The 72,089-nt window shown below is 38.0% G+C and overlaps 1 protein-coding gene across 1 annotated transcript; it reads left to right on the forward strand.

The window, feature by feature from the left end:
* Positions 1 to 3,585: 3,585 nt before the first annotated feature.
* Positions 3,586 to 46,905, forward strand: AKR1D1 (aldo-keto reductase family 1 member D1). The gene is made up of 9 exons (XM_039233985.1): positions 3,586 to 3,766; positions 14,013 to 14,180; positions 17,582 to 17,698; positions 23,135 to 23,212; positions 27,943 to 28,065; positions 32,626 to 32,735; positions 34,260 to 34,425; positions 43,940 to 44,022; positions 46,031 to 46,905. The coding sequence occupies exons 1-9, from the start codon at positions 3,674 to 3,676 to the stop codon at positions 46,071 to 46,073; spliced, it is 981 nt and encodes a 326-aa protein (XP_039089916.1). The 5' UTR covers positions 3,586 to 3,673; the 3' UTR covers positions 46,074 to 46,905.
* The last annotated feature ends 25,184 nt before the right edge of the window (positions 46,906 to 72,089 follow it).

Here is a 72,089-nt window from a genome sequence, read left to right on the forward strand (position 1 = left end):
ACACCAAAGAACTCACTGGATGCAATCAGTAGCAGAAAGGAGGAAAGAAGACAGAGGAAAAAGTTAGTGAAGCTGAATATAAGTCAATAGAAATAATCCAATCACAAAACAAAAAAAAATTTTCAAAAAATGAAAAGACACAGGGCGCCTGGGTGGCTCAGTCAGTTAAGCATCCAACTTCGCCTTAGGTAATGGTCTCATGGTTCACAAGTTCAAGCCCCATGTCGGGCTCTGTGCTGACAGCTCAGAGTCTGGATCGTGCTTCAGATTCTGTGTCTCCCTCTCTCTGCACCTCTCCCCAACTTGTACTCAGTCTCTTTCTCTCTCTCTCAAAAGTAAATAAACATTAAAAAAATTTTTTTTAATGAAAAGAGGTGGGGCATCTGGGTGTTTCAGTTGGTTGACCATCTGACTTCAACTCAGACCATGGTTTGTGAGCTCAAGCCCCGCTTTGGGCTCACTGCTGTCATCAAAGATTCAGATCTTTCGTCCCCCTCACTCTCTACCCCTCCCCTGCTCACCTTCTCTGTCTCTGTCTCTGTCTCTCAAAATGAATAAACATTTTTTAAAAATGAAAGGAGGAAAATAGCAGAGTAGGAGACTCCAGGTCTCTGTCCTTGTATAAAAACAACTAATAAGCTGGCAAAAAACTATCAGCCTCATTTTTTGCAGAACTCTGGAGTCCAGTCAAGAACTTAAAACAACCAGGGGAAAGCTTAGTAAAGAACAAAGCTGCTGCTTCTGCAGTAAGAGAGAGAACTGTGGTGATTTCAATGGCCTGCCCACCATCCCCCATACTTCTAATCCGAGGCAGCCATGGTCCTGGTGCCACAGGGAGCAATGGCGATGTTATTCTCAAAGAATCATCGCTGTGGTCCCAGACTGTCCAGTGGCTCCCTGGAGGAACACACAAAGGTTTGCTTTTATTTTGCCTAACTCAAAGCATTCCTCGGACAAAGATGGCTGCTTGGGAGGGTTTTGCTGTGTGCATTTAAACACAGAAGTTTTGGCTGTGGCAGCTTAGGGTTAGTTGGGACAACCAACAGACTGAAAAGCCTGGCAAAGAAGAAGTTGGGAAAGGAGATATGTGAGGGGGGGAGGGGGAGTGGGGGAGGGGCTTTAATCAAGAAGGCCACACATACCGTCAAGGCTGGGCACATGGTCAAAAAGACCTGAGACGACCCTCAGCGTTTACCTTGGACTGACCTTCAGGATCTGAGAAAGCTGTAAACAAAGGCTATGACAGCATTGTAAGCAGCATGGGTAAACACTGAAGTGGTGCCCCGAAGGAGCCAACCTACAAAGTCAGAGTTTTTTGGATATTTGCTCCAAGCAATGAAGAAAACTGTCAAAACACTCAGTGGCCATGACTGCTAAGTTAGTCGAACACACCTTTCACATAACAAACAGTACGGACTCAACAAAAATAGTTTAGAGAAGTTAGTAAATAAGCAAACATTAACAGCTCACAAGCAAGCAGCACCAACAAACCTGGAGAAGAGGGAAGTATCTGATTTCCAGAACTGTCACACTGTGATATTCACTATCCCCAGTTTGACAAAAGAAAAAAAAAAATTACAGAGCATGCAAAGAACAAGAAAATATGGCTTGCTAAAGGGGGAGGGGGGAAGGAATTGTGAGTGTCCATAAGGACACTGGGGCATTGGACTTTCTAGACAAAGACATTAACTCAACTCCCTTAAATATGCTCAAAGAGCTAAAGAAAATCATGGAAAAAGAACCAGAGGAACCAGGAGAACAACATGTCACCACATACAGAATATCAGGAAAGAAACAGAAATTGTGAAAGTGAATGAAACAGAAATTCTAGAGATTAAAAAGCACAATGACTGAAATGAAAAATAACTGAAGGGTTTCAACTATAGATCTAAGCAGGCAGAAGAGTCAGGTTACCTGAAGATCCATGGAGATCCAGTTTAAGAATAATAAAGAGAGGAACGAAAAAAATTAATAAACCAAGGCCAAGACACCCATGAGATACCATCAAGTATACCAACATATATGTAACAAGAGGCCCCAAAGGAGAGGAGAGGAAGAAACTAAAAGAATGTTTGAAAAAATAATGCCCCCCAAACTTCCCAAATTTGATGAAAATCATGAATTTAAATATCCAAGATGTTCCCTGGGCTCAAGACCAAAAAAGCCAGTAATAATAAAATAGAGCAACATATGCTAACCGACATCTTAGCACACGAAGGTGTACACTAAGCATTTGTTGGATCAATTTACAAATGATATTGAAGACCAGTATTTCCCATATCCCACACTGCCTCAACCTACTTGACATTCGCTGGCTGATCAAGAGTATGTAAGCAAGAATGGAAGTCCGAGAGAGAGGGCAAATGAATTATAGGCAAACTTCAGCACACGTTTACCATCCTGAACACGGTTAGTTATCTTCAAAACCACCAAAGCTCACATTTTATACACAGCACAATCCTTTGAAGGAAGACTATAATAAACACTTGTTAGTTGTTTCTCTAACTGCTACTTCTTTCCTTTTTCTTGACAATCTCCAGATTCTGCCCAGGTGAGACTAACTTCAACTCCACATTCAGAAATGTCTTCTGAGGTGCCTGGGTGGCTCAGTCGGTTAAACATCCCACTCTTGATTTCAGCTCAGGTCATGATGTCACAGTTCATGGGATCAAGCCCTGCATCAGACTCTGCACTGATAGCATGGAGCTTGCTTGGTATTCTCCCTCTCTCTCTACTCTTCCCTGCTCACTCTCTCTCAAAATAAAGAAAGAAAGAAAGAAAGAAAGAAAGAAAGAAAGAAAGAAAGAAAGAAAGAAAGAAAGAAAGAAAGAAAGAAAGAAAGAAAGAAAGAATGAAAGGAAGGAAGTAATGGCTTCTAATTATCTGAAGATGGCCATCATGATTAGTTTAGTGATAGATCCATGAAGCAAGAGTAGTGAAGACCAAAAAGACCGTTTCTAGGTTACTATGTGAGTGATGATGTAAGTGAAAATCTCTTTTTTCTTGAGTCTATATCTGGAACAATGTCATTCCAAGGACGAGTCACTATCTTTTAACAACAGGGGAGAGTCTGCTGAGAGAATGAAGAGACAGAGAGATAGACTGCTTAAAAGGCCAGCTGTCCCTCTGGCCCAGTGTTTCCCAAACTTAACTAGGTGATACAATCTTAAACCCCTTCCAAGTCCTGCTGCATTAGAATTTCCAGGCAAGTCATGGGAAACTGCTGCTGTCTCACCTGAAGCTAGCCCTAATGTTGAAGCTTTCAGAAATAAAAGCCAATAAATGCCTTTTATCATTTAGGAGAATTTGAGATAAGTCTGTCACTTGCCCACAAAACCACCCTAACTGGTAGAAGCCAGCTAGATTTGTTTCCTTTTGGTTTTTCCCTCTTTTCTTTGTAGAGAAGTAAGCATTAGCTCTCAATGGGTTATGTTATTTACATGCCTCTGATAAAGTTCAAAGGACAATCTCCAGATTTTCAAAACAACCTGGGGAAGAAAAAAAAAAAAAACAGGTTGAGAAACAGACCTGCTAATCTCTCTTCCCTCCCACCGCTCCTCCCTCTGCCTCTCGTTTCTTTCATTAAATAGGTCCTAAAATATCCTTTCCAAAAGACTTTCCCAGCAGTGTCCAGAATTATTCTGAAAAGCGTGAAACCCAGACTCTCTCCGGGATGAACCTCAGCGCTGCAAGTCACCGTATACCTCTAAGTGATGGAAATAGCATGCCTATCATCGGTCTCGGCACCTATTCAGAACCTAAACTGGTAAATTTCTCTCTTTTTATTTTTATTGTTTTGAAACTTCCCTAGAGCATAATCTTTAATTCATTTTGAATGGAGCTCATTGATTTGCTTCTTACTTCTTTCATTCTTATAAGAATAAAAGTCACCTCCAAGGTGTAATACCTGCTTTCCTGACTACTGAGCTGGAGGTTAAAACTGTATCAGTTTATCATTTAAAATGACCTTGAATTAGAGAATGGGACTTTTATGCTTCCTTGACTGAAATTTAGCTGAATTCTATTAGATTGAACTGAGGCACATAATATTTCTGTGTTTATTACTTACAGGGTTTTAAAAACTTGTATTTGAGAATTTCTAATTCAGTCTAATAAGCATTTAGTGAAAATCTACCACATATGAAGCACCAGGCTGTAGAAACTTCAAATATGAAGAGAATAATGTCTGTGCTGCCTAGGAATTAAAAATCAAATAGAGGAGGCTGACTCTTTAATAGTTCATTGTAGAACAATGAAGATAAGAATAAATTCTACCCCAGGAAATGGGGTGCCTGGGTGGCTCAGTCAGTTGAGAGTTTGACTTCGGCTCAGGTCATGATCTCCCAGTTCATGGGTCAGAGGCCCGCATTGGGCTGTGTGCTGACAGCTCAGAGCCTGGAGCCTGCTTCAGATTCTGTGTGTGTCTCTCTCTCTCTCTCTCTGCCCCTCCCCTGCTTGTGCTCTATCTCTCTCTGTCTCTCCAAAATAAATAAGCGTTAAAAAAAAAAAAAATCCTACCCCAGAACTATAAACAGTATCTCTCTGAAAACACAAAAAAAGGGAGTAGTTAAATGTGACCTTCAAGATTGAGGAGGTTTCCATTAAAACACAGTTTATGTTTACAAGAAGAATATTTCTGCTTTCTTCATTACAATTCAAATTTAATGCCGATTACCAGAATGAACCAGTGGTATGTGTAGGAATGCCCCTGGATATGTGTGATCATGTATGAATGAAAGCTAACTTTGAGTTAGGAGGCAGAGAGTCAGAGCTGAGGCAGCACATTTTAGGCAGAAGGGGAAGTGTAGAGGCACAAAGATATATGATGTGTCCAGCAGAGGCCAAGCCCACAGTGGCTGGAACATGGAATTAATGGTGGACACAATGGCAGCTGGCTCTGGAAATGCAGACTAGCCTAGATTATAAAGGACCTAGGATACCATGCCAAGGAGTTGAAACTTTACTATATAAAAGGAGGAATTATGTGAAGTTTAGAAACCGAAGAAAAGCATCATGAGATCAGTGCTTTCGAAAAGTAAGTCTAGGGCAGCATGGAGAACGGAAGGCAGAGAAAGAAAAATACACTAGACCTACCAAGAGCAGTTAATACTTGTATCCACCATGACTGCCCAGTTCCACTGTTTTTCATAATGTGAAGGAAAATCACTATTGAAACAATTATAAGAGTCTTAGTCATTGGCCCCTTCCTCTTCTTACTTTGCCCATTGTCTGTATAGGAACTCGTTCATAGTCTTGGCTCCAATCACATATATGGAGAGACTCCTAAAACTATATTTCCTATTTTGTTGTTATTGTTGTCGTCATCGTTGTTGTTATATATCCCCATACAGCCGTGGACTGGCTACATCAGAACCACTTGGGGATTTTTTTTTTTAAAGAAATACTGATCCTTAGTCCTCACTTCCGGTCTCTGAGTCTGGTTCTTTAGGGATAGAGGCTGAATATCTGCATTTAACAAGCTCCTTGGATAATTCAGTTGTACCATTAAGTATGTACTCCATCTTCCATAGACACCTCTAACTCAATGTAACAAAACTACACTATCCACTTCTCCCTCCCCTCAAAATGCTTCCCATCCTAGAAAATAACACTACCACTCTGAGCCACCCAAGCCAGAAATCTGAGCATGTTCCTCCATTGTGCCCTCTATCCTTGTCTTTCCCTCTGTCCACATTACTTCCAAATGATTGCCACTGAATTTCTCTCAGAAATATTTGTTCAATTCACACCCTCCTCTTTATCTCCTTTGTCATCGTCTTAGTTTGGGCTCTTAATTTATTGTTAGGCTGTTCTTCCAATTTTGTCCCCTCCAATTAATTATTCAAACTGGGGCTGTCAGGATCTTCCTCAGACCCAAATCTGATCATGTCACTCCTCTGCTTAATTATTTCAATGGCTCCCTATCAATTATAGGGTAGAATTTACATTCCTTACCATGCACGCTGAGCTTTTATGGTTCAGTCAAGACCCATCTGTCCAGCAGAATCTACCACCACTCTTCCACCTCTCCTTCTGTGTGTAACACATAACTACCTAAATTCCTTGATCAACTGTCCCACCTCTGTGCCTGTGAACATGCTGCCCTCTATCTGCAATACATTTTCTTCTGGTTTGTTCAGCTAGCTGGCCAAACCTCTACTAAACCTTCAAGACTCAGGTCAAGGATGCTGCTCCTCAGAATCCCATCTCTCAGCCACTACAACTTACCTCTTTGTGTGTCCTCATAGCTCTTTTTACTTGACTCTATTGTAGCCCTTATCACACACTATTGTAATCTCTGTTACTCTGTAACCTTCCCCACAAGATTGTGAAACCATTATGAAAGAGAGAATGTCTTGTTCAGCTCTCTATTTCCAGAATATTATCTAATATGTAATGGGTATTCAGCTGATGCTTTCAGATTAATGAGTGCTTGTGTAAAAGGGGATGTCTATGTTTATGAGCATCAAAGGGTATGGAAATATAAATGGATACAATAATAACAGTTAAAGTTTTCTGATGTGCCAGGAACTATTTTAAGTGCTTTACAACACATGCATTTTCTAATTTAATATTCAAAACTTTACAAAAGATACACCACTTGGCCTCACTTACAGATGACAAAACTGAGGTATAGAGAGAGAAAAAATTGCCCCAAACTTGTAATGCTAGGGAACAGAGCTTGGATTTTAACCAACACACTTTAGGTCCAGATCCTATGTTCTAATCCCTATAATATGTTGCCTGTTAAGAATATATCTTATATCAATGAAACTGCACAGTCCTATGACTTTCTCTTTTTTTAAAGTTTATTTTCTTTATTTTGACAGAGTGAGAGAGAGCACAAGTAGGAGAGGGGCAGAGAGGCAGGGAGGGAATCCCAAGCAGGCTCAGCATTGTCAGCACAGAGCACAACACAGCCTCGATCTCACAAACCATGAAATCATAATCTGAACCAAAATCAAGAGTGAGATGCTTAACTGACTGAGCCACCCAGATGCCCCTGTAACTATGACTTTCTATGTCTATTTCTATTTATGAAAGTATATAGGAATATATATCATGAAAGTATATAGGATGTGTGTGAGTGTGTATGTGTATGTGTACAGGATGGATTTCTGTCTGTCTATCTATCTATCCTGAAACTCTGTGGAGCTAAAAGTGCTGTGCCTACCAATAAGTACAATTAAGTGTGTGCTTTGTGTCTAGTAATATTAACTGCTATAGGTTATGGACATTTAAAAGCAGTCATGTGTTATTTTCCCAAAAAGAGTCATATTTCACTTCAGAGAACAAGACATACACTGATTCAACAATAAGGATACTGAGAAATGAAATCATGTATGCACCAACTACATTTGTGATCAGAAATATTACCAGTTGTAAAGTAATAGATTAAGTTAATGATAGGTCTCACAAAATCAGAAACTCTAATGTAAGGAAAAATATACCACATTTATCTGGAAGGTTTGATGGGGCTGCAGGAGGAGAGGAGGAGTGGGAAAAAAATGGAGTATCTCAGATAAAGCAGAGTCATGGCTTCCTATTCCAAGCTATACAACTGGTAATTCCCTGATCATCTTCCCAGGGCTGGTGAGGCAGAGGCTGGAACGACCCGTGCCCAAGTTGGCCACCCTGAAATAAAAGTACTCAATTACATGTACCTTCAGATTCAGTCTTAGTCCTAAAGGCAAAATTGGATGCCAAGATTTAGTCTTCTCTACTTGGCATGCCTGAGATTCTTTTCAAACCCTTCATTCACAACAAGAAGTAGAAGGCAAATGCCAGGCTGAGATAACTCTTCAACTGAAATTAATTTGGGTCAGTTGTGATCAGGTCAGTCAGCGTCTTTTCTTCCCTGGAATCCTGTCCCATCTTAACACAGAAGTTAGAGGGCAGGAGGGTGCAGGAAAGATCTAGGCATGTCTTCAGGGGGAGATGGGTGGGAACAGACATGGAAGGCTAATGTAAGGAACTATAAAACTGTCTCCCCTGACCTCTGCCTGTTTAGATTCCACTGGAACATGTGGAGAAAGGAACTGGGAAAGCATCTTGGAGGGATAATACTATGAAGCTGTGTGAGGGGCTCCAGCCTAGCGTCTCCTGACTTAGAGATTCATTTTCTCTTAATGTGCCCAAATTTCTTGTAAAGGTGTTCCATGCCTGTGGATTCAGGGAATTTGAGATAAAGCCAACATTTAGTAGCATCACACCCATCTGATGACCACTAATGAAAATTAAAACATGCAGGGGCACCTGGGTGACTCAGTTGGTTAAGCATCCGACTTCGGCTCAGGCCATGATTTCATAGTTCATGGGTTAGAGCCCCGTGTCAGGCTCTGTGCTGATAGCTCAGAGCCTGGAGCCTGCTTCAGATTCCGTGTCTCCTTCTCTCTCTCCCCCTCCCCTGCTTATGCTCTGTCTCTCTCTATATATATATCTCAAAAATAAAATAAACCTTAAAATGTTTTAAAAAATCTTTAAAAAGAAAACTAAAATGTGCAGATTATCCATGTGACTTTTCCTTTTGCAAGCTTCCCAGTATGCTTTCATACATGGATGAAATAGTCAATAACAGCCTCCCAACAGATTTCCCTACAGCTCCATCTGAAGGTCTCACAGCTGAGAGTTTGGGTCTTACACTCTTTTTTCAGTTTTGATAGAAATTAATTCTGCTTTTATGAACATCAGCCCATGGAGTTAATAGCCAGTATTTATCAAAATATTCAAGTAAAACTCAAGAATGTTACCAGATGTGCAAGTGACACAAATCCAGGGTGAATGGTAAATATTTTGGAAAATACCCAATAATTTAATTCGATAAGTATTTATTGTGTGACTTCCATATGCAAGGCATTTTCCTAGGTAACACGGGGACTGAAACAATGGGCTAGAAGCAAGAGATCTGTAAATGGAGTGACTGAGGACAGAAAAAAAAAAGCCCATGTATAACTAAAATGTAAGGAAAAGATGAAGTGCTTTAAGAGAGAGGACACTTGTTCAAAGGTAAAGTAGCAATGAGCAAATTCTAGTTAGGGAGTATATCAAGAATCATCAACTTATGGGGAAGGAGTGGTCTATGAAGTAGATTGGGGGTCTAACTGACCCAATATTCCTTCCTGTGTGGCCCTAGTTAAGATTTCTATAGCTGCAAGCAGTTTTCACAGTCTGGAGAGTGAGCCAAAGGCTTTGTATCTGGGGCAAAGGAGAGGTAAAGTCCAAGCCCTTGATGAGGACGAAGGAAGAGCCTGAAACATCAAGTCCATTCTGTCCTGAGCTGGAAGGGCATGATGTCAATGTAGATCATTTCCAAGGTATTTATATAATTTGCACTCTCTCTAGCAATGTATGAGGGTACCCCTGCTTCACATTCTCACCAATATTTGGTGTCTTTTTAATTTATGCAGTTCTAGTAAGTGTGGAATAATCTCTCATTGTGGTTTAATTTCCATTTCCTTTACTATAGATGAAATTAGCTAGTTTTCCATATTTTTATGAAACATTTTGATATCTTTTGCAAAGTGGCTATGCCTTCTATGCATTTTTCTTTATTGGATTTCTCCTCTTATTGATGCCGGATTTGTAAAATATCTGAAAACGAGTCCTTTGTGAGTTACATCTATATGAAAATATCCCTTCCCATTTATCCTTTTACTTTTAATGGTGTCTTGATGAGCAGAGTTTCTCGATTTTAATGTGGTCACATTTATCACTCTTCATGTATCATTAGTACTCTCTGCAGCTTAAGAAATTCTTCTGTATTCTAATGTCTTAGGTTGGGCACCATGGAGAACAGCCTCTGAGAAGGGGATTTGCATGCAGAGGGCTCAGGGAGGAGTGCTCTCAGGAATCAGACTGTAAGGAAGTGAGAAAACCAGGTCTGTGCAATGAGGCTAGTCGCACTGTGATCCAGTCACAACTGGGATTCACCCCACAGGGAGCTCTGGAATGGTGCTACAAAGTTGTGCTAAGTTGAGGTGAGACAGCATGCTGTATGCCCTGTATGAGTCATAGTGGGATTCAGATGTGAGTAACTGGCAGCCGACATTGCTGGCGGCAGAGCAAATGGATTCTTCGGTCCTGTGGTACACCACAACAGCCACTACAGTCTTCCCCCGATGCCAAAACCTACTGGCTTTGTAGGCTAAGTTCACCCCTGAGAAAAGCTCTTCCAGACTTGTGTTTGGTCTCTCTCCTGGAAAAGTTTTTAAAGAGGTAGATTGGCAGGATGAAATAGCTCCTGCCACTACAGAGGACTTCAAGTTGCAACTTATCTCCTCTCCTTCCTGGACTACCTGTTCTAAATTTTTTGCATCCATTACTAACATCTCTTCTGGTCTAGGTGACTGACGAGATGTTCTAACCCAGATTCTCAACTCTGAGTTGTCTGAGTCCCTGGTCAACTTAGATCATGGCCACTGGTCTTATTGATTAACTATCAAATTTGGCAAGGGATATGTCATTGGGTGGCCTAAGCGGCCGACATTTTCCTCCCTGGCTTGTCGTGTAACAGTGAAGGAGCCCTGCTTCCTCCTGTGATAAGGTCACTTACCCCTGCCAGTATGGCATTTTTCTCAAATGCTGAACTCTTGAAATAAGGAGGCTCTTGGGTTGCCCTGGGAACTAGGATCCACTGAGCCTAAGATTCAGAGATGAGAAGCACACATTTTCTAAGTGAGTCAAAGAGGGTAATGCTGAGCTGAATCACTCCTACTGTGTTTTCAGACTCATGTATTCTATTTATTGGGGACATAACATCGTATTATGGATGTTGACCTAGGGTATATGTCACCTCTTGGAGGATGGCACTGCATCCATATAGGACTCTCCTTTCCTAAATGCGGAATGGTTCTGTTGGCCATTTTAAGAAATAGAATTCTTTATTTCACTGTTATCATCCTTAATTTTGGAGTCAAAATTTGCATTTTAGATTCTCCTATCATATCATTTATTTGAGTCTCCAAATATGGTATTCTATTTGATCTGTGTTCTCCCTAAAGTGAATTTTCCTAAGGAATCTGCCAGAATGTACATACAGTTCTCTTATGCTACACTTAAGAATTATAAAGAAGCATTTTTCTCACATCCAGACTTCCAACTAGTTCCTCCATATTGATTAGAATTGAGTCCAAAAGAGTAATGCAACTCATTGCTGCTTCTACCATCTGAAGGACAATATTTTTAGGGAGCAAAGATTCTACCAGATTGTGGGTTTGGCTTTCAGCTTTGTCCAGCGAAGCTGCGGAGGGCAGAAAGGATTACACAAGACTCCACAGGTCAAGAGAGGTGAGAGGGAGGCTAAGGGAAGTCTCTCCAAGCTGTTCTCAAGCTCCCGTATTTATTAAGCATACATAAGAACATATAGAAAGCTATAGAAAGCGTGCAGAAAAACAAGGGATTCCCAAGGCTACAAAAGAGTAGATGCAGAAAGCAGGGTGGAGAACAAGATAAGATATTCCATAGATAACACGGTCTAAGGAATTTAAGAGCACAGAAAGGACTCTAGATATACATTAGCTAAATACTGGCCCGCCCCGCTGTTTTCAACAAGGTCAGAAAGCAGTGTTCTACTTTGCAGTGCATTCCCTATAATCTCCTAACACAGGATATAGCTATTTGATTTCCCACACCAGATATTCAGTTTTTAGAAAAGGCACTTTAATGGGAGCTGAATCACTGAAGGCTCTCACTACTATAACTTGCTTCTGTGCCATGTGTTTATGAAATAAAGCATCATTTGTATATTACATCAGGCTAATGGTCAGTACCACACTCCTTAGTCCTCGTCTTTCTCATTTTCTTTATCCTAAATGCTCTCCCTGTTCAACCCCTGTTGATCTTTGAAAATTTAAGTTTATACTTTAATATGCATTGGTTGGGTTTTTTTTTTCCTTTTTAGTAAATCTCCTTGGGTTCTAGGCTTACATTTTTCAGTTCCAGCCACAAAATCTCAGTGCTATTTCTGAGATTATATTTACCATCTCATATTAAACTTTATTCTTTTATACTAGGTATATACCTGATAATGGAAGCAGTATTTTTTATTTTTTCCCTTCAACTTCTGGATTCTACCCCAAGCTTTCTCTTCCGGTGTACTTTTTGTTGTCACGCTTGCTGTCATCCATAACATCTCATTTTATGGGGTGTTTTCTGGGTGGGTTTTCTTGCCTAAATTTATATTCAATCCTGTTAATCATGTTGCCAATTAATTAACCAAAGAGGTATTTCTCATATTCCTGGAATGTGTGTCTCTTTTCCCAGCTATTTGAAATTTGTGACTATGAATCTTATTTTCTAATACCATCTGTGTAGCCAATTTGTTCATTTTTCATATCCTCTTATCCTCCCAATAGCGAACTGAGGTAGGGAAAGAAAATACAATTTAGGCTACCAGTGCTTTTTATTTCCAGCACAGGACTATAAAGTCACTAGCAATACAAGGTATTTCTTGTCTCACTCATTCTCAATAAATCAAATTCTGTGGGCCAGAACTCACAAGTGTTGAGATTTGTCAAGTATTTGGTTAGAACACTGAAGATATAGAAGCAAGGACAAGTAGTTCTCAACATTTGTGAAGATCAGAATGATCACCATCTGAACATGAGGTCAATACAAAGCTGCAAACAGGATTAAACCTCTTTTCCACACATAACCTAAAAGATGATTTGAAAATTGTATTCAATGAGACTAGATGATTGTCTTGATGAAAATATCCATCAAGGCTTTCATTTCTCCTTAAGAAAAAATTGAACTAAAGTGAGACACGCTCATGGAAAGTCACCATAACTTAGGGCAGCTGGGTGGCTCAGCCAGTTAAGCTCCAACTTTGGCTCAGGTCATGACCTCACAGTTGGTGAGTTCGAACCCCACGTCGGGCTCTGTGCTGACAGCTCAGAGTCTGGAGCCTGCTTCAGATTCTGTGTCTCCCTCTCATTCTGCCCCTCCCCCACTTGCTCATGCACCTGTGTACAGGCTCTCTCTCTCTTTCTCTGAAAAATAAATAAAACATTAAAAAAATAAAATAAAATGTCACCAAAACTAAAGAACAGTGACTTATGTGCAATCTGGAAAATGGATAACTTATATTTCCAGTGTCAGGAGTTTGTCAGGTCTTTTGATTCTATCAATGTTCAGGGGAGAGGATATTCTTATTCTTATACTTCATACAGGTTAATACAATAAACAGAGGTTTGGCTACCAAATTTGATAAAAATATATCTTGAAAAAATCTAACACCCTCCCAAACTGTCTTTTTTCCCAGCTTTATTGAGGAATAATTGACATACAACAAACTGTACATATTTTAAAGTATACAATTTGATGACTTTGACTCATGTATACACTCATGAAGCCATAACTACAGTCAAGATGGTGAATATATCCATCACCACAAAAGTTTTCTTGCATTCTTTTGTAATCCTTCCGTGCCACCCATGCCTGCCCCCCCATCCCCCACCCCAGACAATTACTGATCTGTATCTGAACTATACATTAGTTTTCATTTGTTGACATTTTATATAAATGGAATCATAATGTATTTATTTTTTGTCTGACTTCTTTCACTTAGTATAATTGTCTTGATATTTATGCATGTTGCTGTATCAGTACTTCATTCCTTTTTATTATTGAGTGACATTCCATTCTGTTGATATATTCTCAGTTTGTTTACCCAAAACGTTGATTTGTAATTAAACCTTCTTCAATGAACTTGTGGCCTCCTATAACATAGCTATTGTGAAATCTCTTGTCACTGGTAAAACTGATCAATTACTTTTCTGAGACCACAAAGCTAGGACAGACTTGGGATGAAGGGAGTACCCCAATGAGGATGAGAAGGAAGCTCCCTATGAGGTCAGTTTCCTCAGCCTCCGACACCATCTTCCAATCACAACAGCATGTAATTGGGAATTTGTCATTTTTGTTGTAAAATGTCTATGTGTACAGTGTCCTGATCAAGAATGATTAAAGACCCATTTCTCTTTTCCCCCACTCCAACCCACTTGTCATTTCAGACTCCTAAGGGAACCTGTAAGAATTCTGTGAAGATTGCCATTGACACAGGCTACCGTCACATTGATGGGGCCTACATCTATCAGAATGAACATGAAGTAGGGGAGGCCATCAGGGAGAAGATAGCAGAAGGAAAGGTGCGGAGGGAGGATATTTTCTACTGTGGAAAGGTGAGATCTTCTCTTCACCCTCCAACTCCTTATATTAATAGTTCATCTGGTGTCACTTTTCTCTGTTAAAAAAAAAAAAAACATTGGGCTCGACAAGAGGAGTGAGTTCTCCACTCCCAATTGCTCAGTCTTTCCCAGAAGGTTAGGGACTAATTAGCCCCTTGAAGGTTAGGGCAAATTTCCTTCTTCATACATGGGCATGATTTAAGACAATATGGGAAGAACCAAATCTACAAAGCAGAAAAATTGGGAAGTGGAGGGAAGGGAGGAGGTGGTTCATATTAAATAATCATTTGCCAAACCTTTCTTTAAAAGGGCAGTCTTCTTTTGCTTTTGTGTATGCCTATTTGTCCAAAGATCACGAATTTGTTTATTGAGCAATAATTCACATACCATTAGGTTCATCAAGTTAAATTACTGGCTTTAATGTATTTACAAAGTCTCATAACCATCACTACTACCTAATTTCAGAATACTTACATCACTCCAAAAGAGTTCCATACCCACCAGTAGTTGCCCCCATTTTCTCCTCTCTTTCAGTCCCTGACAACCACTGATCTTTCTGTCTTTATAGGTTTCCTATTCTGGACATTTCACATAAATCGAATCATATGCTCTGTGGCCTTTTGTGTCTAGCTTCTTTCACTTAGTATAACATTTTCTAGGTTTGTTCATAGCATGTATGAGAATTTCATTTCTCTTTTATGGCCAAATAATACTCTATTGTGTGGATATATGACATTTTGTTTATATCACCACTACCTTCTGCACATTTGAAATTTCCAGTGTTAGAAATCACTATTCACCAAAGAGCAATCCAAAAGATAAAACATCATGATTAAAATGAAAACCAGTGGAAATATACGATGTATATTTTCAGGGAGCTTTGCAGGAATTAAGCTGTACAACTTTGGAGACAGTGTAATACACTTCTCCTGAGTGTTCTAAAGGGGAACAAGATGCTGCTTCTGACTTCATCCACTCCTCAGACACCCCCTCCTCCCAGCTCCCCACCCAGGCTCCTTGCCAAGCTCTCTGGGAGTTTGTGGTTCCCCAAATCCCCTGCTACTTATAGATTATGAGTCCAAGGGGCGACATACAGCCACTGTCCCAAAATATCAGCCTGAAGCTGTTTACTTTATTATAGCTTTACAATTTTGATCCCTTAAGATTTTATTATTACACAGTCTCTCTTTGGAGTAAACATCAAAACTTAACCTGGTGCTCCCAAAATGTTTTTGGGGAAGGATTTGTTGAACTCCTATCCTGAGAACTTGGGCCAAGCAACCTGTCCAAAGGCAGAAGTATTTTTGAAGATTTATGTCTTTTCCTAAATTTGTTTTTAGACTTTTGCCTTTTTCCCCACAATATTTTCTTATTTGTTTCATTTTGCTTCAGTGTAAAAATGAGGTTTCAAGTTACCACCAAGAAAAATAAACCAAAAAACTTTTCTTATTATCTCCTTGGTAAACAGTTAAAGCTGTTGCCATATCTGTTGTGTTAGAAAAATTGAACAAAATTAAGTCATCTACTTCACAGAGTTGCTGTGAATTAACATTTACAGAGCACTTAAACAGTACCTGGCCGAGAGCTAGGACTCTATGTGTTTACTGAATAAAAATAAATTAAAATGTATCAAACAGAATATCCAGTTAGATAGGTTGGCAGTGATAACACACCGAAGGGTCCCAGAGTATTAACAAAAACACATTTTTCCACTACTCCTTCCACATTGTCTTCTCTTCTTTATGCATTTAAGGCAAGAAAAAAATTATTGTCCACAGAGAGAAAAATCAAATATTACCAACTTTCTTTGCCCTTACTTGTGACAAGAAGGGTATAGAAATTATAAGGAAAAATTTCCCAAAAACACTTTGAACAAATTTGATGCTCCAAGAAGATGTATTAATTTATCCCAAGACTCTGAGGACCCCTCAGCACCCTATGTTTTATAGATCGCAAGGTTACACGTGCTCCAGTTTGATAACCTAAGCCTTAATCTTTCATTACCTAATACTTTAGAGATTGAGTAATTTCATTTTCTTTCTTTCTTTTTGTTAAGTTTATTTTATTTCTTTTTTCCAGCTTTATTGAGATATAATTGACATATGACATTTTGTAAACTCAAGGTGTATATAGATACACTTATGTGTTGCAAAATGATTACCAACATAGTTTTAGCTAATACCTCCATCATAGCACATAATTACCATTTCCTTTTTGTGGTGAGGACATTTAAGATCTATACTCTTAACAACGTTCAAGTATACAATATAGTAGTATTAACTACAATCACTAAGCTTTACATTAGATCCCCAGAATTTGTTCATCTTATATCTGGAAGTTGGTACTGTTTGACAACATCTCCCCCTTTTCATCTGCAGATGGCTGTCTAATTATTGACTTTTATTAGGGGATGAGGCTAGGTTTCCTCCACCTGAACTTAGCTGGAAAGCCGGTAATTTCTTAGTAGGAGTTGGCAGAATTACCCTGGGGCCTAAATATGACCAAATGAAAATGAAGGAGCAGAAAAAGGAAACCAAAACAGTTACGATAATTTAAAGTTTTGGGGCACCTGAATGCCTCAGTCTGACAAGCATGTGACCCTTGGTTTTGGGTTCCTGATCTCACAGTTCATGAGATTAAGCCCCAGGTTGGGCCATGCTGCATTGACAGTGTGGAGCCTTGCTTGAGATTCTCTGTCTCCTCTCTCTCTGCCCCTCCCCCCACTCCCATGCATGCTGTCTCAGAAAGAAAGAAAGAAAGAAAGAAAGAAAGAAAGAAAGAAAGAAAGAAAGAGAAGAAAGAAAGAAAGAAAGAAAGAAAGAAAGAAAGAAAGAAGGAAGGAAGGAAGGAAGGAAGGAAGGAAGGAAGGAAGGAAGGAAGGAAGGAAGGAAGGAAAGAAGGAAAGAAACAAAGAAAGGTTTCACCATCTTCCACACCACCTATCACAATGTGAAAGATCCAGTGAAGTCACTCGCGCAACCATATTTCTTGCTCAGCTAAAGCACACCTTTTATCAGAGTGTCATGAAAATAAAGCACTTAGCCCAAACAGCTAGTCAGATACATGTTCCCTACCTACCCATTGGGGAAAAGTGACAGTGCTAAGGGTCAATTCTGAAGTTAGCAGGGAGCAGGGCAAGACTTTGTCACCAAACTATGTCCTCTGTGGTTCAGGTGGATCTTCAAGTCTCTGGTACTATATTTGGACAAACTCCCGTTGTCAAGAGTTACATGAACTCATCCTATACCCAGATGACACCACAGCATAAATGTATTTTTATAAAATGAAATAAGTAAATCATGTATATGAGTGCTGTGGATCAAGGGCTGCATTACTGTAAAAAAAAAAAAAAAAAGTGTGGATGTTAGTTAACTATCCCATTTTTATTCTTTCAGCTGTGGGCTACCAGGCATGACCCTGAGATGGTCCGTCCAACCCTGGAGAAAACACTTAATGTCCTCCAGCTAGATTATGTGGATCTTTACATCATTGAAATACCCATGGCTTTCAAGGTGAGTTTAGATGCCTAAATGTCAGTTCTCTGCCCTTTGGCAACCATGAGTCAGCAGCAGTGCTCATGAAGTTATGAAGCTACTTCATTACTCAATACCTTAGAATGTTAAGGTGTTTTGTTACTATTGATCAGAGAGTACTGACCAACCAAACAAATGCCTACAAAGATTTTGTGTAACAGATTCAGGCCTGGATCCCAAGTTTCTTGATTCAGAATCTAATGCACTTTCTATTATATCTTGTCTTTACAACTATAGTTTAAACTGTCTCCATCAAACCAACATGTAGTTCCCTAACTATACTCAACTTGCAGTCACCTGGCATTCAGACACACCCTCCTTACTGTTCACACAGTCATGAAAATGTCCCTGCATAACATGCAAAATAATATATATAACTGAAAACTTACTCATCCTCCACCCTCTCCAAAAAGAAATAACCCAAAGAACAGTCAGGATTTTGGAGCCAGAGCCAAGGTCAGGGTGTCTATGTGATATCTATTCCTGTATTTCACATTCACTCCTTCTTGGAAACTTCTCAATCTATGGACTTGTTAATTTAATCAACAACAACACACTGTTTATGCACTGCTAAAAAGCAATCACTGCTTTAAAATTTCATTGAGGGCAGAAGAGATTGAAAAACAAAATTGACCATTTGTCCACAAAGTAAATCAGATCCTGTTGCTCGTCAGGAAGAACAAAGACTCTGCTATTACAGTGGCCAGAATTCCATTATGCAGCCAAGCTGGCACCCCTATTCTGTTCTCTGGAAACACTTTCCTTGTTGGTTCTCCTCTGTGATCATATCCAAGATGGGCTTTGGGGAAGATTACCCTTTTGCATCCTGCTTCATACAGATATAGGTTTGGAGGCTTCACAATGGCCTTGGTAATCATAGGCTTTTATTGGTCAGGTTGAGATTTCATGGACAATACAATATCCCATAAAATGTTGATAGGCTTTCAGTAAATCCACATTCAGTCAAACATGAATTAGCAATTAAAACTAGAAATCTTTTAGGGTCACATTTCTTATATCTAATGTGGTCTATGGTTTCTGTCTCTTAGTAAAGAACTTCCTTATTTGACTCACCGGCCTCATCTTCAGCTTTCTGACCTCCATCTGGCTTGAAAAAATATAAAACAGGAAGGCACAGCTAATGTATTCCTTCCAACTACCTCACTGGATGGTGCTACTTTGTCCACTAAAGCATCTGTGGCCTGAGATCTTGTCTTCAGAGGGAATCAGAATTCTCCCAGAGTCCAATATTACGTCTCTGTAGGATTCTTACCTTCTTGCCTTGTCTGGCACTAACTTTTCTACCTCCAAAAGGCTCATATCTGAACTTCTGTCATCTTGGGTGACATCCACAAGCAGAAGGTACTCATTTCAGAAAAATATCATCTTACCTCTCATCTTACAAGCCCAGTAGAAACAAACACATCTTTCTTCAAGAACTACCTTAAGGTTGCAAAGATGGCCAACAAATTCTAATACTCAGTGTTTTTCTATGAAGTCCTCTAAAGCTCCAGCCTTAGTAGGCCCGTTTGTCTGAATCTCAAGCACAAAACAACAATTTAACAGATTCCATGCTATTGCAGAGCAAGGATTGCCAATTCTCAGCTGAAGGTGGGAGACTTCTCACTGTCCACAATCCCATATTGACCTAGCCAATTTCATATTTATGCCCCATTACTTGCCATACCCCTACATCTTTGTATTAGTCAGAACTCCTGTTATAAATGGCAGAAATCCAACTCAAATTGCTAACAAGGGAGCTAAAAGTTACAAGGGATATCTAATTCAGGCACAACTAGTTCCAGAAGTTCAAACTATGTATATGACTCTTTCTCTATCTCTGTTTTGGTTGGCTTCACTCTCAAAAATCCCTCTCTATGTGATGGTAGAATGGCCATTAACATGCCAAGCCTACATCATCAACACCACTTGAGAATTCAGAGAAAGAGAAACCACACATTAAACCTCATGGAGAAATACTGAGTGGCCTTGCTTGAGCCATTTACCCATTACTGACTAATCTTTGATATAAGGGCCAAATGAGTGACTGATTGACCACTATGGCTAAGAGTGAGAGCTTAGTCAGCCCAACCAAACATCATGGAATAATCTCCTCCAGAGAAGATAGCATAGGTATGGCAAAATAACAGATTTCTACTGAACTCATTAATTAGAGGTCACTTATCATAGTGGTAAGGAGGATGGGCTGCCTACTTTGAATCTCAGCTGTGTCATATACAAGGCAGATGACTTGGTCAAGTTATTACCTGATCTCTTTCCATATCACCTATACATGGTGCAGTGGAAAAAGTCTGTATGGGCTTTGGAGTCATACAGAAGAGGGATTGACTCTCAGCTTTATTACTTACTAGTAGTAGTCACTTTGATCTTTCTTTTTTTTCTTTTTTGTTATTTCTTTTTTTTCTGAACTTAAATTTCATTATCAGTAAAATGGTGACAATAGTAACTCCACAAGTATTGTGAGGAGTCATTAAACTTATATGTATGAAATTACTGGCACAATGTCTGACAGTTTCTTGATAATAAATGAAAGATAATATTCTGGGGATGCCTGGGTGGCTCAGTCAGTTAAGTGTCCGACTTTGGCTCAGGTCATGATCTCATGGTTCATGGGTTTGAACCCCGCATGGGGCTCTGTGCTGACAGCTGGCTCAGAGCCTGGAGCCTGTTTCAAATTCTGTGTCTCCCTCTCTCTCTGACCCTCCCCTTCTCTCTCTCTCTCTTTCTCACAAATAAATAAAAAATTTTTTAAAAAAGATAATATTCTGAAATGTTCATTTGGAAAAGAAGCTTAGTAATAGGATATCCCTATACCCTCATTTCATAGAAGAGAAAGTTGAGGCCTCAAGCAAGGAATTAACTAACTCAGGTTTAGAGCCCATTAAAGAGAAAAGTGATAATAATTATTAAAAAATAAAGTCCATTAGAACAGATACCAGATGGTCAATCCCCTGATGCCAACCTCATACTTGCTCCCCTACATGACACTGTCCCTGCCTTGTCCTCACAAATCTAACAGTTCCAATACCCTGTGGACTACAGTGATTTTTTTTAAATTTCAGGCTTTTGGGAGTTATAACCTCAGCCCTCATCCTCACACAACTAACTTTACTCTTGATCAAATGGCAGACTTCTAAGAGAAATTTTAAACACTTGGAAAGAGCCTGTATCTAAAAGTGAGAAAATGAAATTTACTTCTCGGTGGCTGACCAATGATTTGTAAAATCTTTTTGGCAAAGTAAATAGAGAATTTCAATTACTATTCTTAGATGGGATCAAGAATTTATTTTAGAACAATAAAATACAAAAACTCATGAGCAGACATTTTAAAAAGATGAATGACGTTACTGCTGAATGGGAATGAGACTCAATAGCACAGGTTTTTAGAGGGTTGAATTATTCTTCCAGCAATGCCTTACAGTAAGGAGCAGAAGTAGAGGACAAAGACAAAGGGTTTATCTGGACAAATGGATTAGTAAGGTAGACACAGTAGAAGCTTCAGGGAGGCATCAGAAATATTTAACATGGTACAGGCTTGATAGGGGCCTAATTAAAATCTGGGAAAGCAAATATTATTTAACAGAGTTTATAATGGAGGCATAAATCCATTTTAGAATGGAGATGCAAAAGGCAAGAAATTTAGAGAAAGATGGAAATGAAAATGTGGGTCTTTAGTGTTGAGAAGGTCAACGGGCTTAGAAATCAGAGATAGCAAGGGCAATTAACATGAATGATTATGCACTGGGTGTTATATGGAAACTAACTTGACAATAAACTATTTGTAAAAAAAAAAAAACAAAACATGAATGATTATGGGACATTGAGGTGAAATGAGCCCTTTTCCTGTTCTCAGTGAGACAGGAGAAACTGAGAAGAAATGGTCTTCACTACAGAGGACAAACGGAGAAAATGTTATTGCCAGGGAGAAGCTTCATTAGGGTAACAGAAAGAAATTTTTTAAATATTCAAGAATATAATGGATTTTGTTCAATTGCTTGATTTTCAACAAAAGAATTCCTTTTATCAGGGTCTAAGGACTTCCGTGCTGTCATCCAAATCCAACAGATACTTTGTTCCAGTATTATTTGATCACTTTCACCACAGGTGACTACTACCTTTTTCTTTAAACATTTTCAGCTCATGGTTCTATATTACCCTCTTAAGATGCTTTGATAGCATCTTTTCTGCCAACCTCCAAATGTCATTATGCTCAGTACTTTAATACTGTCTTAACTGAGCCACATTTTCTCTAAAGGTGATCAGTTTCATGGATTGAATACCACTTTGTATACTGAGGATGCCCCAATTTGTCTGCAGCTGACTTCTCTCTGTTTAATTGCCTCCTCAAATATCCACTCAATATCTAAGTGACATTTCAACTGCAAACTATCCAAAACACAACTCTTGATTGTTAGCCTGACCTCCAGCCTAACCTATGATTACCACCAGCTAGCCAAGGAGCCTAGGAATCCTTTTTTATTTCTCTCAGTCCCATTTCCAAGACCATAATAGACATGTCCCATTTTTAGATATCATGAAAAAGAAGAAATCTGAAAAACAATAGTCAGTCTTAGTTGGGAAGGGACCACCCAAAAACTGAGTTTGATACTGAGATAATATGTGAGGTAGAAAACAGATGCTAAACTCCTGGAGGCCCAGAAAGGGAAAGAAAAGAACCACTCACTGGGCAGTTTATTCAGAACTGAGAGGTAACATGCTGAGTTTTCCCTTATACTTAGGAAGCATTCCATTCATTAGCTACACTTTTTTTAAAAGAATTTCCTTTCACCCTTAATGATGATCTTTGCCTTCTTCTCAGAGTCAGAAATTTGCTGTTCTCAACTTCAGCAAGGATTAGGGTTAGGTCAAAAGAGTAAGCTTGAAAGTCCTAATTCTCAGCTTCTACTCTTTATTTATGAGTAATTCTGTTATTAAGACAGATTTTCATGGGGTGCGTGGGTGGCTCAGTTGGCTAAGTGTCCAACTTCAGCTCAGGTCATGATCTCACGTTTCTTGGGTTTGAGCCCTGTATCTGGCTTGCTGTTAGCACAAAGCCTGCTTCAAATCCTCTGTCCCGTTCTCTCTCTGCCCTTCCCCAGTTCATGCACAAATACATACTCTCTCCCTCTCTCTCTCAAAAATAAAAATATTTAAAAAGAGAGACAAAATTTCATGGGTGCAGAACAATAATAATCTGTCAGTCAATAAGGAAAAATGAATGTCAGGGTGAGATAGTGAGACTAATATGTCATATTTATAATATATAGATATATAAATAATTGAAATTCAATTGCTTTCCCAGGCCCAGGGTATGCTGGTATACTGACAACTCAAATTCCATAATTTTAAGTCCAGATATAAATAAAATAAGTTATGCTTGTTCTTTTTCTGTAGCCTGGAGATGAATTCTATCCTAAAGATGAGAATGGCAAATGGTTATATCACAAGTCAAATCTGTGTGCCACTTGGGAGGTAAGTTCAAATGGGACTCTTATCTTAAAAGACTACATTTTCAAACTGTGATCTGACTATTCTTGTTCATTTTATGGAGAGATGCAGCCTTTACTCCCAAATGGAACGTTAAAAGAACAGACATTTTGGGGGCCCCTGGGTGGCTCAGTTGGTTAAGTGTCTGACTTTGGCTCAGGTCATGATTTCACAGTTCATGAGTTTGAGCCCAGTGTCAGGCTCTGTGCTGACAGCTCAGACCCTGAAGCCTGCTTTGGATTCTGTGTCTCCCACTCTCTCTGCCCCTCCCCCACTCACCCTCTGTCTCTCAAAAATAAAAACATTGAGGATCACCTGGGTTGGTCAGTCAGTTAAGCGTCTGACTTTGACTCGGGTCATGATCTTGTGGTCTGTGAGTTTGAGCCCTGTGTTGGGCTCTGTGCCGACAGCTCAGAGTCTGGAGCCTGCTTCAGACTCTGTGTTTCCCCATCTCTCGGCCCCTCCCCTGCTCATGGTCAGTCTCTCTCTCTCTCTCAAAAATAAACATTAATAAAATAAAATGAAATGAAATAAAAATAAATAAAAACATTGAAAAAAATGTTTAAAAAAAAAGAAGAGGCATTTTAACCATAAGCAAAGATGTATAAAATCTCTACTTCTGTGCACTGAAAGATACTTGATTTTGTTTTGATGGGAAAGAAGAATGCCAAAGAAGGAAAAGAGAAGTGAAGAAGGAAAAAGAAAGGAAATAAGTTCTAATGTAACTCTAAATGAAAATGTACACATGAGATAAATTCACAAGTTTTTCAAGTTTCTCAAATTGAATTTATAAACATTAATAATATGATGTTTAAAAGAAACAAACTTAAAATGATACATGAAAAACTGAAAAATAATTCTGGTTCCATTTCTCAACAAGCTGTTGGCTCCTTCCCCAAGATCATAAGAGTAGGTTAACTAGGGGAAAGTAATGAGAAAATATGAATGGATTCATGTTGGGGTGGGGGGGGAATTCCAATATTTTGAACTAGTTTGTTTATGAGGTAATATGGCAGCTTTTACCTAGTGTAGAAGTCAACCCAACAAACAGTAAGAGGATTACATAGCAAAGGATCTTAGAGTTCTTTTTTTTTCTCACTTCTCTACTGCTATAGACTTGGGACAAATATTGTATGCTCCACACATGCAGAAACTTAAGACTCACGTTCAGATGTCATCAGGAATCAAATCAGAGTAGCACCGAAATTCTGCACTTGTGAGAAGCTGAGAAAAACATAAATTATTATCTGACCTCTGGCAGTTGTTTCCCTGCCTCTCCCATTCCAAACCCTAAAGGCTGGGAAATTACACTCTAATGAGTATCTTTTTCTAATAGACTTCCCACCATAGGTAAGAGCTGAAGATCTGAATTGTGGAGTTGTTTTGAGGACTGAGGAAGAATAGATTGGGTTTTCTGGTGTCTGGGGCTCTCTGCCCAAGAGATCATATACTCTTTCCTGACCTCATTGTGGATGACTAGGTTTGGGGTCTGGTATTCTTCTCCAAGGAACTGCCTAATAGCATAGCCAGGATCCCCAGGAAAAAATGCGCTCACAGCCCCAAATTATAAGACATTTATTTCACAAAGAAGCAACAGATCTCAATTAGAGATCCCAACATACACAGAAGAGAGGACCAAGAACTTTTAATTAGCCAAATTTTATATATAAAATATATATATAATATATCTAAAAAATATATATACATATTCAAGGAGATAGGAAAAGATGTTAGCAATAAGAAACAAGAACAAGAATACATTTTTAAAAAACCAAGCAAAGATAATTAGAAAAATAAAAATAATACAACTGATGGGATGAAAAAAGAATGGATATAGACAGAGGGAAAAAATGATCAGATTGAATTATCAGAATAAGGAAGTCTCCCAACAGGAAGAAGAAAAGGCCAAGAAAAAATTTTAAATATGAAAGAAAATTTAAGAGATATAAAGGATAAAATTTGAATTTCCAGTGTCCACACCATAAGAGTCTCAGAAAAATAAAGAAAGAAGGAAAAAGAGATAATATTTGGAGAAATAAAAAGAGATAAAGGGCATGGATTACCAAAGAGAAATGAGAAGATACATTATAGTGAAATTTCAGAATATCAAACATTAAAAGAAAAAGTTAAAACCTCCAGAGTATAGCAAACAAGCCAATAAAGAAAAAATGGAACAAAAAAATAAATAAATTGAGGAGAATACAGGAAAAGAAGAGGGAAAATGACTGGATGGAAAAAAGTAGAAAACCAAGAGCAAGATGGGAGATTTAAACTCAGTTGTACTAATAATCACAATATATGTAAATAGTTTAAACAACTCGGTTACAAGGGAGGGGTTGTCAGAATGGATAAAAAGCAAAGACCCACTATATACTATATGCAAGAAACCCATTTTATTTAGTTTTTGAGAGGGAAGGAGAGAGAGAGACAATCCTAAGCAGGCTCCAGGCTGAGCACAGAACCTAAAGAGGTGCTTGATCCAATGACCGTAAGATTATGACCTGAGCTGAAATCAAGAGTCAGATGTCTAACCAGCTGAGCCATCCAGGCACCCCTAAAAAACCCATTTTAAATAAAAAGACACAAATAGGTTAAAAGTATAAAAGGTTAAGAAAAAAATGAAAAGGATAGAAAAAGATATATGAGGCTGATGGTAATCAAAAGAAAACTGGGGTAGTTATTTTAATATCAGCAAAGATATCAGAGCAAAATATATTACCAAGATTAAAGAAGTTTGTTTTATAATAATGAAGAGATCAATCCTAAACATCTACGCACCTAATAACAGATTCCAAAATACATAAAGCATAAGCTAAGAGAAATGAAAAGAGAAAGAGAATAATCTACAATTATAGTCAAAGATTTCAAAACTTCTCTCTCCATAATTGAGATAGTAAGTACACAGAAAATCTATAGACTAGAAGATATTTAAACTATCAACCAGCTTGATTTAATTGACTATAAATTATAGAGTACTTCACCAAAATATAACAAAATACTATTTTCCAAGTGCACATGGAACATTTAACAAAATTGCCCATGGTCTGAGAAATAAAACAAATCTCAATACATTTAATAATATTCTTTATGCAAAGTAGGCTGTCTGATAAAATTGGAATTAAATTTGAAGTCATCAACAAAAATATATCTGAAAAATCATCAAATATTTTGAAACTAAGAAGCATACGTGTAAATAATCTATAAGGCAAAAAATAAAATCTGTATCTATTTATGTTAGCAATGTACAACTATATTAAAAATTTAATTATTAAGTATTTAACAATTAAGTAAATATAAAAATATTATGTATTTAGAGGTAAATTTAACAAAATCAATGCAAGACTTACAAAGTAAAAACTACAATGCATTACTGAGCAGCATTTTTATAAGTAATCTCTATAACCAACGTGGGGCTTGAACTCACAACCTCAAGATCAAGAGTCACATTCTCTAACAATTGAGATAGCCAGGACCACTACTGAGAACACTTTTAAAAATTCTAAATAAGTTAAGAGATATATCATGTTCTTTGATAGAAGACTGACCATAGGGACACCTGGGTGGCACAGTTGACTAAGCGTCTCACTTTGGCGCAGATCATGATCTCACAATTAGTGAGTTCAAGCCCTGCATCAGGCTCTCTGCTCTCTCTGCTGTCAGCACAGAGCCTGCTTCAGATTCTCTATCCCTCTTTTCTCTGTGGCCCTCTCTTGCTCATTCTCTCTCTCTCAAAAATAAACATTTTTTTAAAAGACAAGAAAAGAAAAACTGACTATATTAAGATGTTAATTTTCCCCAAACTGATCGATAGATTCAATGCAATCCCAGTCAAAATCCCAAAAGAAATTGAAAAGTTGATTGTAAAATTTATAGGAAAGTGCAAATAGCATAATAATAAAATATTCAATTTACCAAAAGATATACCAGTTTTAAACACATATGTATCATTTAAAATATCTTCAAAATATATAAAGCAAAGGTTGATAAACTATAAGAAGACATTGATAAATTTTTCTAATACAGTGGGAGATTTCTAACATATTCCTTTAAGTTATTGAGAAGCCAGAAAAACTAGACCTAATATATATAAAATGTATGGGACAGAGACATACACAGAGCAAGAGAAGAAAGAGATTTATATCTAATAATAGGAGAATACACATTTTCACACACAGCAGACATTTATAAAAATGGATCAGGTACCATGCCATAAAGCAAACCTCAATAGGTTTCAAGAATAAGATCATTCTTTTTTTTTTTAAATGTTTTTTTTTATTTATTTCTAGGAGAGAGAGAGAGAGACAGCGTGAGCAGGGGAGGGTCAGAGAGAGAGGGAGTCACAGACTCTGAAACAGGCTCCAGGCTCTGAGCTGGCAGTCAGCACAGAGCCCGACGCGGGGCTCGAACCCACAAACCGCGAGATCATGACCCAAGCGAAAGTCGGACGCTTAACCGACTAAGCCACCCAGGCACCCCGAGAAATAAGATCATTCTTAATGTACTGGTATACATTGTGAAAATGCAAGGGGAAGATATGCTGTAAAATATTTCCCAAACAAATAATTCCTCCCTGTCTTCCCCAATTTTATTTTTCTTCATACAACGCCTATTACCATATCCAGGGACTTTCCTTCTTAAAGAATGCATAGTCACCCTCATAAACATCTCATTTGTTTTGAAGCTTTTTTCTTGACCCATTGGCCTTTATTCAACAGGCTTTGGAAGCTTGCAAAGATGCTGGCTTGGTGAAATCCCTTGGAGTGTCCAATTTTAACCGCAGGCAGTTGGAACTCATCTTGAACAAACCAGGACTCAAACATAAGCCAGTCAGCAACCAGGTATAGTGTGACAGGATGGTGGGAGGTGGGGGGGGTGGGATGAGGGGTAGGGGAAGATTCCAATATTTACTTAACAGGAAGAACCCTGGACTCGGAGTTAGAAATTTTGTGGTCACTCTACACATATCTTATCATAGGACCCTGAGCAAGTCTTTTGACTTCTCTCAATATATGTCTCTTACAAAAAGATTTTAAAGTTCAAATCCAGGCAAAGATAACCCAAAAAATTTTTTGATGAAAAACAATGAGGAGGAACTAGATCTACTAGATAATAAGATATACAGTACCTAAAATAATGTAAGATTTGTACAAGAACCAACATACAAATTAACAGAAAATAAGAAATATCTTAGAAACAGGCACAAGTATAATAAAAACATAATATAAAAAAATAACACAAACTAATGGCTAAGGGATGAATTTGTCAATAAATAGAATGGGGGAAATGGCTAATTATGTAAAGACAAATATAGATCTTTGCCTCATGTCATATTCATAGTATCTCTTTGATCAGCAGTTAAAGAAGAGAGAGGAAGTCATTTGTGAATACTACAAAACTATTTTAGTTTTCTGGAGCTATATATAGAAAATGTAGTCATGGGAAAATTATAAAAGAAACTGACATATTTAATAGTATAAAAATGTTAAACTCTAAAAATATTAGGAAAAAGAGCAAACAAAAATGGATAATTACATTTTTAATGTAATAGAAAAGGGGAATCATATCCTTAATTCCTACCCCTCACCAGCACATTTCCTTCCTGCACCCTCAACAACAATATTCTGTTATAAAAAGCTGAAACGGGGCACTGGATGGCTCAGTAGGTTGAGTGTCTGACTTCGGCTCGGGTCATAATCTCAACATTCGTGAGTTTGAGCCCCACATGGGCTTGTTGCTTCAGTACAGAGCCAGCTTTGGATTCTCTCTCAGAAATAAAATATTTAAAAAATAATACAAAATAAAAGAGTACTAGGAATAAAGTGAACAGTAGAACCTCTGTTATTTAAACATAACTAAATAAAAGGCTGAAATGACACACACATTTCTTCTTACAAATATACAAAGAAAGTTGGCGATTTTTGACCTCAGAATGAAAAATGAATAATCTGACAGTGTGTCTCCTCACAAAGAGTAAATACGCTGATATGTTGGCACAAGAATCTTGAACAGCTTCACAAATATACCCTGTGAGGGAAGCTAGACATGTTGGAAGATCATAGCCTGAGCCTATTCATGTGTTTTATGGTGTCTGAAGGCAGAGTATATCAATCCTATAGAGATGGCACTGGGCACTGATCAAAGCACAGGTCTACTGGCCAGCCCCCATTACCCTGTGCACTGAGTAGGACCACCTGTACTCTAGATTCACAATGAGCATACTGCGGGCATTACACAGAGTGGACACATTTTATATTATGAGGGATACATACCAGAAGACCTCGCATAAGTCAAAATTCACATATGCAAAAATTAATTTCCCCATTAGAAAAAATCTAAAGTATAATTTGCAGATTTCTCTATTTTTCCATGGACTTTATGGACAAAGTCACATAGAATATGACCTTACTCTATACTCATTCTCAGAATCTGAGCATTCCAAGCTTCCCTAGTACTCTCTAGGATGCCTGTCTAAAGAAATGTGTCTCCCAGACTCCATCCCTGGCTTAGTCTCGCTGAAAATCTTCAGTGATGGGCAATTTATCATGCAGTGTTTTCCCAGCCCAATTCAAAGGAGACCATGGATTTAGCTCTCGTCATTTCATTTCATACACCTAATACTAACAAATGAAGGAGGGAGATGGGGAGAAAAGAAAGATCTCCTAAATTCTTCAGTTTTCCTACCTCTATTCACCATGTCTAAGTCACAGATGTCTAACTTAGGAATCAAGAAATATTTTTTGAGTAACTTAATTAATGAAAGGAAAATTCAGCATAGTTTTTTACAGAAAGACAGAGGATGGGGTTAATGTCTTCCTTCATAGGTTCTTTCCAGCTTAACTTCACTTTGTGAGATTTTGCTATCTGAAGTCCTGCACTACCAAATAGAGTTGAAAAAACACCCCACACATGTCAAGACACTGAGAAGTGACATCAATTTTACAGGGTCAACAAGAAGCAAAGACTGCATCTCCACTGGCCCATCCACACAGGGCCATAACCAGTCCCTAGCAAAGTATGCTCAGTGATGCTGCTCCTTAGAAACGAGGACGTTCCAGGGCAATGCTGACATTAAGGCCCTGTGACATCAGAAACCATCACTACCCTCTACCCTAACCTGAGCATCTGGTGCCGGCATACCCAACAGGGATCATCTGCTGGCCTAAAATAACCCCCACATTAAGACATTTCTAAGAAGAACTGTCTATGCAAACATTTATATTAAATTAGGTTATGTTATGTTGAGTGTATATATTAACTCCAAAGTTTTTGTTGAGTAGATGTTTCTAGGATGTTACTTAGTGCAACTCTGTATTCCCAAATTTCCGTTCACAGATTCAGTTCAGTCATAGATTCAATATGCACATAACTATTTTTTCTATTTCTAACTCGAATTGCCTTATTATGTATATCTCTTGCCACAAGTCATATGAAATCTTTTCTCAAAGGGTAGGTTATAAAACCGTTCAATGTATATATAAACACACACACACATACACACAGGTATACATATATGCTTCTACATTAATAGGCCAAAGACAGGCCACAGCACTCCAATCTGATTAGAAAGGAGTCCTGTGGGGAGAATGAACCGTTGTATTTGGAGTGAGAAGATGGGCATTAAATTAAGAAATTCATACTTAGTTGATAAGCAGTGAGTGATATGATGAAATACATATTTTGGGGAGACCAGTCTACCAATAACAGACACAAGTGGAAATGAAAAAGCTGCTAGTGATGTTGGAAGGAAACACTAAGAAGTGTGATTCCTGCCTTATTTTCGTTTCTCTGTTACTTTTTCAAATTGTTTCAGAAATGTTCCAAAGGAGACAAAACCCACAAGTGTTTCTTAGGGTAAGGGAACAAGATGATGTCAGGGACAAAAAATTATATCAAATTAGAGAATGGAAAGAGGATCCACCACTGAGAGGCCCAGTTCACCTTTGCAGCCTCATAGGTAGCCTGTCCCTGTGCCTTCTAGAAATCTAGCTCATCAAATACTCAATAATCCAGACAGTGAAAATATAATTATATACTTCAAATATTGTAATTCAGCCGTGGTTGATTTTAATTTAAAAAGAAAAGCAAAGCATAGGACCCAAAGTACCATACTGGTTAAAAGAAACTTTGTGCAGGAATGCAAACTGGTGCAGCCACCCTGGGAAACAGTGTGGAGGTTCCTCAAAAAGTTAAAAATAGAACTATCCTACAACTCAGCAATTGCACTACTAGGTATTTATCCAAGGGATACAGGTGTGCTGTTTCAAAGGAGCACATGCACCTCAATGTTTATAGCAGCGCTACCGACAATAGCCAAAGTGTGAAAGAGCCCAAATGTCCATCGATGGATGAATGGACAAAGAAGGTATGGTATATCTATACAATGGAGTATTACTCGGCAATCAAAAAGAATGAAATCTTGCCATTTGCAACTATGTGGATGGAACTAGAGGGTATTATGCTAAGCGAAATTAGTCAGAGAAAGACAAATATCATAGGACTTCACTCATATGAGGACTTTAAGATACAAAACACATGAATATAAAGGAAAGGAAGCAAAAATAATATACAAAAGGGAGGGGGGCAAAACATAAAAGACTCTTAAACGTAGAGAACAAACAGAGGGTTGTTGGAGGGGTTGAGGGAGGGGGGGATGGGCTAAATGGGTAAGGGGCATTAAGGAATCTACTCCTGAAATCATTGTTGCACTATATGCCAACTAACTTGGATGTAAATTATAAAAAACAAAGTATTATATTAAAAAATAACAAATAAAAGATATCACCATGCCAAAAAGAAAAAAAAAAAACTTTGAGAAGAACTTTGTGACACAAACATTTTTAGTGCAGGGATCTTGCCAATAAGATACTAAAGATGAATGTCAGCCTGCACTGGGTAGTGTAAAGAACTCTCGGCCAAGAAGACAAAATACGTCTTTACATTTCATTTTATACATGCTCTACCACTTGTGAAAATATCCTGAGATTTTTGATAGCTACAGATAGAAGGCTTCAGCACTATGTCACTTCTACTTATCAAGACTCTAATCTGAGCCTTGAGACTGTATTTTTGTCATAGAAAATTGTATTTGCTGGAATGGTCACTACAAAGAATTAAGTCTGTTTAGTTAAAGTTTTAAACTATGATGGCTATAGGAAGTTGAGTTTGCTCCCCACTCCTTTTGGAATTAATCCACAGGTGGTGAACCCACTAACCATGTTTTAATTAATCTCCCCAATAAACAGTGTAAACTTCTTTGTTGGGAACAATATTTAGCATTTGCCTCATTATTCATAATACTTTTAGATGGGCTTTATTGAAGAACTTTTTAAAAACAGTGTAAAACTGCATTCACTACAAGGCTTTAATTTTGTGCTCTGCTCTCCAATGCAACTGTGTAGGTTGAGTGCCATCCATATTTTACTCAGCCCAAACTCCTGAAATTTTGCCAAGAACATGGCATTGTCATTACTGCATATAGCCCTTTGGGGACCTCAAGGAATCCAACCTGGTAAGTAATGCTGTATGTCTGCTCAGGAGTGTTTCTTTTTGGTGTAGAATGTGAGACTAATATAAGTTGCTTGACTGACATGACTATTTGGCTCTGTGATTTTAAGAAAGTAACTTAACCCTCTTTGAGCCATTCTCTACATACACAAATGGGAGCTAATAAAACCTTCCTCACAAAGGTGGTGTAAGAATCAATTATACTATATGTATAAAATTACCTAACAGTACCTGAAACATAGGAAATGCTCAATGGATGTTGGTTCAGGTATTATTTGACAAAGATACTCCATGACCAGATACTGAAATTTTAGATTTTTTTCTTTTCTTTTTTTCCTTTTTTTAAATTTTAATGTTTATTCACTTTTGAGAGAAAGACAGAGGCACAAGCATGGGAGGGGCAGAAAGGGGAGACACAGAATCAGAAGCAGACTCCAGGCTCCGAACTGTCAGCACAGAGCCCGAGGTGGGGCTCAAACTCACAGACCATGAGATCATGACCTGAGCTGAAGTCGGACACTTAGCTGACTGAGCCACCCAGGTGCCCCTCTTTTCTTTTTTCTTAAATGTTTATTTTTGAGGAGAGAGAGAGAGAGAGAGAAAGCACAAGCAGGGGAAGGGCAGAATCTGAAGCAGTCTCCAGGCTCTCAGCTGTCAGCACAGAGCTTGACACAAGGCTTGAACTCACAAACCACAATATCATGACCTGAGCCAAAGTCAGATGCTTAACCAACTGAGCCACCCAGGCGCCCCTAGATTTTTTTTTCTTTTTAAGTAGGCTACACACCCAACCCAGAGCTTGAGTCACAACCCTAAGATCAAGACCTGAGCTGAAATCAAGAGTTGGATGCTTCACTAACTGAGCCATCCAGGCGCCCCAGAGAATTGTTTGGTCTCTGCACTCAGTGGCAGCACTTGTGGGGCGTGTGATGTGTTAAACAGACTTAAGTAGAAAGCTTTCTCCTCAAAGACAACTCCAAGAGTTGTGCCTCCATCTGTTCCTCTTTGGTTTCCCTGCCTTCCCTTGCGTGCCTACTTCCCACCCAGTACTCTCTGTAAGACTCAGCAAAGAAGCACTATTTACCTTCTTCAATAGGCAGCTCAATAAATTTACCTCTTGACCGTTTCCTGCTAAAAGCAACTCTTCAGGGTGCTTGAGTGGCTCAGCCGGTTAAGCAACCAACTCTTGATTTCAGCTCAGGTCATGATCTCACAGTGTGTGAGCCTGTGCTCTGCGTCGGGCTCCACACTAGAGGTATGGAGCCTGCTTGTGATTCTCTCTCTCCCTCTCTCTCTCTGCCCCCTCTCCTGCTCATGCTTTCTCTCTCAAAATAAATAAGTAAACTTAAAAAAAAAACCCAGCAACTCTTCACTGAGTGCTCTGCACTCCAAGAAATTGGTTATAGGTGAGCTGAAGTAGGCTGGTAGGTGAACAGGTGGATAGGGAGATAGAGGAGGGTGATGCACTAACCAACCGCTGGCATGACTCGAGCTAAATATGATGAAGGTTTTGACTTTTTTTTTCAAGGGTGAATGTATCATCCCCACCTTTGTTAAAGGATGAACTTCTAAACTCACTGGGGAAAAAGTACAAGAAGACAGCAGCTCAAGTTGTTTTGCGTTTCAACATCCAGAGAGGAGTGGTTGTTATTCCTAAAAGCTTTAACCCTGAAAGGATCAAAGAAAATTTTCAAGTAAGACAACTACTTCAGTAAATGTAAAAAGTACACGTTTTTTTGTTTGGGGCTTGGGTTGTTTTTTTTTTTAGGGAACTTTCTGTTAATTTAGTTAATTACGATGCCTTCGTATTTTCTTTTATACCTGCTCCTCAATCCACACTCTCTAGAGCTGAATTTAACTGTACCTGAACTTGAGACAGTCCTTAGTACTTTGAGGACTTCCATGCCACTTGTACATTACCTAGCTCCCTTACCTGTTGACTCTTGGCACTATGTACTCCCTTCTCCACCAGCACAGAAGCAAGAGAAGGTATAGAATTTGAAACTCCTAATAGTAAACTTTCCACTTTCTTAATCGCTCTGGTAAAAGTTCAGAACAAATTTGGAAATGACTGAAGAGGATCATTAGACTCCATGAATGTCACTTGCCTTTATTTCCTCTGTAAATAATCCACGATCAGTGTGGTGACTCACAGGTGAGACAAGAGGCCACTAGATAAGAGTGACTCATTTACTCTGCTACTACTCAAGACTGAACTGGGGCACCTGGGTGGCTCAGTCAGTTAAGTGTCCGACTTCAGCTCAGGTCATGATCTCATGGTTCATGGGTTCAAGTCCTGCGTCAGGCTCTGTGCTGACAGTCAGCTCAGAGCCTAGAGCCTGTTTCAGATTCTGTGTCTCCCTCTCTCTCTGAACCTCCCCTGTTCATGCTATCTCTCTGTCTCTCAGAAATAAATTTTAAAAACATTTAAAAAAAAAAAAAAGGACTGAACTTCTAGGTAAATACAGCCATAGAAAAGTACCATCCAAACTTAATTACTCCTCAGTTAAAACTTAGAAAGTGAGTTGCTTTTGTCTTTTCATAGTTAAAGATAAAAATGAGATGGTATTTATCCTCTCAGATAGGAAAATAATCAGAATATTAAATATGTACAAAAACAGGCACCTTCATATACTTCTGTTAGAAACATTAATTGGTGGAGTGCCTGAGTAGCTCAGTCGATTAAGTGTCTGACTTCGGCTCAGGTCATGATCTCATGGTTTGTGAGTTCAAGCCCAGTGTCGGGTTCTGTGCTGACAGCTCAGAGCCTGGAGCCTGCTTCAGATTCTGTGTCTCCCTCTCTCTCTCTGACCTTCTCCCACTTGTGCTCTGTCTCTGTCTCAAAAATAAACAAACTATAAAAAAATAATTTTTAAATAAAAATTTTAAAAAAGAAACAATAATTGGCTTAGGATTTGGAGAAGCAGGATGTCACTTTTTCAGATCCATCAAAATTCAAACCCACATATCCATCTGACCCAACAATCTTGATCCTATATTACACATACATTCACACAAACATGGATGTTTACTATAGTATGATTTATTGTTTTAAAAATCTGGAAACAGGGGCGCCTGGGTGGCTTAGTCGGTTGAGCGTCCGGCTTTCGCTTAGGTCATGATCTCGCGGTTCGTGAGTTCGAGCCCCGCGTCGGGCTCTGTGCTGACTGCCAGCTCAGAGCCTGGAGCCTGTTTCAGANCTCTGTGCTGACTGCCAGCTCAGAGCCTGGAGCCTGTTTCAGAGTCTGTATCTCCCTCTCTCTCTGACCCTCCCCTGCTCACGCTGTCTCTCTCTCTCTCTCCTAGAAATAAATAAAACATTAAAAAAAATTAAAATAAAAATCTGGAAACAATCTCCAGTAGAATCTTGTAAAACAAATTGTAATGTATGTGTATAATGAAACATTATATAGCCATTTTTAAACAATAGAGTGAAAATAGAAGTACTGCCATGGGAAGATAGTCATGATACTAGACAATTTATCTTCAGAGATCTTTTGCTACCATGTGACAGAATGCAACTCAAACTTGCCAAAGAGAGATTTGATTTATAGGAGCACATAACTATAAATTCCATGGATAAATCAGACATGACCAGGCACAGGTATTCAAAGGATTGAGTTCTCTCCCTTCCTCTCTACTCCCTGCAACCCCTTACCTTCTCTGTCTCCACATGGCGGCACAAACAGTCCCTGAGATCTCCCAGCTAATCTATTACTCATACTCAGTGAACAGGATCATAGGTAAAGGCTTCTGTGAAAGTCTCTATCCATGATTGTCCCTTTCTGGGCCATGCATCACTCTCATATTAATCACTCCATGCCGTGAGTAAGACACTTTGATTGCCCCCCTGGGCTACATCCCTATTCCTATACTGGAAATGGGTTCATTTGACAAATAGCCCTACTAGGTGGTAGAACAGAAGTTCATACAAGGAAAAAAGGGATTCTATTATTAGCAAAAGGGTCAAAGTGTGATAAACATTTATACTACTACTGACAGTATTTTAACACTTACCAAAGTACTTCTAACTAAAAAGGGGTTGACACTGTTTTCAGCCATCTTAAAAGAAAAGGATATCTGGATGGCTAACATATTGGTTCATCAAAAATTAAAACAAGTTTTGATGCACCTGAAACAAATGTTTTCATGGATTCAACATTTTACTGTTCAGAAATTGAGAGTAGTTACTAGTAGTCTGTGCAATGGAAGGTTAAAACCTTTGGACTTTACATCATTTAGTGAATCACAATTTTGTACTGAAAGAACTGTTATTCTCCTTAAAATTTTTATTGCAACTGATTCTGTTATATTCCATATGTTTCCATAGCCCTGATAATAAGGGAATGGAGTTCAGAGGTTCACATACCACAAGAAAACATGAAAGAGATACAAATTTACAAGGAAAATGACAGTGGAATTCACAGCCAATTTCCACTCTATACAGTTTAGACTTGCCCTACAACCACAAATTTTTCTGGGTATTAAAACCAAGATTTGACAAAATAGAAAAATATTCTTATAAGCTGAAAATTATGAAAATAATTTTAGTTATTTTATATTCAATACAATTTGCATTCCAGTTGCATATGTGTAGTAAATGTGAGAAGAAACTGAGGTAAAATAAGCTTTTAAAAGTATGAGAATGGTAAATATCCACAAAACATAAAGGATAAAGGGAAACTTAAATAAGTTTACGATGAAAGAAGAAAAAGTCATAGAAATGAAAATTATGTAATAAAAAATTAAGTTAAACCATAAACTTAAAAACAAAAACTATGTAAAATTAAGGCAAGAATGAACAAAATAAAAAAGCAGGGTATTTTTAACATTTAAACAACAAAAAAATCAAATTATACCACCCACTATCCAGCCTTGTTGCCATCATCCACTGACCCCCATTCCTAGAAGGTTTTATCTCTTGACTCACTTTCCTTCTCTCCAACACTCCTTGTGTCACAGTTCTTCATGAGTTCAACATACATTTGGATGGCCCTTCCAATAACCCTGAGTTACAGTTCCTTAACCTCCTCCCCCACAAAGATCTTGTCCCATATATTTCAGCTGTTACTAATTCCCACTGTTACTCCTAGGAAACTGCAGTTTTTAAAACCTAGTAACTCCCTCCTACTCCTCAAACACCACCCCCTCCCCCCGCATTATCTCTCTGCTGCATAACTCCCATCAATATACAAACATGCTGTGACCCGATCTTAAAAGGTAAAATCCAATCTAGACTCACTTTCCTCTCCACGTATTATCCTTTTATTTTATTTTATTTCATCCTGTTTACAGCAAACCCCTTAAAAGAGAATTCTATTACCACAGCTCCAACTCCCTTTCCCCCACTCACCCTTGAACCCATTGAAACCAAGCTTTCACCCTGACCACTCCACTGAGACAGCTTGTCAAGGTCGCCAGTGACCTCCACATTGCCAGATCCAATAATCATTTTCCTGACCTTGTCCTAGGAGATTGTGCAACAACGTTTAATACAATTAACACTTTTTCCTTCTTGAAACTTGTACTGTAAGAGAAGCAGATGGAGGGGGTAGGCACTCAGTTTTTATAATATGAGATCCTAAATAAGTGAATAACGTAGCATAATTTGTGCCATAACAAAATGCAAATCAATCCCCCTAAAATAAAGAAAAACATTGCACAGAAATAATGGAGGGAGAAGGACTTTGGAAGTTTACCTTAAAATTAAAGCTGAAAATTATGGAAGTAATTTTAGTTATTTTATATTCAATAAAATTTACATTACAATTGTATATGTGTACTAAGTGTTAGAAGAAACTGAGTGAACCAGTATTGATTTTTAGAAATATGCTTGACAGGGGCGCCTGGGTGGCTCAGTCAGTTAAGCAAACGACTTTGGCTCAGGTCATGACCTCACAGTTTGTGGGTTTGAGCCCCATGTTGGCCTCTGTGCTGACAGCTCAGAGCCTAGAGCCTACTTTGGATTCTATATCTCCCTCTTTCTCTTCCCTCCCCCAATTTGTGCTCTGTTTCTCTCTTTTTCTCTTAAAAATAAACAAACATTAAAAAAAAATTTTTAAATATGCCTGACAAAATTAGATGATAACAGAATGTGACATTCTTCACATTCTTCACAAAGATTTTTGCTAAGTGATCATAAAGAGAATAATTCTGGTAAAATTTCACACAGCTTCATAGGAAGGAGATTAATCCTTTGGCTTTTTCTTTCAAATCACACTCTTATCTACCAAAGTAGCTTTTACTGCATCAAATTCCTATTTGAAAAAGATTTTGCCTGTAATTAGAGCAAACCTCCAATATCACTTTGACTGACTTCATGAAATCCTGCATCATTGGCAAGATTTGTGACTTCACTTTACATTATATATTCTGTGGCTTCAGAAAATGACTCAGCAACACTTAAAAAGTAGGCCTAATGTTAAGCAAAAAGGAAGTTTGAGTAAGGATTTATTTTATAAATGATTGGTCCATTCATGACTGTTTCTATGTTATGCAAACTTTTGATTCCTTACACAGTCTCATAAACTCAATACCGGATGATAAATAATCAAAGAAAAGCATTTACTGAAAAGAGCACTTGGCAGTAATCCATGGGGGAATGATTAGGTAAATCATGTTATATCTATAGTGGATGCAGTCGTTACCTTAAAGTCTATCTATATATTTTGACAGAAAAGATGACCAAGACATATTATACAAATGAAAGAACAATGCATTATTCTGCAAAAAGATGCAATACAATTACTGCATTTTGCTGTTAGTGTGTTGAATGTTTGGAAGGAATGTCTGGGATGAAGAATCAGACTGGGGACCTTTCATTTATTTCATACATGTCCATATACTTCTGTAGCATTTTAATTTTCACAAAAAATCATATATTTATTATATAAATTAAAACTTATAAACATAAATTACTAAAATAAAAGTTACGGAGGGGGGCGGCGCCTGGGTGGTTCAGTCAGTTGAGCATCCGACTTCAGCTCAGGTCGTGATCTCACAGTTCGTGGGTTTGAGCCCCGCGTTGGGATCTGTGCTGACAGCCAGCTCAGAGCCTGGAGCCTGTCTTCGGATTCTGTCTCCTTCTCTCTCTCTGCCCCTCCCCTACTCATGCTGTCTCCCTCTCTCTCAAAAATAAATTTTAAAAATAAATAAAATAAAATAAAATAAAAGTTAAGAGATAGCAAGATAAAACAATAAAGTAGAAGATAATTAGAATCAAAACAAATGTTAAGAAGGTAAGTAAGCTAAAATGAAATATTAAAGTGTTAAGAAAGGACAATTATAAAACCAGAGCATAAAGTGTGCAAGCTAAGATAAAATAAAAACAATGAAAATGTAATAGATTTAAAAAGTAGAAGAGGACATTTAAAAATGATGAGAGAAATGATTAAGAGTATAAAACAAAGCAAATTAAATTTTTTTAATGTTTATTCATTTTTGAGAGAGACAGAGAGACAGAGACAGAGAGCATGAGCAGGGGAGGGGCAGAGAGAGAGGGAGACACAGAATCTGAAGCAGGCTCCAGTCTCTGAGCTGTCAGCACAGAGCCTGACACAGGGCTCGAACCCACCAACTGAGCCATGTAGGCGCCCCAAAACAAAGCAAATTAGAAGTTATAAAAAATAAGCAAATTTGGAGGCTAGGGATTATTTTTAAAAACACGTCCACAGAGGCCATAGTCCAGAATAGGAAGTTCAGCATCATATCCAGAAATAATTAAAACATCCTTCACTCCTGGGATAAGTGAACCTGAACCTATGTTGCTGCAGAGCATTTGGAATGTCCTGCAAGATGTCCCCAGCAGGGGTATTTCTAGACAAAGAGAAGAATAGAACCCCATGTTGGGCATGGCCCCCCAGCACCAGACCAACTTCTCTCTCATTTGTAGATGGTCATAAGTTTCTGTTTGACATAAAAATATATTGGGGTGCCTGGGGGTTCAGTTGGTTAAGTGTCCCACTCTTGATTACGGCTCAAGTCATGATCTCACAGTTTGTGAGACTGAGCCCCTTACTGGGCTCTGTGCTCACGTCACAGAGCCTGCCTGGGATTCTCTTTCTCTTTCTGCCCTCCCTGCTCTCAAGAAACAAAACAAAACAAAACAAAACTTTAAAAAATATTTTATGTGTTTGTCACTAAATAACAGAGTTTCAACAGAAATGAAGAATTGAAACAACTGACAGAACTGAAACAAATGAACAATTTTTGTATTGATTTTTAAATTAACATTCTAGTTAGCTAACATACAGTGTAATATTGGTTTCAGAAGTAGAATTTAGGGATTCCTCACTTACATACAACACCCAATGTGTATTCCAATAAGTGCCCTCCTAATCCCCATCACTCATCTAGCCCATCCCCCCCACCTCCCTCCATCAACCCTCAATTTGTTCTATATAGTTAAGAGTCTGTTTCCTGATTTTCTTCCTCTCCCCCAACCCTGGCCTAGGGTCATCTGTTTTGCTATTTTCTTTCTTTTTTTTTTTTTTAAATTTTTAATGTTTCATTTATTTCTGAGAGAGAGAGAGAGAGACACTGTGAGCAGGGGAGGGTCAGAGACAGAGGGAGACACAGAATCTGAAACAGGCTCCAGGCTCTGAGCTGGCTGTCAGCACAGAGCCTAACACAGGGCTTGAACCCACAAACTATGAGATCATGACCTGGGCCGAAGTTGGACACTCACCAAGTGAGCCACCCAGGTGCCTCTATTTTCTTTCTTAAATTTCACATATGAGTGACATCATATGGTATATGTCTTTCTTTGACTGACTTATTTCACTTAGCATAATACCCTATAGCTCCATCCAGGTCGTTGCAAAGGGCAAGATTTCGTTCTTTTTGATTGCTGAGTAATATGCCATTATACATATCTCACATCTTTTTCCATTCATCAGTTGATGGATATTTAGGCTCTTTCATTATTTGGCTGTTGTTTTTGTTTTCTTAGAGTTTTTAGTTTTTTGGAGGTTTTTTTGGGGGGGCTGTTTATTAATAATGCTGCTATAAACATCAAGGTACATGTGCCCCTTTGAATCAGTATGTTTTTATCCTTTGCATAAACACCTACTAGTGCAATTGCTGGGTCGTAGGGGTAGTTCTATTTTTAACTTTTTGAGGAGCCTCTATGCTGTTTTCTGAAATGGCTGCACCAGTATGCATTCCCACCAACAGTGCAAGAAGGTTCCCCTTTCTCCTCATCCTCACCAACATCTGTTGTTAATTTTAGTCATTCTGACAAGCATGAGGTAGTATCTCAATGTGGTTTTGATTTGTATTTCCTTGATAATGAGTGATGTTGAGCATCTTTTCATGTGTCCATTAGCCATCTGTATGTCTTCTTTGGAAAAAGGTCAAATCGTGTCTTCTGCCCATTTCTTAACTGGATTATTTGTTTTGGGGAGGTGTTGAGTTTGAGAAGTTCTTTATAGATTTTGGATACTAACCCTTGATCAGATATGTCATTTGCAAATATCTTCTCCCATTCTGTTGATTGCCTTTTAGTTTTGTTGATCGTTTCTTTTGCTGTGCAGAAGTTTTTGTTTTTGTTTTGATGAAGTCCCAATAGTTTACTTTTGCTTTTGTTTACCTTGCCTCTAGAGATGTGTCTAGCAAGAAATTACTACGCCCAATGTCAAAGGGTTTCCTGCCTGTGTTCTCCTCCAGGATTTTGATGGTTTCCTGTCTCACATGTAGGCCTTTCATCCATTCTGAATTTACTTTTGGTGTAAGAAAGTGGTCCAGTTTGATTCTTCTGCATGTTGCCGTCCAGTTTTCCCAATACCATTTGTTGAAAAGACGATCTTTTTTCTACTAGGTATTATTTTGTGTTTTGTCAGATTGGTTGCCCATATATTGTGGGTCCATTTCTGGGTTTTCTATTCTGTTCCACTGATCTATATGTCTGCTTTTATGCAAGTACTATACTGTCTTGATCACAACAGCTTTGTAATATAGCTCTTTTTTGTTTATTTTGAGAGGGAGAGAGCAGGAGGGTCAGAGAGAGAGAGAAACCCAAGCAGGCTCCACACTGTCAGCTCAGAGCCTGATCCAGGGCTTGAACCCATGAACTGTGAGATCGTGACCTGAGCCAAAACCTAGAGTCAGAAGCTTAACTGACTGACATACCAAGGCACTCCTGTAATATAGCCCTTAAAGTTCAGAATTGTGATGCCTCTAGCTTTGGTCTTCTTTATCAAAATTACTTTGCTTATTTTAGGGTCTTTTGTGGTTCCATACAAATTTTAGGAATGTTTGTTCTAGTTCTATGAAAAATGCTGATGGTGTTTTGATAGGACTTGCATTGAATGTGTAGATTGCTTTGGGTGATATATGTATTTTAACAATATTTGTTCTTCTAATCCATTAGCATGGAATGTTTTTCCATTTCTTTGTGTCTCCATCAATTTCTTCCACCAGTGTTTTACAGTTTTCTGAGTATAGATCTTTTACCTCTTTGGGTAGATTTATTCCTAAGAATCTTATGATTTGGGGTACAATTGTAAATGGGATTGATCCCTTGATTTCTCTTCATGCTGCTTCATTATTGGTATTTAGAAGTGCAGTAGATTTCTGTACATTGATTTTGAATCCTGTGACTTTACTAAATTTATCTATTAGTGCTAACAATTTTGGGGGAGACTTTTCTGGTTTTTTGTATAGAGTATCAAGTCATCTTTAAAGTCTTTCCTTGCTGATTTGGATGATTTCTATTTCTTTTCATTGCCTTATTGCTGAAGCAAGGACTTCTAGTACTGTGTTAAATAACAGTGGTGAGAGTAGGCATCCTTATCTGACTATAGGGGAAAAGCTCTCAATTTTTTCCCCTTGAGGATGATATTAGTGTGGGTTTTTTGTATATGGCTTTATGATGTTGAGGTATGTTCCTTCTAACCGTACTTTGTCGAGGTTTTTTTTTTTTTTATCATGAATGGATGTTGTACTTAGTCAAATGCTTTTTCTGCATCTATTGAGAGGATCATATGATTCATACCCTTTCTTTTATTAATGTGGTGTATTACGTTGATTGATTTGCAAATATTGAGCCACCCTTGCAGCCCAGGAATAAATCCCACTTGATCATGGTGAATAATTCTTTTAAAGATGTTCATAAATTTTTGAAGAGCTCCCATTGCTGGCCCCACTCCCTGATCCCAGGCTTGACCCATTTTCTATCTTCCAAAATGTCTTTTATTTCTGTTATTTCAGATCTTTGACTTTTCTCTCACCGAAGAAGAAATGAAGGACATTGAGGCCTTAAATAAAAATGTCCGCTTCGTGGAGATGCTCATGTGAGTTCAAGGGGACCATCCATAACATACTGCCCAGTGATTTTAGATTGTTCTGAGTCTGTAGAAATCACAAGGTTAAAGGCCAGTGGGCAATATGTTCTCAATATTAAAGAAGTCTGAGTAAATTACATTCGCTCTAGGAACTTCCTACAAATCTACAGTTTTATTTAAAAGATTTCTGGCATTTATGACATCCCATGACTTAGGTTAAGGCATAGCAGTCTAAATATCTTGAAGACAATTAAATCATTAAGTGTGTATATGTTAATACAACAGCAACACAAATATCCAAACCTATTTATTTTTTCCTAAATATCAAGTGATTCACAATTTAGAGCAAATTTGTCAACAAAAAAGAAAGAAACTGAATAGTATAGTGGGAAGAGTACCATGTTAGAAACTAAAAACCTAGGGTTTTAGTTAAATGGCTGCCTGTAAGATTTGGAGCTTCAAACTCTTCCTTTTAGCTGATATCCCACAAGCAAAATCTTTACACTCCTTCAAAACGTTACTAAATTCAGCTAATCAACTGAAGTAGCCCTTTATTCTCTAAATAGTATAATGTCTTTAAAATAACAAAACAATATAGTTCATACATATATAGTTCACTTATATATACACCCATACATATGTTTATATATACACATTTTTTCCTTTTATTCATTAGTATTCCTTGCTAGCAATCTAAGTGAGCATTTAGAAAATATTTATTAAGATAGTTCATATAATTTCAACATTTATCTTATTGGTCCCACTATTTTTTGTGAGTCAGAAAGTGCACTAACTATGCTAATGCCACATTTTAAAATCAATTTCTGAACGAATACAACAACCTCCTAATGTGAATTTTCTAGGGTAAAACATTATTCAACATCAAAAGATACCACCTAACCTTGGGAATAAAATAGTAAACACCAACATAGACCTAACAAACACTTATAGGTTAATTAATAGCTCTTGTATATAAACTATTTCTATTGAATAAGTATCATTAAATTAAGAAGTGATAGTCAATCCACTGTACTGATTTTTTTTTACAGTTAGTTGGTGACATTAGTTTGACATTTGACATATTTAATATATAACTCCAGCTACACCGGGAAAATAATTCATCAGGAAATAAGTAGAAAAATCAGCAAAGAAAAACAAACATTAGGCTTCATTGATCATAAAATGTACCATTTAAGGATGGTAAACCATGATTCTTCTCTGTCATCCAGTTGATTTTTGATTTGACATTGACATTAATATCTTAATTTAAAGCTCACAGTACTTGGGGCACCTGGGTGGCTTAGTTGGTTAATTGTCCAACTCTTGATCTCACAGTCATGATTTCAAGCCCCATGTTGGAATCCATGCTGGGCATGAAGCTTACTTTAAAAAAAATAAAAAATAAAAATAAAAAAAAGTAAAATAAAAAATGAAGCTCCTAGTACTTGCAGAGAATTGAATCTTAGACATGGTCTATGGAAGGCACACGCACCTGCCAGTCTTTTGTTTATTAACTGTTCCATCATTGTTATTTAAGGGATACATTATTATCATAAAAATTTACTTCACTGATCACTTTACTAGATCTCAAACTTTCAATTCTCAGGAGGACTAGTGAGAAGGGCAGGTAAAAACTCTGAGAAGAGAGTGATATTGATGGGTAATAAAATTTTGAGGAGAAATACTTATGTAGATCATTGGAAGAGAAGGCAGCCTGTGACAGCAAAGGGGAGGAAGGAGTTGAGAAGGGACATGAGAAACCATAGGCAGGTGCCCATGTGCGTGCATGCGCGCGCGTGCGCGCGCGCGCACACACACACACACACACACACCAGGGTGCTGTCCATGACCTCAGTAAAAGATGATGGCTCAAGGGAAAATAGAAGGGGTGAAAAACAGAGAGGAAATGAGTTAGGGAGAGAAGGAGGGGCCTGTGAAACTGTCAAGGGATGCTAGTAACACATACAGTTGTGCAACATTTGCAGTGAACTTTTTCCTTGGTGAATTGTTTTGACAGGTGGTGTGATCATCCGGAATACCCATTTCATGAGGAATACTGACTTCAGAGTGCATTTCCATGGATTTTTCCCTCCCATCATGCCAGAATCTTGTAGGGGATAGTTCCTTTAGATGTAGAAATGAAAAGGTTTTACTATCTTTAAGTGAAGTGGTGATGTGTACACTCTCAAGTTTTGTGCACAGTAAATGCCTTTGGCTTAGGTATGTAAAGAAAAAAAATATGTTTAAATCTGTTGAAATAATTGTTTGGAAACTATAAGCTAATATTTTATTAGCTCAAGGTCTTCTGAGTTCCAGACAGAAAGACGTTAGACTTTAGAAGAGAGAGATTTCAGAGGCAATATATGATAATAAATAACTCATGAATCTAATTACTGCCATTGGGAGCCTGAATTCCTTACTTTAGCAGCTAACAGGGCAACAAAAAGGGTGGAAGGCTGGCACAAGTCAGTGCTGGAAGTGACCCTGATGATTTGGACTACTGACTGTAACACAGACACAACCAAGATAAGATCTACACATGCATTATTAACAAGGAAGTGATTTGCTACACCTTGTATAAAAAGAAAGGGCTACATGTAGAAAAGTCTTAAATAGAGCTAATTAAACACCACAGTGATCACCAAAGACCTGACGATTTGGTTGTTGTTTGTTTCCACCCAAGGGGGGTTAGTCTACCTTTCACCCAGTTTGAGGGATGGATAATTGCTTGTTTCCTCTTGCATGCTTTCAAGGGTCTGTGCATGCACATAACTAATGATCCATACTTACACTGCCTATCACTCTTGCTCTACTCATCATACAACCATCATTAAGTGAATTGGCTTGAGACAACCTTCATTACACAAATAAAATCCTGAATCATAAAAATAATCCAAAGATGATTATTTAAAAACAATTTTTTTTTTACATTTATTATTTTTGAGAGACAGAGCACAAGCAGTGGAGGGGCAGAATGAAAGAGAAGGAGACTCTGAAGTAGGTTCCAGGCTCTGAGCAAGCATTCAGCATGGAGCCCAACACAGGGCTCGAACCCACAAACTATGAGATCATGACCCAAACTGAGATCAAGAGGCAGATGCTTAACCGACTGAGCCACCTAGATATCCCTAAGTATAAAGGGATGGAACCTGCTTGGAATTTCCCTTACCCTTTCTCTGCCCCTACCCCTACTCGTGCTCTCTCTCTCAAAATAAATAAACTATTTAAAAAAATTATTATACTTAGGACTTTGAAAGTGTTATTGGGATAACTGAATATCAAGAAACTAGCAAGTTCAAAAGGACACTGTTAATTATACTATATGTAAATTGTTAATATTTGAGTGAGAAGATTATTAGAATTCTGCAATAGAGATGTACTGATTTTCAATTCAACCAGACCAATGTCTTTTCTTTTTTCATTCATATTAAGTCACTCTCACAAGCCAAGAGAGTTTTTCAAACCTTATGCCTTTCCAAGACCAATTCTTACAGATAATCTTCAGTGACCTGAAAACATACATTTCTGGGAAATTATCAAGGAAATTTTATCTCTACTCACTGCTTCCACTGATTCTAATATAATGCTATCCTCTGGAAAGTATTTTGTTTACAAGAAATAATAAAATGTGATGATTTATTATTGTATCTCACGAATCTCCTTTTTGTTCCTAAAGGCAGGCAGAGGGGAAAAAATCATCTGAATTCAATTCAATTAAAAGACATTTGAGTAAGTTCTTACTGGACATTTAGCTCTGGGAAGAAGGAAGAAAGAGAGGTATCAGCGCAAGAACAGAAACTTAAGCCCTGTTCCCTATTATCAAACTTCTTCAAAATATTTTGGGAGGCTAGTGTGGAGGAGGGACCATACACAACAAACCATTTTTAAAAGACAGGCATTGAGAAAGAGTCCTACCATTTCTCAGGGAAAAAAATATGTCTCAAGATTAGAGGAGTGGAACCCTATCTTAGTTATAACAGAGGTGATGGGAAAAGAGTTGGGGACAAAAACCAGAAAGGTCAGGAAAGAATGACAGTCTGATATGAGTTTCTGCATGTCACCTCTTCCTATGCTCTCCCCCGCTCAAACTTTACATATATTTTGGGATGAATTATGTCATCCCCACACCTCCACCCAAAATTCAAACCCTCAAGTCCTATCCCCTAGCACCTGAGAATGTGACCTTATTTGGAAATAGCGCCATTGCATATGTAATTTGTTAAAATATGGTCATAAGAGAGTAGGGTGGCCCCTAATCCAATGGGACTGATGCCTTATAAAAAGGGAAATTTTGGACACAGACAACATACAAGGACAACACTATGTACAGATCAAGGCAGAGATCAGGGTGATGCTTTTACAAGTAAAAGAACCCCAAACCTTTCCAGGAAACCACCTGAAGGTAGAAGAGAGGTATGGAACAGTTTATCCCTTACAGCCCTTAGAAGGAACTAACCCTGGTGACACCTTGCTTTCAGACTTCTGGCCTCCAGAACCATGAGATGATATATTTTTGTTGTTTAAGCCACTTGGTTTGTGGCACTTTGTTATAGCAGCCCTGGCAAATAAATACACCATCCCTCAGTCAAGAGGGAGGTTAAAGAACATGAATGGGTCAACCAGAAATTCAAAGAATATACAAAAAAATGGAAACAAATGAAAATGCAAACATGACAGTCCCAAATCTTTAGGATTCAGCAAAAGCTGTCATAAGAGGGAAGTATATAGCAACATAGGCGTACCTCAGGAGGCAAGAAAAATCTCAAACAATCTAAGCTTACACCTAAAGGAGATAGAAAAAGAACAACAAATGAAGCCTAAAGCCAGCAGAAGAGGGAAAGAATAAGGATTAGAGCAGAAATAAATGATAGAACCAGCAACACTACAATAACAAAACAGTAGAATCGATCAATGAAACTAAGAGCTGGTTCTTTGAAAAAAAAAATGAATAAAATTGATAAACTCCTACCTAGTAAGACTTATCAAAAAGAAAAGAGAAAGGACCCCAGTAAATAAAATTGCAAATGAGAGAGGAGAAATAACCACCAAACCCATAGAAGTACAAACAATTATAAAAGAATATAATGGAAAACTGTATGCCAACAAATTGAACAACCTGGAATAAATGGATAAATTTCTAGAAACATATAAATGACCAAAACTGAAACAGAAAGAAACAGAAAACATGAACAGACTGACAACCAGCAAAGATATTGGATCAGTAATCACAAATTGCCCAACAAACAGAAGTCCAGGGCCAGATGGCTTCACAGAGGAATTCCACCAAACATTTAAAGAATAGTTAATACCTCTTCTTCTCAAATATTTCAAAATACAGAAATGGATGTAATATTTCCAAACTCATTCTATGAAGCCAGTACTACCCTGATTCTAAAACTAGACAAAGACTCCACTAAAAAACAGAACTGCAGGCCATTATCCCTGATGCACATGGATACAAAAATTCTCAACAAGATCTGGTAAATTGAATCCAACAATACACTAAAAGAATCATTCACCATGATCAAGTGGGATTTATTTCTGGGCTGCAAGTGTGATTCAATATTTGCAAATCAATGTGGTACACCACACTAATAAAAGAACTGTATATTCCTCTCAATAGATGCAGAAAAAGCATTTGAGAAATTACAGCCTCCATTCTTGATAAAAACCCTCAACAAAGTAGGGTAAGAGGGAACATACCTCAATATCATAAAGGCCATATATGAAAAAACCCACAGCTAACATCATCCTCAATGGGGAAAAATTGAAAACTGTTCCTCTATGGCCAGGAACAAGACAGGAATGTCTACTCTCACCCTTGTTATTTAACATAGCACTGGAAGGCCTAGTCTCAGCAGTCAGCAAAAAGAAATAAAAGGCATCCAAATCAACAAGAAGTCAAATTTTCACTATTTGCAGATGACACGATGCACTATATAGAAAACCGAAAGACTCCACCAAAAAATTGCTAGAACTGATACACAAATTCAGTTAAATTTCAAGATACAAAATCAACACACAGAAATCTGTTGCATTTCTATATACCAATAATGAAGCAACACAAAGAGAAATCAAAGAATCGATCCCATTTAGATTTGCATCAAAAACTATCATACCTAGGAATAAACCTAACCAAAGAGGTAAAAGATCTACATTCTGAAAACTGTAAAACACTGATAAAAACAAATTGAGGAATACACAAGGAAATGGAAAAACATTCCATGCTAATGGATTAGAAGAACAAGTATTGTTAAAATGCCTATATCAGGGGCACCTGGGTGGCTTAGTCGGTTAAGGATCCGACTTTTGCTTAGGTCATGATCTCGTGGTTCGTGGGTTCGAGCCCCGCGTCGGGCTCTGTGCTGACTGCCAGCTCAGAGCCTGGAGCCTGTTTCAGTCTGTGACTCCCTCTCTCTCTGACCCTCCCCTGCTCACGCTGTCGCTGTCTCTCTCTCCTAGAAATAAATAAAACAGTAAAAAAAAAAATTTTTTTAAATAAAATGCCTATATCACCCAAAGCAATCTACACATTCAATGCAATTCCTATCAAAATATCATTAGCATTTTTCACAGAGCTAGAACAATCTTATAATTTGTGTCAAACTAGAGAAAACCCTGAATAGCCAAAGAAATTTTGAAAAAGAAAAGCAAAGCTGGAGGCATCACAATTCTAGACTTCAAGAGCTATATTACAAAGCTATTCTGATCAAGACATTACGGTACTGGCACAAAAACAGACATATAGATCAATAGGCCAGAATAGAAAACCCAGAAAAGGACACAACAAATCTGACAAAACAGGAAAGGATATCCTGTGGAAAAAAGACAGTCTCTTCAACAAATGGTGCTGGGAAACCTGGACAGCAACATGCAGAAGAATCAAACTGGACCACGTTCTTACACCACACACAGAAGTAAATTCAAAATGGATGAAAGACCTACACGTGAGACAGGAAACCATCAAAATCCTGGAGGAGAACACAGGTAGTAATTCCTTTAACATAGGTCACAGCAGCTTCTTACTAGACACGTCTCTGGAGGCAAGGGAAACAAAAGCAGAAATGAACTACTGGGACTTCGTCAAAATAAAAAACTTCTGCAAAGCAAAGGAAACAATCAACAAAACTAAAAGGCAACCAACAAAATGGGAGAAGATATTTGTGAACCACATAACTGATAAAGTGTTAGTATCCAAAATCTATTTTAAAAAACTTATCAAACTCAACATGCCCCAAAAACAAATAATCCAGTTAAGAAATGGGCAGACAAGGGGTGCCTGGGTGGTTCAGTCAGTTAAGTGTCCAACTTTGGCTTGGTCATGATCTCATAGTTTGTGGGTTGGAGTTCCATGTCGGGCTTTGTGCTGACAGCTCAGAGCCTCGAGCCTGCTACAGACTCTATGTCTCCCTCTCTCTCTCTGCCCCTCCCTTGGTCTCTCTCTCTCTCTCTCTCTCTGAAAAATAAACATTTTTTTAAAAATTAAAAAAAAGAAACATGAAAAGATGCTCAACATCATTTATCATCAGGGAAATACTAGTCAAGAACACAATGAGATATAAGTGAAATAATGAAGTCTGAGAAAGACAAATACCATATGATTTCATTCATACGTAGAATTTAAGAAACAAAAGAACAAAGGGAAAAATAAAAGAGAGACAAACCAAGAAACAGACTCTTAACTATAGAGAACAAACTGATGATTACCAGACGGGAGGTGAGTGAGGGGATGGGTGAAATAGATCATGAGGATTAAGGAATGCACTGTGATGAGCACTGGGTGATGTATGGAATTGTTCAATCACTATAATGTACACATGAAACTAACATAACACTGTACATTAACTAACTGGAATTAAAGTGAAACTTTAAAAATTAAACTTAAAAAATTATTTGTTCCTCAAGTGTTGGTGGTAATTTACCTGAGAATTTCATCTCTGTCAATAGGAAGCCTGCACATTTTCCACTTCTTCTAGGATCAATTTTGCAAATTCATCTTCTCAGGTTTTATCAATGTCACATAATTTAGCAAATGTAAATACATTTGTTCACTTAGTCAATAAATGTTTTCATGTACCACTCTGCTGAGTTCTATCCTAGGTAGTGGAGATGCATCAGTAAACCAAACAAAAGTCCCTGAGCTCTCTGCCCTTAGACCCTTGGACTCTTCCAATCCCATTAATTTTTTACTTCCCCCTTACCATTCTTATTTTATATGTCTATGTTTTGGGGGTTTTTTCCTATTAACTAATTAGTGGTTTATCCAGTTATTTTTGCTTTCTTCTGGCTTTCACTTAGAGCAAATTTCCCAAAGGAAAAGAAAGTTCATTGATTAGTTCTACTGCTTTTCTGTTTCCTAATTCATTAATACCTTGTTTTCTATTACCGATCTCTTATCTATTTTTCTTATCTTATCCATAGACTTCTACTTCTTAGGTTAAATATCTATTTCATTAGTTTTCGTCAATTTTTTAAAATTTATCTTGGTCAGTAATATAAACTTTATATACAATGAATTTTAATCTGAGTACTCCTTTAGTTAAGATTTGATAAATCAATTTCGTTATTCTTCTAGCTTCTGAATTTGGTTTTTGCTTTCCTCTTTGATTTATTGCTGTTTATAAGAGTTCCTGTCTTACTTTAATATGTAGTGTCAGAGCTTTCCCCTCCTGGCTTTTATATTCCACTTTTAATCATGCTGAGCTCAGACATCATCAATCAATGTTTTAAATATTTCATAGGATTGTGACAAGATACATCCCATTTTAAAGTACTGAGTTGGATATAATGGACATTCAATCCTGTGTTACACGTTTTTAGCAGCTAGTATTAGAAAAACTATTTTGAGTAGTGGTTCTTATAATACAACAGTTCATAACTGGAGGCAGTTTCATCTCATCCTCCCCTAGGAAACATCTGGCAATGTCTGTAGACATTTTTGGTTGTCACAACTAGTAGGAAGGGAGGGGAGGTGGTAACTGTTAGTAGGCGGAGCCTAAGGATGTTGACAGCACTCACAACAAAGAGTTACCTTGGCTAAAATGTCAGTAGTGCCAAGGTTGAGGAACCCTGCTAACACAAGTCTTTCTTGCTAGATACTAATATGTGATTATTCCCAATGCCATAATTTCAGCTTGTTGTGTATAAATTAAAACCAATCCATTTAGGCACATTTTTTAGAGTGCTTAAAGTAAGCCAACCATGCTTTATAATTCATCTATGTCTTTTCTTTGGCATTTTACTTTTTCTCAGACTGTGAAACTGATGACGAACTTCATGCCTTTACTATTTGAGTTTAAAGCACACAGGCAAATGAGTCGCAATGAAAATGAGTTAATGCAGGAAACAGAAACTATAACTTATTTCCATAGTATGAGTCGACAGAAATTTGCTGATATATAACAGACTGCTATTAAAAAATAGAAGCAATCTGGAAGATTAGATTAAGCCAGTACTCTCATTTCCTTCCTGCCCCAAATTTCTTGAAATAACTAAGCAGAGAGCCAGTTAGATAGACCAGATCCGTAGCGTCTCTAGAATAAAGACAGGGTACCATCAGTGAATAAAAAAATCCCTAAGGATTGAAAACAGAAGTAATTCGATTGACAACGAACTAAGAGTAGAAAACTCTGTTTTCCAGAGTATTTGTATGAAGCAGCTGCAGCAAAAAAATGACAGCAATTTCAGGTATTCTTCAAACTTAGAATCAATTGGAAAAAAATAGTAGAAGTTCCAATGACCTCACATTCCCCCAGAGCTGTTCCCCCCATGCGCATGGTTCTGAGGGGCTTCCAACAGCTGTGTTTGTTCTTCAGGTGGAAACCCACTTCTTTCTAATCAAAGTGAATACCATTCCAGAAGAGGGCAGGTTGTAGCACAATACTGAGACTGGAGAGAGAAATAGATCACAGCCTGGGATAACATCAAAGAACCACACAACAGACAGAATTTTAAAAAAGAAAAGCACAGAGCTGATTCTGGCATTTACTTCCAGGATAAAGCTATGGAGTAGAGCAGGAGAGAAGTGACAATAGACAGAGGAAACAGGAAGACATATTCAAGATTACAGGGCTCCCGCGGCTCTAGAAGGGCCAGTGTAATATTACTGAAGGACACCAAAATTTGTACCCGAAATGTAACACTTTGACTAAGAATTATTCTGAGCTGAAGCAATTGAGAAGAAACAGATACAAGGAAAATCCTCTGCTCTCCCTCATTTGCCTAAAAGGGAGACATAAATGTACAAAGGTCTCCTCCCTCTCTACCAAGAAAGACAAAAGTTAATCGCTGGAGACAACTTTAGACTCTTATCAGCCTGGAGACAGTAACATCGGATTCCAAATAACACCTTACTAACTAGCTCTTACCTTCCGTTAGTCTCCCATATTTGCCATTCCACAATTTGCTACCCCTAGAGATTCACAATTCTTTTCCTTTGCCTTATCTCTTCTCCGAAAATGTATTGTTCCTTTGCAAAGAAGTAACGTAAGCCCAAATTCTGACCTAACCTTTGTGTTATTCATCTTGAGGTAACCTTTGTGGTACATGCAGATACAACGAGCCAACTTCTGCTCATTTTTCTCTTGTTAATATGTCTTTTGTCAGCCAGACTTCCATGCCCCAGCCAGAGTATCTAAGCTGTGCAGAGGAAGAGCTTTTTCTTCCCATACATGACCATGTCATATACAAACTCATAATATCCTCCTGGGAGAGGCAAAGAGGCCGAATACATGAACAGTCACCACGGAAACCATAAACCACACCTCTTCTTACCAACTCCACCGGCCATCTGGGCAAGGAGCCTCTGAAAGGAAATGTAAACACCAGGACCCACTATAGAAGGCTCAGAGGCAGAAAAGCACATAGATTGTACCAGCCAACTGCAAGGAAATCAGCAACAGGGTTTTGCCTACAATGCTGGGTGACTGAGAGTCTAGGAGGCAGAACCAAGTCATTAGAGGCTCCCAATGCACAGACAACATCCAGAATTCTAGAAGCATTCTTCAAAGCTGTGTGGCCTGAAAAGAACTGCCCTTATCACAGGTGTCAGAGCTGTACTTAACTATTAGCACCATCAATTTACACCTCTTATTTCGAAACTATTTTAGCAGGAAAACTGCATTCCAACCTGATGACCTATCCTTTTGATTTTCTTAAATGTTTATTCATTTTTTGAGAGACAGAGAGAGACAGAGCATGAGCAGGGGAGGGGCAGAGAGGGAGGGAGGCATAGAATCCGAAGCAGGCTCCAGGCTCTCAGCTGTCAACACAGAGCCCGATACGGGGCTCAAACCCACGAATTGTGAGATCATGAAATCAGATGCATAATGAAATGAGCCACCCAGGCGGCCCCTGGTAGATCCCTTTGGAATGCTTTATATATCCCGCAGAGTAAGTTCCTGAAGACTGAGTTTTTACTGTGTGATCTCAAAGAGCAGCCCTGTGTGGATACCTAATGATCTTGCATATATCCATATGGGCCACATAGACCAAGCTTGAAGTACAGGTGATCTGAGTCTTGGCCAAACACCCTGGAACCTCCCAAAATATGAGCGCATCAGACGTTTGTGACGAACTGTTATGAACCCGTTTCTCACTCATTTCTGTATCTACCAAGGAGGCTGCGACAAGACAGTTTCTCATCTCCTCCCCGGTTCTGATAAGGCATGAGGCTCTCCGTCTCATCTTGTCAGGATAGAGCTGTGGGCTAAACAGTGGCTTGGCAGAAGCATAGCAATGGCTCTGTAGCTATAGGAAGGGCCGTCGTTCATGCTGCAATTATCTGGACCCTTTGGTTTTGGTGTTGTCCTACACGAGACACTAAAGCAAGGAGATTGTCATTACTGTAAGGGACAGATACGCTGCTATATTCAGAAGAAACTCATAAAGTTACTTAGATTTCAAAACTAATTTTTCCACGAGAGTCCTGCTGATATATAATCACATGTCTTTGTTTCTTTAATGGATCAATATTCTCATAAATACCACCATCTGTTTTTATTTTGCTACTTTATCACCAATGCAACTCTAACACGCACAAGACTTGATAAAAAATCCCATTTTATCCATTTAATTTTTTTCAACCACATATCTCACCTACGTCTAAGAAAAATAAATCCAATTATAAGATTTATTAAAATTTCATTGAGCAAGTTCTTATTATAATTACCCAATAGAAACAATATTAATATATCAAATATTAATACAGATGTCGAGAGAAACTCAAAGATTTATAGGGATTTTTTTTCTTTTTTATGCTTTAAGTGAACAGAGTCTAAGAAACAAATGTTTTGATAAAGTGGTAGCAGAAAACTGTTTTTTAAAAAGCTTAACTATGAGTTTAACAGTTAACTAGTTGGTGATTTGGAAACATGTCAAAAGCAAAAATTATTTTTAAACAACTTAATTTTAATATCTGATACAGAGTTATATAGGGAAAATTTTTCTATAACAATAAAGATGATTCCCTGGATAGATTAGACTGGCTTAATACTTTTGGCTCAGAAATACCTATCTTTTCTCTGATTTTACCAGTATAAAATTGTTTAGCATATTTTCATGGATATATTTTCTAATTTAAAAAGCCAATGAATTTGAGTTTTCTAAATTTCCTCTACTGATTTTAATGGTCAAATAAGCTAATTCATATAAGATTATAAAATATTAAAATTATGTGTCAAACTAGTTATAATAGGTAGTTCTTTACAAGAGGCATTCTGGAGGAGGCAAGATGGTGGGGAAGTAGGGAGCTCCATGCATTTAGCTCGCACCCATCTTTTAAACAGAGAAGGGCTAAAGCCATAGGACACTGAGCCGCAGGAGTTTGGGAAGAGAAAGAGACAGAGCACCCTGGGAAGGCAACCTCCTAAGTGCTGAGGGCAAACTGGGGAAGATAAAAGCAGGCCTTATGGGAGACACAGAGGGAGGGGAGGGACCCCCGTCGCAGGAAGTCGCGGTGAGTCGAGGGGAAAAAAGTGGCTGAAACTGCTCATAGAACTGTCCCCAGAGAAGAGAAAAAGTCGGCTTGGAAGGAGAGTGTTTTTAGTTCTTGCAGGGGTGCTGACTTTGAACTAGGTGCCCCCGTACCAGACGGCGCGAGGAAAAACTGCTCTGCGCTCCCGGCACCATCCCTGGCATCGCGGAGGCTGCGGCCGAGGCTGCTTTCCCCAGGCTTGACCCCCAGCAGCATGGAGGCGGCAGATCTCAGGCTGTGCCAGAGCCCACCCAGGCAGATGTGGGGCTGCGCCGCTTTCCCCCTCCGCCCTCAACCCCCCACAGCAGGGAGGCTGTGACCTGCGGGACTGTGTTTCTGGCGGTATCAATAAAGCGCACGGACTGGGACCTAGACACAAGGCGGGCCATGGGGCATAGAACACAGCCCACCTTGGCTATGCCCGCAGCACAGGGAGATCGGACCCAAAGGAGTGATTTGCAATGCTTGGTTCCAGAAAGGACTGGGGCGCCGCCATTTTTCTCTCCACAACCACCAAGGCTCAGGGAGCTGCGGTGAGAGGCAGTGGAGGCTAAGACCGGCCTATACCAAGCCACGCCCATCCCCGCTAGAGACCTGCTTTTTTTGTTTTTTTACAGGAGCCCCAGGCAAGACCAACATGATGCACTGCCATGATTAATTCTAGATAATTCTTTCTATTCAGATATATGCTCCCTTGCCTCGTTAGTAACCCTCCACTCTGCTGGACAGGGCACTCTGGTCACTGGTTTGCTTAAATAGTCACATTTAACCCATTCTCTAGATGTACATTCTACACCTCCACCACTACCTTTTGCTCTCTCTCTGGAGTAATCGGATTATATAGTTTCTCTGAGTAACATTATCTTCATTTCTTTCTCCTCGCCTCTAACCATATTCTACGATTTCTCCCTCTGAATCAAGCCTCTTAGTCTCTCTGCCTGGTCATTTCATTTCCAATTTCACTTCCTTGCCGCCCTGTCATTTCTCTCTTCGTATATTCTCTTCCATAAGCACTGGATACACCTGGGTCTTTATTTGTATCTGAGAATTCTGGTTTAATGCTTTTAGACTGTCCTTTGTCTTTTGGGTTTTTTTTCTTTTTTCTTTTCTTTTCCTTTCCTTTTTATTAATTTTTTATTGTTCGTCTTCCCTCCTTCCTCTTTTTTCTTTTTTGTTTTCCATTGTTTTTTGTCCCTTCCTTTTTTTCTTTTTCCTTTTCTGTTTGCGTGTTTGTTGGATTTCTCTGTGCGTTTGTGTGCCTTTGTTCCTTGTGTGTTTGTCTGTCTGTTTTCTTTCCCAGGGTTACCTCAAGAAACAAGCCAAAGTACACATGGTGGAGAGTCCCAAATACCATTACTAGTAGGGAAATAAAATAACCAAATGCTCAACAAGAGAAACCAAGAGACACCATTCAAAGAACACTTCCTGAATGGACAGGCCCTGGAGAGTCAAAGAGCCCTCTCTAATACAGCAGCACCCGCAGGTGCAGAGTGAATAACAAGCTTTTAAAACTAACAAGAGATAGAAAGGTAACCAAAATGACAAAATGGAAGAACTCCTCCAAAGAAATTCCAGGAAGAAATGACAGCTAAAGAACTGCTCAAAACAGATATAAGCAATATAACTGAACAAGAATTTAGAACAATAGTCATAAAATTAATCGCTGGGCTTGAAAAGGGCATGTAAGACCAGAGAAACTATTGCTATGAAGACTATAGAGCTTAAAAATAGTTGTAATGAATTTAAAAATGCTATAAATGAGATGCATAATAAAATGGAGGCGTCCAATGAACGGATTAAGAGGGAGAAAGGAGAATAGGTGACTTAGAAGACACAATTACAGAAAAGGAGGAAGCTGAGAAAAAGAGATATAAACTGATCCAGGAACATGAAAGGATAGTTAGAGAGCTCAGTGATACTATCAAATGGAACAATAACTGTATCACAGGAATTCCAGAAGAGGAAGAGAGAGGGAAAGGTGCTGAAGGTGTCCTGGAACAAATTATAGCAGAGAACTTCCCCAACCAGGGGAGGGAAGTAGACCCTGAAATCCAAGATGCACAGAGAACTCCCCTCACACGTAACTTGAATCTTATGCACAACATATCATAGTGAAACTGGCAAAATATAAGGACAAAGAGAGAATTCCGAAAGCAGCTCGGGATAAAAGGGCCCTAACATACAAAGGGAAACCTATCAGAGTGGTGACAGACCTATCTACTGAAACTTGGCAGGCCAGAAAGGAATGGCAGGAGATCTTCAATGTGATGAACAGAAAAAATATGCAGCCAAGAATCCTCTATGCAGCAAGCCTGTCATTCAGAATAGAAGGAGAGATAAAAGTCTTTCCAAATAAACAAAAATTGAAAGAATTTGTCACCACTAAACCAGCCCTACAAGAAATCCTTAGGGGGACTCTCTGAGGCAAATGTTGGAAGGAATTCAAGGTACCAGAAACACCACCACAAGGATAAATCCTAAAAAGGGATTATAAACCCATATTTTTCAATAATACAATGAATATAAATGGGCTGAATGCCCCAATCAAAAGACATAGGGTAGCAGAATGGATAAAAAACCAAAATCCATCTATTTGCTGTCTACAAGAAACACATTTTTGACTTGAGGATACCTTCAGATTGAAAATAAGGGGATAGAGAAATATATATCATGCTATTGGAAGTGAAAAGGAAGTTGGAGTAGCTATACTTATATCATACAAACTGGACTTTAAAGTAAAGACAGTAGCAAGGGATGAAGAAGGGCATTATATAATAATTACAGGGTGTATCCATCAGGAAGACCTAACAATTATAAATGTCTAAGCACTGAATATGGAAGCACCTAAATATTTAAAACAATTAATCACCAACAGAAACAGTCTTATGGATAAGAATGTGATAATAGCAGAGGACTTTAATACTCCACGTACAGCAATGGTTAGGTCAACTAGACAGAAAATCAACAAAGACACAAGGGACTTGAATGACACATGGGACCAGATGGATTTGACAGATATATTTACAACTCTACATCCTGAGGTCATGGAATTAATTTTCTTCTCAAGTGCACATGGCACATTCTCCAAGATAGATCACATACTGGGACATAAAGCAGCCCTCAATAATTATAAAAGAATTGAGATTATACCATGCACGCTTTCAGATCACAATGCTATGAAACTTGAAATCAATCACAGAAAGAAGTCTGGAAAACCCCCAAAGACATGGAGGTTAAAGAACACCCTCCTAAAGAACAAATGGGCCAATCAGGCAATCAGAGAAGAAATTAAAAAATATATGGAAACAAATGAAAATGAAAATACAACAATCCAAACTCTATGGGATGCAGCAAAGGCAGTCCTAAGAGGAAAGTACATTGTACTCCAGGCCTATTTCAAGAAATTAGAAAAAAGGGCAAGTACAAAATCTAACAGCGCACCTAAAGGAACTAGAGGCAGAGCAACAAGAGTACCCCAAACCCAGTAGGAGAAGAGAAATAATAAAAATCAGGGCAGAAATAAATATAGAAACCAAAGAAACAGTTGAACAGATCAATGAAAGCAAGAGTTCATTTTTTGAAAAAATAAACAAATTGGACAAACCTCTAGCCAGGCTTCTCCAAAAGAAAAGAGAGAGCACTCAAATAGACAAAATCATGAATGAAAATGGACTTATACAACCAACCCCACAGAAATATAAGCAATTATCAGGAAATACTATGAAAAATTATATGCCAACAAATTGGACAACTTACAAGAAATGGACAAATTCCTAAACACACACTCACTACCAAAATTCACATGGGAAGAGGTAGAAAACCTGAACAGACCCATAACTAGTGAGGAAATCGAATCAGTTCTCAAAAATCTCCCAACAATAAGAGCCCTGGACCAGATGGCTTCCCTGGGGAATTCTACCAGATATTTAAAACAGAATTAATACCCATTCTTCCCACGCTATTCCAAAAAAAAGAAATTGAAGGAAACTTCTGGACTCATTTTATGAAGCCAACATCACTTTGATTCCCAAGACAGACAGAGACCGAGCAAAAAAAGAGAAGTACAGGCCAATATCCTTGATGAATACAGATGCAAAAATTCTCAACAAGACACTTGCAAATCGAATCCAACAGCACAGAAAAAGAATTATCCACCAAGATCAAGAGGGTTCATTCCTGGGTGACAGGGCTGGTTCAATATTCACAAATCAACCCATGTGATACATCACATTAACAAAAGAAAAGATAAAAACCATATGATCCTCTGAATAGATGCAGAAAAAGCACTTGACAAGATACAACATCCCTTCTTAATAAAGACCCTCGAGAAAGTCGGGATAGATGTTACTTAAACATCCTAAAAGCCATCTACGAGAAGCCCTCAGCTAACATCATCCTCATGGGGAAAAACTGAGAACTTTCCCCCTGAGATCAGGAACAGGACATGGATGTCCACTCTCACCACTGTTGTTTAACGTAGTGCTGAAAGACCTAGCATCAGCCATCAGACAACAAAAGGAAATAAAGGACATCAGAATTGGTAAAGAAGAAGTAAAACTTTCACTTTTCTCAGACAATATGATGTTGTACATAGAAAACCGGACAGATTCCACCAGAAGCCTACCAGAACTGACCCATGCATTCAAGAAAGTTGCAGGATACAAAATCAATGCACAGAAATCGGTTGCATTTTTATAGGCCAATAATGAAGCAACAGAAAGAAAAATCAAGACACTGATCCTATTCACAATTGCACAAAAAAAACATAAAATACCTAGGAATAAACCTAACCAAAGATATAAGAGATCTGTATGATGAAAACTATAGAAAACTTATGAAGGAAATTGAAGAAGACACAAAGAAATGGAAAAACATTCCATGCTCATGGGTTGGAAGAATAAATATTGTTAAAATGTCATTACTACCCAAAGTAATCTACACATTCAATGCAATCCCAATCAAAATTGCAACCGCATTCTTCTCAAAACTAGAACAAATTATCCTCAAATTTGTATGGAACCACAAAAGACCCCGAATAGCCAAAGTAATATTGAAGAAGAAAACCAAAACAGGAGGCATCACCATCCTAGACTTTAGTCTCTACTACAAAGCTGTCATAATCATGACAGTATGGTATTGGCACAAAAACAGCAACATGGACCAATGGAATAGAATAGAGAACTCAGAATTAGAACCACAATTGTACGGCCAACTAATCTTTGACAAAGCAGGAAAGAGTAACCAATGGAAAAAAGACAGCCTCCTTAACAAATGGTGTTGGGAGAACTGGACGGCAACATGCAGAAGAATGAAACTAGATCAATTTCTCACACCATACACAAAAATAAACTCAAAATGGATAAAGGACCTGAATGTGAGACAGGAAACCATCAAAACCCTAGAGGAGAAAGCAGGAAACAACCTCCTTGACCTCAAACACAGCAATTTCTTACTTCACACATCCCCAAAGGCAAGGGAATCAAGAGCAAAAATGAACTACTGGGACCTCATCAAGATTAAAAGCTTCTGCATAGCAAAGGAAACAATCCATAAAACTAATAGGCAACCAACGGAATGGGAAAAGATAGTTGCAAATGACATATCAGATAAAGCACTAATATCCAAATTCTATAAGGAACTCACCAAACTCCACACCGGCACAACAAATAATCCAGTGAAGAAATGGGCAGAAGACATGAACAGACAGTTCTCCAAAGAGGACATCCGGATGGCCAAGAGACATATGAATCGATGCTCAGCGTCCCTCAGCAGGGAAATACAAATCAAAACCACACTGAGATACTACCTTATGCCGGTCAGAGTGGCTAAAATGAGCAAATCAGAGGACTCTCGATGCTGGCGAGGATGTGGAGAAACGGGCACCCTCCTACACTGTTGGTGGGAATGTAAAATGGTGCAGCCCCTCTAGAAAGCAGTATGGAGGTTCCTCCAAAAATTAACAATAGAACTCCCCTCTGACCCAGCAGTAGCAGTGCTAGGAATTTACCCAAGGGACACAGGAGTGCTGATGCATAGGGGCACATGGACCCCAATGTTCATAGCAGCCCTCTCAACAATAGCCGAAACATGGGAAGAGCCTAAGTGTCCATCAATGGACGAATGGATCAAGAAGATGTATTATATTTATACAATGGAATACTACATGGCGATGAGAAAGAATGAAGTCTGGCCATGTGTAGCAACGTGGATGGACCTTGAGGGTGTTATGCTGAGCGAAATAAGCCAGACAGAGAAGGACAGATGCCATATGTTTGCACGTATAGGAGGATTGGGAGGAACTTAACAGAGGACCATGGTGGAGAAGAAGGGGAAAATAGTGGGGGAGAGGGAGGGAGGCAAACAATGAGAGACTCTTGAATGCTGGGAACAAACTGAGGGCAGATGGGGTGGGGGAGGGGGTGATGGGCACGGGTGAGGGCACTTGTGGGGATGAGCACAGGTGTTATAAGGAAACCAACTTGACAATAAACTATTTAAGAAAAAAAAGAGGCATCCTTACAATGCTATAAATCATACAGACTTGGTATGCCACCATACATTATAATATATAAATCGTTACTTGTAAAACTAAACTAATATTAAATTAATTATTGAATTATCTTTGAATACCCAGAAATTTTCTAGGTAAGTGTAAAAAACAAGATACCAAGCCCATGGTGGAGTCTTTGATGCCAAGCCTCACCTCACCAACTCAAGACTTAATTACAGTTTCAGTTCTCTCAGAAATGAAATATTAAACCCATCAATCAGGAATCACCTGATCAGCACTAGTGAGGTAATCTGCCCCATAGATCCCGGTCATTCCCTGAAGGAAAGTAACCTTTCTACACCCAACCACTTTTTTGCCTCGAACAACTTCCCTGTTCCTGTTTTCTTCTGCCTATAAAAGTTATTTATTTTGTGCAGCTACTTGGAGCTTCTTTCTGTCTGCTAGAATGGATGCTGCCTGACTCATCACTAGTTGCATAAAGCCAATAACAACTTTAAAATTCACCCAGTTGAACTTTAACTTAAGATAAAGTTCAACACATTGGTCACTAAATATCATTTGAAAATGCCGTTCTCTCTTATTTTACAAAAACTATAGAATGGTCATCAATTAGCAGATTACAGGATGAATTGCCTTTAAATAATAATGATGTCTATTTTTGCCAAGATAAATTTGATAAGATGACAGATAATTAGTACTCAAGGGAAGATGTAACTAGATAGTTCTTACTCGTCTGACTTTTAATCTTCTCTGCCGGGAGGATACAAAAGTTGGTTGCTATAGAAGAAGATCTCAAAAGTCCTCTCTCAGAAGCCAGATCCAAAATAGGTCTTTTCCTTTCTTAACGGATATTACAGCAGCCCTCTATCTCTGGCAATTTCTCATGATGCTAAACCTCTTTCGCTATTCATAAACACTTTTGTTCAGATACAGTTATCTGATACCCAAGCATGTCACATTATCAGAGATTTAAGAATTAACATCTATACCTAATAATATATATCGGGTCTTCAAAGCTGTAGATTCAGTTGTGATCCAATGAAAATATAGGATTTTTCCAACTTCTCTGTGAAGTCTAATAAAATTATTGAAGATAATCCACAATCCCTTTTAAAAACTAATTATTAATTTAAATCCAGTGAATAAAATGTTTTATTTGACTCCTACTAGTTTGCACCAGACATTAAAGCTTTATAATTAAAGCTTTGATGTACATTTTAATCATTATTTACAAATAAATATTCTGGTTGAATTTAAGTAATCTCTTGCCAAATGACTTACATGCTGATACAACAACTTAATGGATTTTGTTTTCCTGCCTGGAAATATCTTCAACAGTAAATAATAATGAAAACTTATTTATAGTTAAAATTTTTTTAATGTATGCAAAGTACTAATGTTAGACTGAAAAGTCTACATCATCCCCAAAGCTCTAAGAAGAAAAGGGCACTTTAGATATCTTGATCTGAGTAGTATTATCTAACTTGTTTTTGTAGTTAATCATAGGTAGCAGGTGGCAACCACAGATCCAAAACAGACACCAGCAACACATCTCTACAGACCAGTTAGTTTAGAAGAACTACAGCTTGGATGAACCATGAGGACATTATGCTAAGTGAAATAAGCCAGCCACAAAAAACAAATACTGTATGTTTCCACTCACAGGAGGTTCCGAGAGTAGTCAAATTCACAGAAACAGAAAGTAGAATAGTGGTTGCCAGGGCCTGGAGAGGAGTTGGGGTATGGGGAGTTCATGTTTACTGAGCATGGAGTTCAGTATGGAAAGATGAAGAAGTTTTGGAGATGGATAGTGGTGACAGTTGCACAACAATGTGACTTTACTTACTGCCACTGAGCTGTACATGTAAAAAACGGTTAAAATGATAAATCTCATTACACATACCACAGAAAGGAGAAGTGAAAAACTTAAGACTGTACAACCTGGCCATACAAACTGGCTAGAGGCATGACTCTGAGGCCAACAAAAAGGCACCAGAAGCAGACCACCAAAGGAGACGGCTTCCTGTGAAGCCTGTAACTCAAGAATGTGCAAATCAAGAAGGCATCATCCTACTAAGGCCTTCAAATCACAATTCATAATCAGAATACAGGAGTCACATTTGAGTTTAGGTTTTATTTGTTTTCTCAACTCCCTTTCCTTACTTCTTTCCTTCCTTTTTTAATGTAGGCACCACAATCGATTTCCAATTATTAAATTAGTTTTCAGCCTTCTCAAGTATTTAAAACAAAGCCTGATATAAAAACTTATCAAAAAGGATTTAAGACACTAGATTTCACTGATTTCTATAAAGACTCTATGCTGATGAGAAGTTTCAGGAACCAGAATGTGCAACCCATAATTTATCTGTGATGATGAACCAAATAAAAGTTAAGCTATTTCATTAAGACACACACACATAAAAACAGCTTATTTAAACTTAGGGAAGTTACTTTCCTTGACAAACCTTAGGTTTCCAATTTTCTCTAAATATTTATGGTTGTCCTCAGACTTTTGTGCCCTCTTCCACTGCCTGGCAGCAGGCACTAAAATTCTACTCTACAGCTATTCCATTATCCCAAGCGACATCCATAAGAATGTGTCTCAAGAAGAGACTAACCCCCTATGACCAAACCTGTTCCATTGAGAGCTTTTCTGACCAAAAGTGGGAGTTGAGAAATTCCTGTGAGAGAAGTGGTATATCCCTGGCCTAACTAAGGGTGAAGCTAATAGAATGATCCAAGCAGACATTGTATGGCAATAGCTGTTGTATAGAAACTCCCAAATTCTTCTGAAAAATCCATAAACCAATGAGGTTATTGGATACCCATAGCTGGTCTTCTCAAAGACAAAATACTCAGACTGACCCCTAGACTAGCTGCTAACCAGCTATCTAATGGAATAATGGAATGATGTTGCAAGAAAGATTTTATATTGAAAGTGATGTTATTTGACCACAGCCTACAGCCTGTTTTGAGTTAAACATGCATCAGGGAGACTCCAGAGCAATCTTTTATTTTTTATTTTTTTATTTTTATTTATTTCTAGGAGAGAAAGAGAGACAGCATGAGCAGGGGAGGGTCAGAGAGAGAGGGAGACACAGACTCTGAAATAGGCTCCAGGCTCTGAGCTGGCAGTCAGCACAGAGCCCGACGCGGGGCTCGAACCCACGAACCGCGAGATCATGACCTAAACGCAAGTCGGACGCTTAACCGATTAAGCCACCCAGGCGCCCCAGAGCAATCTTTTTTTTTTTTTTTTTTTTTTAAGATTTTTACTTTTAAGTAATCTCTACACCTAACTTGGGCTTGAACTCACAACCTTGAGATCAAGAGTTGCATCTTCTACCAACTGAGCCAGCCAGGAGCCCCTATAGAGCAACCATTTTTTAAAAAGATCCAGTAAGTCAATAGTGTAGATAAAGAAATCATAAAAATATTCAGTTAATCCAAAAGAAGGGAGAAAAAGAAGGAAAAGGGATCAAAGAACAGATGGAACAAATAGAAAGTTTATAGCAAGATGGTAGACATAAACCTGGTCAACATTCATAATTACATCTAATATAGCTTGAGCATTCAAAATAAAAAGCAGAGATTGTCAAACTAAATAAAAATGTAATACCCAACTATATGCTATCTATAGGAATCTCACGTCAACTATAAATTAGAAAAGAAAATCAGTTCACTTTATACCCTTTAAATTAGAAAAAAAAAAAAAGGAATATTGGTCTTCATGAATTGCTGATGGAAGTGTAATCTACCAGTACAGTCATTCTGGAGAATAATCTGGCACTTAATCAAGTTCAATCTGTGCATACCTTATGGTTCTTCTATTCTATATCTGAGTATTTATCCAAAAGAAATTCCCACTCATGTCCATAATGTTGCATGCACAAGGATATTCACAGAAGCACTGTTTGTTGTTAGTTGTGTGTTAGAAGTAATAGTGCCCATGGCTGGAGAGGATGAATAAAATATGGTAAATGCACACCATGGAGTACTATACAAACAGAAAAATCAACAGGTGAATTGTAAACATGGCAATATGGATCTTTAAAACGTAGTACTAAGGGAGAGAAAAAAAAAGAATGAGATCTATAACAGGATACAATTTGCACAGAGACATGAATCCTAAACATTACCCACTTAAAGCAACACAAACAAAAGAACACACATTTAAAATATTAGAATGGTTGCTTATATGTGTGAGGGAGTCAGATGATAAAAAGGGATAAGTGACATCACATAAATATAAATGTACATATATTAGAAAGAAGATCCTCACCGAAGCGAATAATAATATGCAATAAATGCAAGCATATGATTAACTCAATCTCCTGTACATCAACTCAATCCCGTGTACATCAAGTCCAACTAATATATAAATAAAAGTGATGCCTGGGTGGCTCAGTCTGTCGAGCATCTGACTCTTGATTTCAGCTCAGGTCATGATCCCAGTGTTGTGAGATTGAGCCCCACGTTGGGCTCTGCACTGGGTGTAAAGCCTAATTAAGATTTTCTTTCTCTCCCTCTCTCTCTCTCTCTCTCTCTCTCTCTCTGCCTGCCCCTCTCAGCTGCTCATGCCGTCTTAAAAACTTTTTAAAATAGTAACATATATAATAAAATGTTATATAGTCAAAACTATCAGTATTTTCCTTTAGAAGATATTCTGACTGGGGCGCCTGGGTGGCTTAGCCGGTTAAGCGTCCAACTTTTGCTTAGGTCATGATCTCGCGGTTCGTGGGTTCGAGCCCCGCGTTGGGCTCTGTGCTGACTGCCAGCTCAGAGCCTGCCTGGAGCCTATTTCAGAGTTGTGACTCCCTCTCTCTCTGACCCTCCCCTGCTCACACTGTCTCTCTCTCTCTCTGTCTCCTAGAAATAAATAAAACATTAAAAATTTAAAAAAAAAAGATATTCTGACTTTTACCCTATCCTAAAATTATATTAATTTCATCTATTTTTTAATCATTTCTAGCTGGATTTTTTTGTTTTTACATTTAAATCTTTATTTCATCTCAAAATATTTTTGTATTTGCTATGTAATACAACTATAAAGTTTTTAAATGGGAATCCAGTGTTCTCAATCTCATTTATCCAAGGAGCCACCCTTCCTCCTGTATTTTAAATGCCTCATTTATCATATACTTAACCTTCATATGTACATGAGTCTATTTCTGGGTTGTCTTTTTAATTTCTCTGATCTACTTGTTTATTTCTCTAGCAAATCTACTAATTACTCGTGTCTTATAATATATTTTAGTATGTTAGGTCCTCCCTCACTATTATTCTTTTTCAACAGTTTCTTGGTAATTATTCTGTTTGGGATTGCATAAATATGTCTATTATTTATATATGATGAACATCAGCAGTTTTATTATATTAAATTTTTCCATCCAAAAACACGGTTATGTCTCTGTGATCAGCTCTTGTTTTTTTGTCCTTCATGAAACTGTGTAGTTTTCCTCAGATAAGTGTCTAACCTTTCTTGTTTAATTTATTCTTGAGTTATTTATCTTTATACTTTAATTTATGGATTTGTTGCTACTGTAAATTTATTTCTTAATTTCCATTTCTAACTGGCATATTATTATAAATAACAGCCACTGATTTTTGACTGCTTTATATCTAGACATCATTCTAAATGATCTTTTTATACATAATAGTATTTTTAAATCTTTGAATATCTTGAAATTTCAATTATCAGAAGGTGATAGTAATTGCTTTTCTTTCAGAGTGAGCAGAAAAAAATAATTCAGAGTCAAACTATTTCTATTTAATACAATTGCTTAAAAATTGGAAATCTTTAAAGCATTTAGTTCACCAATACATAAAGTAAATGTTGTATCCAGAAAGAAATATAAACAAATATAAACCTAATAAAATAAGGTAGTCAGGAAAAAAATATTTATCTAAATGTAAAATTAAGTAAGTTCTATGAGACAGGCACAATAGAGAAGATTGATGTTTAATGTAGCAAAGCACTGATAATTTTAAATCATTTTCAATAAGATAAAAAATTTATACCAATAAACAAATAATTCTATCAATTATAAGCAATCCTGCCTTTGCATGTGGGACTTTAGGAAACAAGACTATGCCAACTGAAACTGTACAGCAGTCTTAACAATCAACAACAACAAAATTACAACTGGCTGTGAGGTCTGTAATTTTTGTCAAAACACTGAAAATTATCTTACTCTTGATTATAAATGTACAATGAAATTTTGAAAAGAACTAGTAATTGTTTACTACACAAATTGAAGATTTTAGAAACCTTGAGAATTAGTGTTTCATTTCTTTGTGGAAAACTTATCAAGGGTAGTTTGAATAGGTCTTACCTAACTTAATAACCAACAGTTTTCACATCTAACTTTCTACAAAACAAACCTTGTTTCTGTACTTTGTAAAACTGTCATATTTCTTTTTAAGTTTGGATCAGACACCAGCATTCTGTTCTTTGTGATTTCAACATCATGAGATAGCTCTTAGAGTTCCTTCAATGGGAATAATTTTTGCATCACTTTTTAACATCACTTCTTCTGGGATATCTTTAGCCTTTTCCTCACAACCACTTTCCAGATTTATGTCAGTAAGTTTGCCTTCACGAAGATCCTCCAGCTGCATGTCTACAAGATCTCGTATGGTGAGAGTGTCAACATTTCTATGGACAGTGATCTCTTCTATATCTCTACTTACTTTTGATTCAAATGTCACTTCTGCATTATCACTTTTTGCTTGGCAATTGGTTTATTTTCTACACTCATCTTTGTTGGCCAGCTCCCTATTTTAATTTTCTAATTTTGTAAAATGTTGCGTGAGTTTATCACTGAGAAGCAAGGAAGCAATACAACTACATGCTTTGCTGGTTGTGTGTGATGGGAAAACAAGTGCACAATGACTCATCACTGACCGATAATGATTAATTATTGATTACGATGCTCATATGTTATCTATATAGTTATTTGTGGACTGAAGAACTAGCAATGGGAGTTTGTATTTTATGCCATCTTTCACAGTTAGTATATTGTGGTAACTGAAATTTGGACCATGTTGTTGGGGATGCTGGGCTAACTCAACTATGGAAAATGAAATTTGTTCATTTCAGAGCCATGCAAAGCAGAAACTGCCAACTTATCTGTATTATTAATGTTTTTCTATCAAAATACATTCCCAGAGGTGTTAAACAGAATCAGGAAAATTCGACTCTGTGGAGACTCAGTAAATATCTGTTTAAAAATCTTATGGTAGTTTCTGTGAAATTAACAAGTTGATTTTAAAATTCATATGGAAATGCAAGGGACCTATAATAGTGAAAACAATCTTGAAAAAGAAGAACAAAGTTGGAGGGCTGATAATTCCTGATTTCAAAACTTACTGCAAAGCTACAATAATCAAGAGGAGTGTAGTACCGGCAAAAAGATAGACAAGCAAATCAATGGGATAGAACTGAGAATCAAGAAAGGAACTTACATATCAACAGCCAATTGATATTCTACAAGATGTTAAGACAATTCGATGGTGGAAAATGTCTTTTCAACACGGTGCTAAGACAACTGAATATTCACATGCATAAGAATGAATCTGGACCCCTGCCTCACACTATCAACAAAAATTAATTCAAAATGGATCAAAGACCTAAATGTGAGAGGAAATTCTATTAAACACGTACTAGAAAACACAGGCATAAATCCTCATTACCTCATATTAAGGGACTGGCTTGGATTGTGGAGACTGGCCATACAAGTCCAAAATCCATAGGGCAGGCCATCGGGAAAGGCAATGGGTTTTCAGATATGAAACCTAAAACACAAGCAATAAAAGATCAAGAAGTTGGATGTCATCAAAATTAAAAACTATTGTGGGGCACCTGAGTGGCTCGGTGGGTAAGTGTCTGACTTTGGCTCAGGTCATGACCTGACAGTTTGTGAGTTTGAGCCCTGGGTTGGGCTCTGCACTGACAGACAGATCAGAGCCTGGAGCCTGCTTCAGATTCTGCATCTCCTTCTCTCTCTGCTCCTCCACCTCTTGAGCTTGCTATCTCTCTCTCAAAAATAAATAAACATTTAAAATGTTTTAATTAAAAACCATTGTGCTTCAAAAGACACCATCAAGAAAGTGAAAAGATAACCCACAGAATGGGAGAAAAAATTCGCAAATCATATTTGATAAGGGGCTTATATTTAGCATATGGAAAGAACTCTCACAACTCAGTAATTAAAAAGACAAATATTCAAATTTTTAATGGATACATTATCTGAATAAACATTTCTCAAAAAAAGAAATTGGCAATAAGTTCATGAAAAGATTCTCAACATCAATAGTCAGGGAAATGAAAATCAAAACCAAAACAAAATACTACTTTATACCCACAAAGAGGGCTATCCTCCAAAAGATTAAAAATAACAAGGGTTGATGAATATGTGGAGAAATTAGAACCCTCATACACTGGTAGAGAGAATTAAAATGTAGAAGAGAGGAGTTAAGATGATGGAGAAAAGGGGACCCTGGGCTTTCCTTGTCCCTCACACACAGCTGTATTGATGTCAGATTACTTGAAACACCCAGGAAACTGATCTGCAAAGTGGCAGAAGGATA

This window comes from Hyaena hyaena, unplaced genomic scaffold, assembly GCF_003009895.1.
Source record: "Hyaena hyaena isolate Hyena2069 unplaced genomic scaffold, ASM300989v1 scaffold_82, whole genome shotgun sequence".
Lineage (NCBI taxonomy): Eukaryota > Metazoa > Chordata > Mammalia > Carnivora > Hyaenidae > Hyaena > Hyaena hyaena.

Coding starts and splice junctions, on each gene's coding strand:
- AKR1D1 (XM_039233985.1), top strand. CDS start 3,674: ATGAACCTCAGCGCTGCAAGTCACCGTATACCTCTAAGTGATGGAAAT. Junction 14,181..17,581: donor ATATTTTCTACTGTGGAAAG/GTGAGATCTTCT, acceptor TTATTCTTTCAG/CTGTGGGCTACCAGGCATGA. Junction 34,426..43,939: donor GGATCAAAGAAAATTTTCAA/GTAAGACAACTA, acceptor CTGTTATTTCAG/ATCTTTGACTTTTCTCTCAC.